Source organism: Lygodium microphyllum, chromosome 7 (assembly GCF_053477565.2).
Source record: "Lygodium microphyllum isolate KBCC chromosome 7, Lygodium_microphyllum_v1.1.10, whole genome shotgun sequence".
In the NCBI taxonomy this organism is placed as follows: domain Eukaryota; kingdom Viridiplantae; phylum Streptophyta; class Polypodiopsida; order Schizaeales; family Lygodiaceae; genus Lygodium; species Lygodium microphyllum.
In genome coordinates, this window is record NC_141141.1 from 44,767,371 (window position 1) to 44,839,459 (window position 72,089).

Consider the following 72,089-nt stretch of genomic DNA (forward strand, 5'->3'; position numbering starts at 1 on the left):
TGCATGCAATCAAGAAATGGCACCATTACTTATATGGCAGCCGATTCAGAGTGCATAGTGATCATCGTGTACTCAAGTATTTCCTTACTCAGTCAAATCTTACTCCAAAGCAACGACGATGGGTAGCAACATTACAAAATTATGACTTTGACATCACTCATACAATGGGCAAAGATAACATAGTGGCTGATTCTCTCTCTCGTATGTGGGCCTGCAAAGTATCAGCCATGACGGAATTACATAGTGATTGGATTGAAGAGCTACAAGAGGCATATCTCTTAGATGAGGAATTCAGCCAAATCTTTCAGAAATTACAGCAAGGTCTCATGGAAGAAAACTCACATTACCAGCTTAAAAATGGTCTTATTTGGTGGAAGGGTAAGATTGTTATTCCCTCTACTTCTTCTTTCAAGCGAAAAATTATGGAGGAGATGCATTCTTCGCCTTTAGCTGGACACTTGGGAGTTTTCAAGACTTATGACAGGATCAGCAAGAGCTTTTATTGGAAAGGACTGTGGAAAGATGTCAAGGACTTCGTTATGAAGTGTATGCCTTGTCAGCAAAATAAGGATAGCACCCATAAGCCAGGGGGTTTATTGCAGCCATTGCCTATTCCTACGGGTAAATGGACTCATATTACTATGGACTTTATCACTGGCTTACCTACTACCAAGAAGGGGTGGAATAGTATTTATGTGGTGGTTGACAGACTCACCAAAGCAGCTCATTTTATCTCAACAAAAATTCAGTTTACTGCTTCTCAGGTGGCCAACCAGTTTATGGAGCATATTTTCAGATTGCATGGATTACCGCAGGTGATTGTCCATGATAGGGACTCAAAGTTTATGAGTAACTTTTGGCAAGCGGTATTTACATCTATGGGTACCAAGTTGGCTCCATCTACGGCTTATCATCCCCAAACTGATGGACAGACAGAGAGAGTTAATAAATGGTTGGAGACTTATCTTCGCCATTTTTGTTATGATGTCCAAACCTCATGGGATTCTTGGTTACACCTGGCTGAGTTTGCTTATAATAATTCCACTCATGCGAGCATAGGAGTTTCACCCTTTGAGGCTTTGTATGGTTACAAGGTGCCCCTACCCACAGTCATTTTTAACGAAAAGATCAACCCTCATGGGAAGGAAGAGTTGGATAGAATGCAGACCCTTCTTCAGCAATGCAAGGTGAATCTAAGGAAGGCTCAAGATCAGATGAAGATGTATGCTGATGAGAAGAGGAGGCCTTTAGAGTTCCAGGAAGGAGAGCTGGTTTTGTTGAAGGTGCCCAAATCCAAGTATTCTACATTGAAAGATGGATCCAGTAATAAGCTTGCCCACAGATTCTATGGCCCTTACAGGATCCTTAAGCGGATTGGAGATTTGGCATACAGACTAGAGCTTCCCTCTTCTACAAAGATTCATAACGTCTTCCATGTTAGTCAGCTCAAGCCCTATTATGGTGATCCAGTGGATTTAGTTGATGAGTTGCCACCTATTGATGAAGATGGTATCGTTCAGTACATCCCAGAGGCTATTATAGGTCAGCGTGAGAAGAAGCTTCGATCACGTTCTATTGTGGAATATTTGATTAAATGGAGAGGTTTACCCTCTGAAGAGGCTTCTTGGAGACCTGATTCAATATTGGATGAGTATCCATACTTGAAGGATACATTGGTGGCTGAAGCCTATTGCTTATGGAGCTAGTATTGGTGCAGACTGGTTCAGGACAGCACGCTGTTTTAGAACAGTTTTTGTCGTACTCCATTTTCAGAATTGAGCTATCTACATGAGCTTAAAGTACTCTTCAAGAGCTTCGTTTTGATATGTGGTACACCTCATTTGGACACTTCTATCAAAAGTTATGGCTGATTTGGTCCAGCAGGGACTGTTATTTCAGCAAGCTGTCTACTTTCTTCTGGAACTATTTGTTGAAGATTCTATGGCTCCAATGGCTTCTAAGGTTCTTCAAATCATGTATATAGCAGGGTTCACTTTCCGTACTTCAAATTCAGCCCTTGTAATGATAATTCTTCACTCATTCCCTATTTGTAAAGCTGTAAAACAGAGTAGTACTCTGTTCCATCCATCTTTTCTTTAGCTCTTTCTAGTTTTGTTTTTGGGGACAAAAACTTTTGGGAAGGGATGGATTGTAAGAAGCTGGGAATACTTAGAATGCTAATGATATGCCATGTCACATTGACACTGGTATATAAGGAGAGAAGTTGTAAATTTTCACATCTTTTTGACATATCAATACATTTACAATCCTTCTCTCCCTTCTTGCTCCAAGCTTCCAGGGCTTCTTCATCTTTCCTGTCTTTCTCTCTCCAATTCTAGTCTTTCTCTCTCCTCGTCACTCTATTTCTCTCTCTTCCTATCACTTGTCAGAGAGAGAACTAGGGAGAGAGAAAGAGGAGAGAGAAAGACTGCAGAGGAGAGAGAAAGAACACAGGAAGAGAGAGAAATAGAGTGACGAGGAGAGAGAAAGACTAGAATTGGAGAGAGAAAGACAGGAAAGATGAAGAAGCCATGGAAGCTTGGACCAAGAAGGGAGAGAAGGATTGTAAATGTATTGATATGTCAAAAAGATATGAAAAATTACAACTTATCTCCTTATATACCAATGTCAGTGTGACATGGCATATTATCAACATTTCTTACACTAATTCCTTATTCTCAGCTTCTTACAGACAATGAGTACGAATAGGCCATTAAAATGATCGGCAAGCCCAAGGGTACACCCTCGGTAGTACCAGTCTACATGATGGCATGAAATATTCGTAGAAGACCCAACCCTATCACTTTCCAAGTGCCAAACAAATAGAGGGAACTCTAGGAGATTTTAGAGTGTTTGACCGGCAAGCTAGCTGGCAATCCAGTAGCAAATTTCAAGCCACTCCAAGATCTCATAGATGAACCAAGGCGGCAATGGACCAGGGTGCATGACCTAAATCTCATGTACAATTGGGCCCTAGTCCTTGATCAAAGACACGAGACATACCAAGCCCTAGGATATGATGAGCAATCAGATGAAGATGCTTCTCATGATGAATACAAAGAGTCCCTCTCCTTCAGTGATGACGAGAGTGAGGGTAAGATAGATACCATAGAATACGACACTAAAGGACGAGAGATAGAACAGATGTGAGCAGACTCCAAGCCACAGAGAAAGAACACCTTCAAGATAGAGGGAGGGGTCATGCACGTGGATTGTGACTGCACTTGGTTGGAACATATAGGAGCCATAGAATTTGAACAAGCAGGCCTAACCCAATGAGGTGCTATGCCAATGCTTAGAACAGAGTCACCCTCTGAGCTGTGACCACTCGGGAGAGACTACCTCTTCTAGCAAACACATGGAGTTTAATTCTAAGTCAAAAGTGAGTTCAGAGAGCAACCCAGAAATACTTAGGCCTTCCAAGACTAGACATACCAAGGTAGACCTACCCGTCCACCTAAGGCATAGATGGTTAAAGGAAGAAAGGGCAAAACACTCTAAGGATGCATGAGTAGATGAACAATGAAAACCACAGGGCCCCCCTAAGAGATTTACAAAGTTCAAGAAGGGTGATAGGTAGTGATCCCGTTGGGTGCCAAACATCAAGGGCAAGCAAGTGAACCCATTGAGGGACCTGCCAAAGTCAAGGAGGTGAACGTAGCCCATGAAGGGAGACACCCCAACCTGTCTTTATTGCCACAATGACTTGAGGGAGAAAGAGGAGACAAGTCTCATTGCTCTCTTGTGAGAGTATATAGATGTATTTGCTTGGTCCTTAGAAGAGCTTAAGGGGGTAGATCCAAGTGTAGTGACTCATAACATACCCATGACGCCAGACACAATGCCGATCAAGCAGTGACCGTACCCTATGAGTCCAAAACACACTCATGCGGTCAAGGAAGCGATTGCCAAGCTAATGAGAGCGGGATTCATCTACGAAATTGAGCACACATAATGGGTGTCAATCATAGTCATTGTAATGAAGAAAAATAGAAAGATTAGACTGTGCGTCAATTACAAGAAGGTAAACGCTGCCTTAAGAGGGACAACTACCCATTGCCGTACACCGAGCACATGCTCGAGAGAGTGACATGCAAAGAGGCCTACAATTTTCTAGATGGCTTTTGTGGATACAATCAGGTGCAGGTGCATCCTAACGATAGGCATAAGACTGCATTTGCCTACATAGTCATGCCCTTCGGGTTGACTAATATTCCAGCCACCTTTCAATGCCTTATGTGCACTATATTTAAAGACATTATTAGGAAAGAGTTAGAAGTCTTTGTAGATGACTTGTGTGTTCACTCGACCTGGAGAGAACACTTAGACAAACTCCGATCAGTGTCACCTATATAGTCTCTCTCTGAAACCCTTAAAGTGCTAATTTTGGGTAAAGCACGGATGCATCCTAGGGTACATGGTATCGAAGAACGGCATTGCCATGGACTTTTCAAAAGTCAAGGTCATTGTTGATCTTCCACCCCCAACCAATTATAAGGGAGTTCAATGCTTCTTAGGTCATACAGGGTATTATCGGCAATTTGTGCTGAATTATGCATTGATTGCTAGACCTATGTAAAACTATTGATTATATTCGAATGGAGTGAAGAATGCCAACGCGCATATGAGGAATTGAAAAAGGCTCTAACCACAGCACCGATTCTACGAGCCCCAAATGGACCATTACCTTCCACGTACACATTGATGTTTCGAAATTTGCTGTGGGGCAGTGTTGTACCAACCTCGCGAACACAATCTCAAGTGAACCTTGCAAGCAGATAACTCAGTGAGACTGAGATGAACTACTCAACAATAGAAAGGGAAGGTCTGACCATGGTATTTGTGGTGAAGAAATTTCAATATTATTTATAAGCCATGTCTTTCACTTTCTCTGTGGGCAATCAAGCCTTGCTATGTTTAGTAAACAAACCTTGTGCTACAGGATGCATAGATCGATGGCTCCTTCTACTTTTGAAAAGGAAAGGAGCACTACATGGCCAACCACATGTCATGGATCCCCATGAGAGAGGCCCCTAGACAAGGCATCGCCGATGAGTTGCTAGACACGCACTTGTTTAGCCTATCTAGCGAGAGAGATTGATTTCGAGCTGACTTGACACCATATTAGGCAGAAAACATAGTCCAAGTGCTTGAGCATGGACTACTTGAATGACCGATGGAGAAAGCCTGAATTAGGTGACTTATCCTCAAGATCCAACCCCATCAGTTAATAGCATGCCAGCTATATAGGCTAGGGTAAGATGGATTGTTGCATAGATGCATATGTGAGCATGAGATGCACGATGCGCTCTTAGAGGCACACAATAGAATTGCTGGAGGACACTTTAGCGAAGATACGATAGCTCCCAAGGTACTGTAGTCTCAACTATTGTGGCCCACAGTTTTTCACGATGCGCCACAATTCATTAAGCACTATGACGAATGTCAACGGACAAAGGTCCCGACTCACAAGGATCAGATGGAGCTAGCCTCAATAATTGCACGAAAGCCCTTCAAAAAATGGGGAATCGACTTCATAGGACCCATTATTCTTGCGGCATAATACTCCCAAGTCAAGTACATCATTGTAGCCAACAAAATGGGCAAAAGCAAGAGCTATGAGAAAGAATGATGCTAGATTGACTGCCAAGTTCCTATGGGAGTAGGTAATCTCACCATTCGGTTGCCCTATCAAACTAGTTAGCGACCAAGGCACACACTTCATTAATGAAGTGATTGCACATCTTCTATCCACCTTTCTAATTATCCATAAAAAATTCTCTCCATACTACCCTTAGACAAACAGTCAGGCAGAATCCACAAATAAAATTCTAGTAAACGTCTTAACCAATGTAGTCTCTGCTTCGCGCAGTGACTAGGATAACAAGTTGATGGCAGCCTTGTGGGCTTTTTGCACAGCCTATAAAATGGCTGTAGGACATATGCCTTTTAGGTTGACCTATGGAACTGAAGCAATTCTACCTATAGAGTTCTTTGTTCCTAGCCTAAGGATTGTACTTCACAAATGATGAAAAGGGAAGGAGGCATGGATGAAACATCCAGTTAAACTCGAATGCTGTGAGGGTGCCCGCCCATCAGCTTTCCAAGCACTCTTTTAGTGATCTATCGAGAAACAAATCTAAGCATCGCTGCCCGGCACTCCCAGGGAATGTTTCGAGTTTTGTCGCCTAGGGTTTCCCGAATCCTCCTCGCAACGGAACGTTCACGACCGAACCCACTAGGATCGACCTGAAATTCGGGTTCCTAGTTGTCAAGGTCTCCTATTAGCATTCTAGCATCGGGTTTTGGACATCTTACTTTATGCAGAGATACCCAATCCGAAGCAGACCCATGCCGCACTTGGTTCAAAGAGAATGGGAAACGAGGGGGATGCACTGCTCAACCTCTCTGCCCATAGGGCATAGTCCCATTCCGGTCCCCTAAAATGGTATGAATCGGGTTCTAACCTAACAATACCTAAAGGTCGAATGATGATAACAACTTATGAGAAGCCTCCCAGTTCTCTGGGACCACCCTGCCGTAGGACAGACCCATCGGGGGTTTCGCCCACCCGCTTCCCTTAATAGCTTTAGTTTTCTAATTAGGTCCTACCACATTTATGTGTGACACTTAAAGTCAGCTTCATTAATTAAGCCTTTTAGGAAACAGGGTTCGTTCGCATAACTTATAGCACAGACACGAAAACAGAGCAAAGCAATCTATTGACAAACAAGTTCCTTAACTTATCTTCAGGTTAATCTTTGTCTCCCGCCCATACAGGAGAAGTTATGTATCGCTTCTGTCCAACAGAAGTATCCCTTCTGCCCTGCAGAAGTAACTGGTCCAATTCACATGGCATCAAAAACTCAATCCTTTATCTAGAATAGGATCTCCCAACATGCCCAGATGTTGGGGGCCACGGAGGTTTTCAACTCCATTCTAGATCTAGCAAGGGGTGTCCAAAGCTCCAACTGACCCGCAAGTTGTCTAGGAGCGAAACATCATTCCCGTGGTTGGCCTTTTCACCACTCGACCTTCGGCCCATGAATCGAGCAGTGCCCTCTCGGTTTAATATGCGGTGCGATCATGGAGGTGATCCACCCGTACAATATATCCTTCCTTAATTAAATCCTTTAAGAATCAAGCATAAACAAGGCATTCAGCCTGATATCATTTTCCAAGAAAACATTTCTTTATTCCCATGGTGACTTGTCATCACAAACCCTTGCCATGCATTTACCATAAATCACAAGCACTTGAATAATCATCCAAACAACAACTAACAACCAGTTGAATATAAAAGCATTTAGGATGTTGTTCGATCAATCAACAAAACCAATTGCATTCTTTCCTAACAATGCAAGAATAGATGATATAACATTTCCATCGTATATTTGCTCTTCCCCTTGGGATCTAAGAGCAATACTATGCGAACATGATCTTAACACTTCCTTCCTTTGGCTAGGGCATATGTTAAGGGTTCAAACACTATTCATGATGTAAGTTCTATGGGTCACTTACCTTGATTGATAACCCAACCCTGGATTTGGATTGGCAAAAGTCATTGTTATCGAACGGAACTCAAGACGTCTTAGTTTTAACCCTTATGATTAATTTCTTATACTAGCTTTAGGCAAGTCGTGAGGCAACTAGAAAATTATCCTCATATATCAACATGTTATAGGCATAACGTGTGAATACATAATAAGATAAGTGTGAGATGATCTCAAGTAATTAGACTCCAATAGGCCGTGCATTGAGCTAGAATCTAGTTTTTCTTAATATTTGGGCTCTTAGGCTAAGTACTTTTGAAGTATCTAAACTTTAAACTAGTACTTTCTATTCATGATTCTCAATGTCGTATTCTTTTAGTAATTATGCTATTTGTAACCCTTGACTATAATTTAATCTAGCACTTATATGCACAATCTTTTAATGTCGTTCTTTTGATGACTATGCCATTCATAACACTTGACTAGTTCTTCCTTGTACTTGCTCTACTAGCAAATAAGTCATATGTAACTAGGTACAATTATCTTCCCTTGATGTATGCACTTCACAAACTCCATCTTCCGAGTAGGCGAGATGAAATTTATCCTTTCCCATGACCTATTCTCGTGTAATAGTATGGGGCCTAATGTATTGCATACGAGAATCAAAGCAAGCATCTATCAATTTGAAAATACGTTACTTACGCCGGAACCATAATTGGATTGACAGTGATGCCTTTGCCCGAAGCCTTGTTACTGGTTGCAAGATTTTCATCCGCATGCGACATTCTTCGCTTGGAGGCCATCATCCACAAGTAGACTTAAGAGATTAAGAAGGTAGAATAGATTCAAGATGGGAGAGCGTAAGAGGAGATGGTTAAGTCAAGGATCGAGATAGAGGGAATTGAGCTAATTCTCTTCCTTGCAGCCTCTCGGGGTGACTCTTCTCTCTCTGTCTCTCTCTCAAGCTCTCTTTCAAGCACTTCCTCACAATCTCTTGGAGGGGTATCCTTCTCTCTACCTCTCTCTTGCGGCCTCTTGGGGTCTCCTTATGCCTTCTTATGCCTCTCCCATGCCTCATATTTATAGTGAATTAGAGAATAGGGCTTGTGGTTGAGAAGTGGAGCTCTTTGTAGAGGGGGATCTTGGAAAGATCAGTGATCTGATGCTCAGATCATAAATTTGATGGTTCCATTGACTCCGAAAGGGGGGTAAAACTCCAAGACACTTGGTTAGAAAGCTTTTAGTTCACTCCTTTTCTCTGTTCAAAGTGTTGTTCACTGCTTATGTACTGCGATCGCGGCACGCGCGATTTCGCAAATCCTCTCTTTATTTTTTTCTTTTTATAAAATCTCCAAACTAACTAAAATAACACTTTTCTTTTCTTTTAAATATCATACAGTTCTAAAAATCTCCATATCTTTTTTTTAAGGATAATAACTAAAATATACTAGTTTTGCCCAAAATCTAATATTTTTGGACCATCTAAACTATACACATTATCCTAGTGATTAATATAACTCATAAGTTTCGTTCACGTTGTAATTTACGTGAAGGGTAGCTACGATCTTTGCCAATCCGAGAAAAATATCAAATTTACGACTCTTGATTTTTCTAAATAAAATATTTTAAATTAAATAAAAATTATTAATAATTAATGTTAGTTAGTTTTTACCTTAGTTAGTCTTTAGTTAGTAACCTTACTAACTTATTAATTGACTAACTAACTTTCGAACTAACCAACTAACTTTTATTGTGCGGAGATATTACAAATGCCTCTCGAATTGAAAACTCAACTTCTAGCTATCCATGTGCTCATATGCGAGAAAGAACGATGCAAAAGCTAGTTTGACAATCATGTCAAGCAGCGCAACTTTGAACAAGAAGACTTAGTGCTCTTATAATCTGTTAAGGGGCATAAATAGAAATGAAGTTTAAAGGTCTAGGGCCTTTCAAGGTTTGTGCCATTAGCTGAACTAGTAATGTCGAACTCAAGACTCTAGAAGGTGAGGGCATAGACTTCTTCAATGGTAGTAAAATCAAGAAGTACTACCCTCCCACGCATGCTCTACATGAACCACCAATGTTAGAACCCCCTATCAAGGTACGAGTTGCCACAATCATAGAGATTGACGATGAAAATGAGGAAGCCGTAGAACCTGCTTACCTCTGCATCACGGTCATTGCCAAGCAGACATGCACTTTCAACGCCTTGATCGATGAGGGAGCAGACTTTAATATCTTAACCCACGATCATTGGACCCACATTGGCAAACGACAATTATAGCACACTATCGCCAAACTAAGCCCATATGGGGGCCCGATCATACGCACTCCTAGGGAAGTGCATGGCCACAGTTTCTATCAAGTCTGAGAGCATACCAATGATCTTTTATGTGTTGCCAAACACTATGGATGTAGGCACGGAGTCACTACTAGGTCAAAACTTTAAAAAGCAAGCTCACGACAATGTCAATTATGAGTCACAGTGTATCCACCTAGCCATTGGCAATGTCTGCATAGTAGCATCTTTCAGCAAGGGTTGCGTGAATCCTACGAGATCCACAAAGCCACCAGTAGAAACACATGCAGCCAAGTCTAAGGAGGAGGGTTGTGACTTGTTACAACCTGCCAGGCCTCTACACCAGCAACCTGCTAAGGCCAAAGCCAATGCCCATAAACCCCAATTCAAATGGGTACCTAAACATCAGAGCCTGCCACCGAGGAGCAATCAGCCATGCCTTCGCAAGGCTAAGAACGCAACCTCAAAACCTAAGAGGCCAAGACAAAGCTACAGACAACAATGTACGGTCCAAGCCGCAATGGGTTCCTAAGACCCTATTGCAAGCATAAGGAGGGTAATGCCTGAATATGGATCCCTAAGGCTAAAACAGCCAAAGGCATTGATCAAACGTCGCCCTCACACTTAACCATACCCATCCATACAACGTGTCAAGGCCTAAATCCACATATGCCTCGAGACACCAAGCCCATAGACTCACAACTGATTATGCCCATGAAGACCGCCAACCAGGTCTATCGGCCCAAATCTCAGCCTGCTACTCCCAAACCAATACCACATAACTCTACCAAGACTCAGAAAGTTGCAGCAGCAAGTAGCAATGCCCCATTAGTAGTCTAGTGTTGTTGTGCAAGGAATCCAACTGCAATCTCAAGAACAATTAAAACCGCAACCACCATCTGCTGCCAAACTCTCTAGTTCTGTCAAACCCCAACCACCCGCACACCTTAGACCCTCCTATGAGTGGAAATCATTTTTGACACTGGCCGCAAATCTAGCTGAAGACACAGGGGATAACATGATTGCTTGCCTTAGATGCTTAGTTGCCACATTCATATCACTGGCTCTGAGCTATAACCACTTGGACTTAGACTTGTTCTTGTTGCAAGAGCCCTTAGCAATCGAAGTTCATACGATGCCTTGTTCATGGGACACATTTGAATTCACATTTGTCAAAGCACCCCACTCAGCTCTACAGAGTTGCTCAGCACTGAGATATCTAAAGAGCAAGCCATCAAACAGTGTCTCATTACCTCATACGATAAGCAATCTACTTTTGCTATATCACTAACTAAGAAATCGAGAAGTTGAAGCAACTTGTTGAAATCGAATCCCCGTTCTTAAAAAACTGGTGCACTCTTCGATTGCAATGGAAACTCGAAGGATGCCAAATAATGATTAACACTGAGCAGCGACGTGCAATCAAGACATCGGAGTATGACTCAAATTATGTCGCTCCAACCTCGTATAGGGTGTTAATAACTATTTGTGGGCGACCCATGGAAGAGCACATAAAAGGACACCCTTACCTTGATCGCCTCCTATCCAAGGAAGAGTTACATTTGACTAGTTTTGTCGATTTCAATGACTTCCTTACGGATGTCCTTACTTATATCACACATGTAGGCAGCCGACCGTTTGATCTAGACCGCAAAGCTCAGTTGCCAGATTTCTATGCTTGGCTCATGCAAAGGTAAACACTCGACCCGTACGCTAAATGTCATTGGCCCTCTAACCTTCAATCCTAGGAAGGATTCTTCTCAAATCCGAAAGGGGAGGGGGTAAGGTAAGTCAAATCGGAACCAATCAAAATCAAGCAAACACATAAACACATAAGAAAAAACACACCGCCGTGAAAACCTTAGTCTACACTTAAACGTAGAAAGGAAAGAAACATGTTAACTTGTGATTTAGGAAAAATGTCACAAAATTTTTGAAATAAAGGGTGAAAAGTTTAAAAGGAAAGTTTATTTTGGAGCATAAATGTTTTCATTCAACAAACATGAAGTCTTTCTTTTCAGCAAATAATTGTTTTGAAAGCACTAATGGCAATCATGGTTCATGACAGGAACGAAAGATGTCACAGCAAGATCGTGCTCAATGACTCCCTTATCAAGAATTGTGTGGTGGGGAGACTTGCTTGAGCCGTAGTGCCAAACACACACTGTATACACAAGAGGAAGCTCACTCAAGAACACAAGAAGAGAGATGGAGGCCAAAATAGTTTCTTGCTGGTTTCTTCTTCTTCTTCCACACACTATACACCCACACACTATACAATGTACACAAAGTATAGATAAGATACAACATAAAGAAAAGTGGCCTACTAAGTCAAACAGTGCATAACCGACTACACTAATCGGCTGGCGCTATGTCTTTGCCAGCTGTAGGTAGGTGCAACAAACTAAATATAATAAGTGATAAGGTAGTGGCCATGTGAGTATCATAATGACTACCAACGTGCTAAGTGTAGATGTGCGGATCCATCTAGCCAGGTGGTCCTCGTCATCAATGTCCGCACATGTTGAGCTTGCCATCTCAACACTCCCCCTCAAGCTCAACTCTATCTCTGCAACTCCAAGTGTGCTTTGGAACTTTCGAAGCTTCTTTGCACCCAATGCCTTTATGAAAATGTCAGCTATCTGATCCTGTGTGCTGACATATACCAAGTCAATATCTCCTGCAAATACCTTCTCTCTCACAAAGTGGTAGTGCACCTCAATGCGTTTTGTCCTAGCATGGAACACTGGATTCCTAGCTAGCTGTATGATGCTCATGTTGTCACAATGAATGACAACTAGACCATCTCCTTGCATGTCCAAATCACCTAATAACTTTTGCAACCATACCATCTCACATGCTACCATAGCAGCACCTCTATACTCTCAGCCTCTATACTCGATAAAGCAACTGTAGGTTTCTTTTTGCTGCTCCATGTAACTACTACACTACCAAGGGAAAACATGAATCCACTCGTAGATCTTCTATATGACATGCTACCAGCCCGATCTGCATCTGTGTATCCAAAGACTTGTACGTCCTTACCTGCCTCATAAAAAAGTCCATAATGTAAAGTGGACTTCACATACCTCAATATACATCTAACTGCATCCAAATGAGGCTTTCTAGGCATCTGCATAATCTGACTAACAAGGCCAATAGCATAGCTCAAGTCTGGCCTTGTAATGTCTGCACATGTTGAGCTTGTCATCTCAACATCCCTTTTACGGAGGAGGAGAGGACACAGTATGGCATCAGCATAGAAAATCGTACTTATAATCAATTGAAATTCTACAATATCCACAACCTCAAGGAGGTGGTAGCCAAGGAGGAGGCTGTAAGGACAGTGGTGGAACAGTGTAACCTCTTGAAGTACCTAGAGAAGTTTTCTCATGATCTTGACCACACAAAGTGTGTGGAATTTTTGAGAATGTACAACCCCAATCGAGAATGCAAAACAGTGACTGTGGGGAGAGGGGAGAATGCTAAATAGGTGCAGATGCCATTGAACCAGGCTTTGGTGGAGAAGGAACTAGGGTTGGAACTTAAGGTGGAGGAGAAACATAAGAGAGATGTGTATGCTATGCTAAAGATGAAGAGGGAGGATATTTTGACAAATGACAGCATCAATATACAAGATATCCTGATGCTAAGGCCTGCATACAGGCAAAATTGGTGCACTCACTCTTCTCCAACCAACGTTATAACTCCCTCATGCACCGAATCAGTGTGCTTGTGTTGGAGGATGTGGCAACCCACACCTTGGATGAAGTAGACTAGAACGGCTACGTGCACAAGACTATAGACCAAGCAATCAAAGCATCAGCACTGGGCAACAGACCGCAGGTGGAGAGTTCCCAACTCTAAAAGTAATGAGAGAAAGAAACCTTCCTCGAAAGCCTTCTTTATCGGATATGGAAGTGTGCTGACAGTCATCATCCAGGAGGCTGTAAAAGAAGCTCAACAAGGAGAAGAAGGAGAGGAAGAGAATCTAGATAGGTCATTGATCCACCAGGAGAAAGAGCCATCAAGTGACAAGACAGAAACTGAGATAGAGAAGGAGGATCAGGAGGCTCAATCTAGAAGGAAAAAAGTAAAGAATCCCACTAAAAAGATAGCTCAGAAGAAGAAATAGGATGAGGGAAGCAAGAAGAAAAAAGAAGATCTAGAGAGAGTCAAAAGGGAATCCCTAAGAGAGGCTGAAGAGGGGGAGAAGAAAAAAAAGCAAGAGGCAAAGGAGTTGAAAGAGGAAGCCAGAAAAGCCAAGAAGGAGTCGAAAAAAGAGGCCGAAGAGAGGAAGACAAAGAGAAGGAAGAAGTTGAAAAACTGGTAGAAGAATCAAGGAAAACAGAGGAAGATAGAGAGAGAGAAGAGCTACGGAAAAGGAGGCAGAGTTAAGGAGAAAGGAGGAAGACATGGCCAAAGCAACTCGTCAGTCCATAGAATAGTAAAGCCGACTTGATGACCTAGGGGCTTTAAGTCCACCCAGGGATGAGGAACCTCGCTCAAGCACTCCTGTACCTGAAGTCATACCGCCTTTGGTCATTGAAGGCAAGGGCAAGGCTCCCATCCATCCCATCTTGCCCCTCTTGGTGCCCACCAGCGAAGCAACCACTCTCACACCAAGCATCCCGTCCAGCGCCGATGTAAATAATTTTGTGGCCTGGATGCAACACTTCATTAATAAGTAATTGGCCCAAGGAAAGAGTGTGGAGACTATGGCCATTGGAAGAAAAGGCCGGCCACAGATGCTAAGTCTCAGCAGGATCCGAAACGCCAAAAGATGGAAGCTTCGACCACTCCAATCCCTACTACTACGACGCCACCAGCAAACTATGATGAATATGTTGCTGAACTACTCTCTCACAGCTAGAGAAGGCAAAGGAGAAAAGAAAGATAGCGGTGTTCGAGATGGAAGCAGAAAAGGAGTCAGTGGTAACCTTTCAGCTTGAAAAGACGAGGCAAATAGCTATGCAACAAAAGGAGATCTTTGATCTAAAACAAGAACTAAAGGCCAAAGATGCCAAGGAGGAAAGATGGTAGCAACGGCTCGAAGATGAAAATCAAAAGCTAGTGAAAATGCAAAGAGGATATAAACTTTTAATCATGCAACATGAGGATTTGGCAGCAAAAATAGATTGGATCGAACAAGGCATGGAAGAGTTTTTCGCGAGGGAAGAAGAAAAGAAGCAAGAAGAGGAGCAACACCCCACAAAGAGATGGAAACCATGACTGAAAAGTTGAGCCTTGAAAGAAAAGAGCAAGGGAGAATGAGCAGGGAATTGAAAGACTAGGAGCAGAGGCTCATGGCCCTGGTACAAAGACAAGGAGAAAGTATAGAGGAGATGAAAAAGAGAGTCGAAGAGTAGGCAAGCCTAAATGAACGAAGAGTAAAGACCTTGGCGCTTCGCGTGGCTCTCGTGGAGAAATTCCTAGTAGCAGAAAGTAGAGCAGAGGCAGCCCAAGTGGGCTTCAATACTCAACAATGAGCTTTCCTGAATACTCTGATGGATGCCACTCACACGGAGGAAGGGGAGTCCCTTGAGGGGATACCACCACAACCTGCAGTTGGTTTGAGCCTTGATGAACAACGCAAGTACCTGTTGTTGGCAAAGGAGGTTTGCAAAGGAGGTACAGCAAGAAGATTGCCAAAGGGATGAAGCTAAACTGCAATTTGACAGGGGAAGATTTGAAGAAAAAGTGATCCCACAATCCCCTTCACCCCACTCTGAAGAACAGTAGTAGCAGTCAACAAACACATCCGCAGAAAGAAAAACTACACTGAGGAAAAAGAGAAAGAAAATGGTGGAAGAAGCCAAACAGAGATTGAGGGCCAAAACCTATGGCACAGTCATCCTCCGCACCTCTTCCACCATGCCCAGGTGACATGCCAGCCAGTTTCCATGCAGAACTCGTAGTTTGGGAGAGATAAGAAAAAGAGAAAACGCCTTTTAACTTCAGCTTCCTCCTCCTCAATGGCCTATGCAGAGTTCTTCCCCTTAAATTAGTGGAAGAAGTGATCAGCATTGGAAGCCGGCTAGGCCAACAATAGCTGGAAGCAAGAGAGAAGAATCCCACCCTCTCTGGGGCACCGAGGATGCGGAGTATAGGCAAAATAAGGTTTTTGAAGTGCCTCGATTTGTGCCCGAATATGAGTGCCAACGACTGTGGAGGAGACACATTTGTGATGATAATGTGTTCTTCTGGATGTCTTTTTGTAATATCCTCCCCTCTAAGAGAAATAAACCCACCTTCATGGTGTATCCTTGTAGGGTAGGAGTGGATTTTGATACAAACACCCATGGTTGCTACAACTTTCCCATCATATCTAACCCCTGCACTACTACCTTAGCACAAGCCCTCACTTTCACCTTGGACAACCTAGATGCTACCATGACCCGCTTCATTGCTGACTTCTCCTCTTGTCCCAATCCCACCTTCATTACCACATTCAACTACCCTAGGCTATTAAAAATATTACTTAAGTAGGATCCCACCTTGGCAGAACGTGGTCTCCTCTCACTCTTTTTTAATCCTAAAGCCATAGATAGTTACACAATGACCCACCTAATGATGCGAACTAGCCTTTTACCTTCCTTCTTCCTAGCTATTCTCCAGGATGTGAGTGACGGCTAATTCACTCGCTGTAGCCACCCATTCCTCTCCACCACCTCTCTCCATGTCCTCTTGAACCTTAGGGTTACATGCAAAGCTAAAAAAAATTTAGTCACTCGATTAAATCCCCTTCCCCCACCACATTATGATGATGATAACTAGCAAATAGCTACTGGCCGAATCATGTAACTCAGCAAGAAAAAAAAAAAGCAAAGAAAAGAAAAGAAAAGGCCAAACACAAAGACAGCAAACAAATAACAATGAAAGGAGCACACGACACGCCCAAACACAATTTGTGGCACATAGCTCACAATTCTTGCACCTAGGGGTCCTCAAGTTAGGCAAGTCTAGTGGCCTCGGTCGACCGGATCCATTCCTAACCCCCTAGCCCTTTTTGACTCCCTACTTCACGCTTAGGGCACCTCAAGGGCAGGACATACCTAGGGAGGTAACACTCGCCTATGGTTAGACATGTCACCCTAAGCTACACACACCGCACCTCCCTTTGCACAAATGGGATCCTCAAGTGTGGGACATCACCCAAGCTTGCCTGGTTAGACCCAGCTCCCTGTTCCACTAGCACAAGAATAGAGCACTGCACGATGAGGTAGACACTCCCCTTAGGTAGAGCACTTTCTCCTTTCAGGTACTACAAGATGCTGCAAACCACCAACTTTGGAGGCCCCCATCATCCACATACCTTGGGTTCTCCATCCAAATCATTACCAAAGCTTCCCAATCAACGAGAGTCCACATGTGGCCCTATCATCACCCCACCAGCCACTTGCCTAGAGCCCACCCTTCCACAATAAAGAGCTCGAAGTGCCATGGGACCGGCACCCGACTCGAAGGGGGGTAATTTTAACCTCAATTTGAGATGGTGGAAATATGAAGCAAAGAGTGAAAAAAGGACAGAAAAATATCAAAGGCATAGAGGTAGACCCTAAAGCTAAGCTGAGGTAAAAAGCACAATTTTAAATGGAAGCCATCTCAAAAAAATCTAAAAACTCTTGTAAAAGAGTGACAGGCTCCCTCGTGTGCCATTTGTAAAAGAATAGATGAGTGTAGGCTTAAGGCATGAGGTAAGAAGAGGAAAATAGGAAAAAGAACCTTGCCACAATGGCTGGTCATGTAAAAAGAGATGGGTGCCCATGGGATTTTAGGGCTTGTATATAAAGTTCAAAAAGTGAATGGAAGTTGATTCTTTGGTGTGTGGCTAACAAGAGTCCTCTCTTCTTCTCTTCTTCTCTTCACCTTGCTTGTGTGTGTGCTCTTGAGAGAGGGAGTGTGAGAGTGTGAGGGAGTGAGTGTGTGGGAGTGAGGGATCAAGAGAGTGAAGCTCTTCACCATCTCCTCTTCTCTTGGAGCTCGATGGAGGAGGCTTGAGGATGCTTGAGCTAGCATCTAGGATCCTGGAGCTACCAGTGTGTGCAAGAGGGAGGAGGCAACTCATTTCGGCATCGAGGTAAGCTCACTACACTCGTAGGTTTGAAGGTGAGTCAGCTAGGTGAGAGATAGCCATTAGAGCTTTCTTGAAATGCTTGAAACAATAAGCGGTCCATGGGTCTTGGCAGTTGAGTGTGAGCTCCCTCCACATCCTCCCGTACAGTCAGCTAGATAGCCTACAAACAATTGCTACTCTAGTGGCCCACGCCTCACCTATTGTGCAAGATTAGCCTCATTTGAGATGTTCTACTAGAGCTAGATGTCCTGAGCACTTTAAACCCTCCATGGATTATCTTATGGTGACAAATGCAAGTGAGCCTCTCTTATGGTGAGGCCATGCATAGATATGATAGTCACTCATGGAACATGGCGAGTCAGCTAGGTGAGAGATAGCCATTAGAGCTTTCTTGAAACGCTTAAAACAATAAGTAGTCCATGGGTCTTGGCGGTTGAGTGTGAGCTCCCTCCACATCCTCCCATACAGTCAGCTAGATAGCCTACAAACAATTGCTAATCCAGTGGCCCACGCCTCGCCTATTGTGCAAGATTAGCCTCATTTGAGATTCTCTACTAGAGCTAGATGTCCTGAGCACTTTACACCCTCCATGGATTATCTTATGGTGACAAATGCAAGTGAGCCTCTCTTATGGTGAGGCCATGCATAGATATTATAGTCACTCATGGAACATGGCTATGAAATCAAAGTTTGACTCCTTACAGAAGACTAACCATATGTGGGATTTGGTTTCTTTGCCTAGTAGAAAGAAGGTACTATCATACATACAACCTGAAAAGTATCCATGGATGTCCCAAGCCCGCTCTTATAAGGCCAGATTGGTAGCTAAGGATTTCAATTAGGAATATGGTGTTGACTTCAATGAAGCCTTTTCTCTTGTGATCAAAATGACAACCTTATGCTTGGTACTAACATTAGCTGCTCATGGACCTTTATTAGATGGATGTAGAGATGGATTTTTAACATGGGGACTTGCATGATGAGATCTATATGTAGTAGCCAAAATGCTTGGAAGAAAAAGACAACGAATATCTAGTGTGCAAGTTGAGAAAGAGTCTTTATGGCCTTAAGTAGGTGCCTGGGAAATGGTACCACAATTTTGATGCTTTTATGCATTCATAGGACTATGACCGTAGTGATATGGATCTATATTTATACATGAAGAAGGCTCGTGATGGAAGCCTTATGATTTTGGTACTGTATGTAGATGATATGCTTATTGCTACGAGAGCTCATGATGAGCTAGCTAGATGCATTGAAAAATCAGCTGGAAGAGTTTGAGATGAAAGACATGAGACATACCTCACATATTCTTGGGATATGCATCACACACGATTGGTCTACGGGCTCCTTTATCTATCACAAGAGTATATCTAGAAATTCCTTGAGTGGTTTCACATGCAAGATGGTAAGCTTGTTGGTTTTCCCCTAATGTTGTGAAGGTTAGTTAGGCCAATTGTCCACAGTTTGCTAAGCAAAAGGTCGAAATGGCCAAGATTCCTTATGCATCTATTATGGATAGTTTGATGTATGCCATGATAGCCACTCATTCTAACATAGCATTTGCAATGGGATCTGTGGTACACTATATGGCTACACCTAGCAGATGGCATTGAGATGATGCCATCAAGGGTATCATGCGATACCTGAAAGGCACAATAGTTATGTGCATATATTATGATGGCGAGGATATAGGAGTCATGGGGTACACTATCTCTAATTATGCAGGACATGCAAACAATAGTAAATCCACCTCTGGCTATGTCTTCCATTTGTTGGAGGTGTTGTTTCTTGGATGTCTAGGGTGTAGAAATGCATGGCTCTCTCTACTGCCAAGGCTAAATATGTTATAGTCCCACTAAGGCTTGCAAGGAGGCTCTTTGGTTAGACCATCTGGTGGCAGACCTTGGTATTACTGATGTGGTCCCTCCCCATTGCATTGAAGCTTGCAAGGAGGCTCTCTAGTTAGGCCCTCTAGTTTCAAACCTTGGTATTACTTATTTGATCCCTACATTGCATTCTAATTCTATGAATGTTATCATGTTATCTTCCATGCTCCGAAGATGAAACACATTGAGGTGCATTACGACTTCAAATCAGATAGGTTATTAAGGATAGGTATGTTGACCTTGTTAAGTTCTCAACTGACCGAATTCCTACAAATCTGCTTAGGAAAAGTCTCTTAGCCAAGTGTTTTGACTTCCTTAGAAAGTTGATGGGCATTGGATGAGATAATGTCTTTTCTCATGCTATTGTACTTGTGTAAATTTGTACTTTGTCACTTTTTTATGTTCTCTTCTCACTAGGGATACACTTGCCTTTAAATGGGAGGTTATGAAAAAAGCATTATTAATTGCACAGACAAGCATTTTTAAGCTTACAAATAAGATCAACATTTTAGAAAATGCTAATAAGTTTATTAGTCATTACAAGACAAGCTAGCACACTTAAAGGAAAGTCCAATAGGATTCAGAGAGAGGAAGAGACAATTAAAAGATATAACTAGCTTGTGTGAGAGACTAAAGAAAAGAAGACTAAATCTCGCAAATAAATATGTCTCTAACATATCGGGCATTAATATTTGAGAGAGTGAGGAGAAAATTAGTCTTTTAAAAGAGACCATGAATAAGAATGATATTTTGGGGATTCTTAAGTTACCTTAGAACGTGGATTTGGCCCAACTCTCAAAGAATTGGTAAAGAACTTAAAGGATGCACTAAAACCAAACGAAATTGTAGAGATGTGTGATATTGTGGGTACTAGTTAAAAATGTTATTGTGTTATCTCTAGATTATGGTTCAAAAGTCTTAAATGTAATAGAATAACTACATTAGGGTTGCCTTGAGGCCTTACAGTATTGATTGCAACAAGGATTGCCATGAATCGTAAGATTCCACATATTTTTTGGGAATGCATTCATATTGAAGCATCCATGCCATATGAAAAGATAAAAAGAAAATCTATTTTTGAATACAATGTATTTAACAATATATGGGTTGATCAAAGAAGAGTGTAGATTGCAATGGTTCACATGTATAGACTCACACTAAAGAAATGTCATAGTGTTTTGAACTTTTCCTTGGAGTTAAATAAAGCACAGATTCAAAAAGGACAAAAGATGAAAAGAGTCAGCATTTGCATGATGGATAGGGTATTGGACTATAGGAATGGTAGGGGTCAAGCACTAGAGCATAAGTTCCAATTTGAGATAGAGACTTAGTGGGTTGGTGCAGCTCAGGTACCAATTGAGAATCATAAAACACTGAAATGATTGTTCACTCATACAGGTATTCCAAACATTATTAAGTCTCAAAGTGAAGGAGAAATGTTGGTGGTTGATGGGGTTGGTAATTTTAATGTGAAATGGCACATGAGCACTGACTTAAAAACTATCAAATGTAAGCTTGGGATATGTAATAATATCCTTGTATTTATAGCATGAAAAGTGTTGGGTCTAAAGATTGGAGCAATTTTTGCATCCTGCAAGAAGAGCCCCAACTAGAGACTCTATAGATTTGAGTAAAGTTAAAAATAAAGAAGATATATGGGATTTCATTCATTCAATTCCTCTTAGAAATGTTCATATATGTACTTTTCATGCAAAGATTATAATAATTGACAAACTTTTCAGGTTGCATCTCAAATATGCATACTCGATTAAGTCCTTGACTTTTTATCAAATGAGTAGTGTATTGACAACTATGAGGCATTACTCTCCAAAATGGGTTTTCATGGAGATCAAGTTCACTTAAGAAAATATCCAAAACTTTCAGGGAAAACAAGAGATGTCTTGGTTGATGTCTGAATGGGAGGCTCAAAAGCCAAATGCTTTTTAGAAAACCATACAGGAAAACAGATGAGCATTACTTGGGAGCATTGAAGAGATTTGTGTGTGGAATAATGGCAAACATTGCAAGCACACCACGACTTGCATTTCTAAGGATGAAGGTTTGGAGACACCTCAATGTCTTTGTAAAGCTTCTCAAGCAACAAAAGACAACCTACACATATCTGAAAGAGTTCAAATGTTCGATTACAAATCTTGGTCAAGCAATAAAGGAAGCATGGGGAGAAAATGATATCACACTTTACTTGGTAAGAGAGAATATTTAATCCAATCTTTCTTTGATAGATTTTCCATTGGCATAAAATGATTATTACTCTCTTGTATTTGTAGCATATCCTTCATATCCATGGGCCTTAATTTGTGGAGGAGCAAGGCCCCCTAGCAACTTCTAGTGACCAAGGTATGGAAAAATCTCACTATCAAGCAGTACAAGTTTTTTTTGAAGCACAAGATATGGAGGAGGAGTTACAAAAAGCAATGCTCTTGAGGAGCTATTCAATTGGTTTTTTCGATGATAGCTTCAGAGAATAAGTATTAAATATGACAATGAAACTTGAGAATTCATAGTATTTTTCAATATAGAAAAGTACAAAACTAGCTCTCAAGAGCCTTTACATCTTCCTCCTCCTCACGGATCTTTCCTCTATAACATAGAAATTTTCTTATCTTATAGCCAGTTATTGATTTTATATCAATTTGATTTGCTGCCAAAGCATAAGATGAGAGGGAAAAAAAGTATTCTGCTCTCGAAGCAAAGAAACAAGGACCATAACCAAAAATCCTAATTGTTGTTGTCTTCTCCAAAAACATCACCTTGTGTGCATTATACTGTAACCCATAGAAACCAAGTAGCCTTGTAAGTGCCTTGATACATAGTATAGACCATGATGCTTCCTCTGAGAAAATGTTATGAAATATCAAGAAAACATGGGGATCAATCCTTGTTAAGTAATGGCCAAGTGTAACATCTTTGAATGAACTAATACCAACTCTCGACCCTTTCTCCCGTCCCAAGAAGTTATCAAAATCTTTAATCTCCAACTACAAAAAAGATGAATGTCAAATGAAAGTGGAAATCAAACATGTTAATGTATCTCACAAAATTGGAGATAATAGTACCAATTGATTTTCATTTTTCTCTAACTTTGTTGGATTTCGTATATTTATTGATGACATTGGTATCTTCCAATTCTTCAACATACTCCAACTCGTCTCTTCCAAAATTGGAAATTCCAAGTCGATCTTGAAGGCGGTTGAACTACTCATCACAGTAATCACGTACTCTTTCTCAGCATCCTTTGCCTTGTTGAAATAAAGAGAAAGGGAATTCCTTGCATCAATAAACTTGTCATTTGTAATTTCAATATTCAGTTTAAATAACTCTTCTTTAGATTCATTTTCAACATCAACAATGCCATTTGCAACATAAAAAACCTCTACAATGATCGCCAACCTCCCTGAGATTGAAGACCCTTTGGATATCTTATAGCACTATGTATTCCTTGTCCTTAATAGGAAAAGTTGGAAGGGAAGGAACAGTATAGAAAGAAGAAGAGTCACATACAATATCTATGTTTACATGGTTTTCTTCAATTATGATCTCAGCTTTGAATTGGGCAATATCTAGTTTGTCAACAATATATGATTTTCTTACTGGGGGTCCAAACATTCCTCTGCATCCTTCTCATTTTCCACCTCATCCAAAAGGCAGAAGCTAGAACATTTCGGTTTCTCCAATTGTTGTTCATCAGATTTGATATGATATTTAACAAGAGTATATACAATTAATGTAACTGCTTTTAACAGAAGCCTACATTTCCTAGAATGAGCAAAAAAAAACAAATCTAGTGCACAAAACTTGTCAAGAGAATGAGATGTACACTTCCTTGTGAACAATGCCTTCTCTGAAGGTGAGCTCCCAATAGGTATATGAACATATTCATTTCCATCCTTTTCAATCATAGGAAATACAAGACTTTAAAACTCAAAAAACTCCTGAACTTTTTTTTTGCAAGAATTCAAAGCACCCAGTCAAGGTTGAAAATATCCTTTGCAATTCTATAGTAAGATAACATCGTTCTGAAGAAGAAAGTCTAGGAGCCTTTTTGAGGGAGAAACTTCTGTGATCTAAGACAATCCAGGAACCCTTAATAGTGACTTACCTTTGACTTGAGACTTCCAAGGCATTCCCACACTTGTTGCTGAGCAAGGAGAAAAAGTAATGGGAATTTTAGGAGAAAAGGCAGGACAACTAGAACCTCTTAACCCTGAAGACAATCTTCTCCTTTTCCTATTTAGGGTGAATCACATCTTGGGAGCCTACAAAATCTTTTGGTTCAGACATCGATGGATGCACGATACGACACGAATAGATGAAGTCAGCCACACAAAGAATGCTTGCTTGCTTTGTATCGTAGGATGTACCATATGGCGCGAAAAGATGAACCTGACCACACGGAGAATGCTTGCTCGCTTTGTATCATAGGATGTATAATACAACGCGAATAGACAAAGCCAACCAAACAAAAAATGACTGCTTGCTTCATATCATTGAATGCTAATATGGTGTGAAAATAAACTCCGTTGTGCCTAATGAACAACAATCCTCACTTTGTATCGTGATTCACACAACAACTGATGAAATTGCATCCAAAACAGCATGAGGAACTGGTAAATAGTTTAAGAATACTAAAACAATTTGAGTGCACAATTTGCTAAAAAAGTCAAAAATATGCATTGTAACACGTATTTATAGGCAATAAGAGGGATTTTCCATGTCGACAGCCATGTGGATGCCCATGGAAAACCCCCCTAGCCAATAATAAAAAGCCACCTGTCACATACCACACAAGTATAAAATATCAATCTTGGCTTACATGGCTCATTTTAGGCATACACAATACAATGCGAACAATCCCTCCCAGACTACCTCTCTGCCTTCGCACTGTATCTGTTTTTCTTTTATACGTGTGCTTGTTTGGTTCAAAACGATATGGAGCAAGGAGACCTCTTGCAATGCTAACACTTTTTTACCATCACTCCATATCGGTTCCTTGGGTTACAAGGTGAGACTACCTCTAGCAAGGCTTATACCGAGGCTTTCCATGATATCGAGCAGCGAGAGGATTTAATCCAAAGGTAATAACAATAAGAATCACGTCTTTCTTACATTTTCTTTCTCACAATATAGCACAAATGGGTCTTCAACCACGTCACAGTGCCATCAACTCTCTTGACATGTCTGCAGTCAGGAATAGGTCCATCACAAATAGACTATGATATGGCATGAATAGATCATTTGCGGGATGCCGGTTTCCTCCTCTCACGCTATATCTGTAGTCCATGGTATGGCATGAATAGGTCATTTGTGGGATCACAGTTCCCTCCTCTCACATCATATCTACAGTCCTTGATTTGCACCTCTCAATCCACGATATGGCATGAACAAGCCTTTTGTAAGATCATGAGTTTCTCCTCTCGCGTCATATCTATAGTCCACAATATGGTGTGAATACATCTTTCATCATCGAATCATGCTTCACTTGTCTTGCACCTTAACTTACCCAATGTGGTTTGTATTTTTTGATTGGTCTACCTACCATTTTCCAATAGATAATGGCAAGAACAAAGGAGACTGCAAGGAAGGTCTATATAGACAACAAGGATAGTGAGGAAGAGGCAAGGCCATTAGTGGTTCCACAAGCTTTCCCTCCTAAGATCCCTCCTATCCCTAGTTTTTCTCAATCTCTTCCCATGCAATCAAAGCAATCAAGTGTAGAGACTATGTGTTCTCCTCATGCTCATGGCAAGCTTCATGTTGTTGACAACCAACCTTGTGATCTTGTTGGACAGTCCTCTCCTACAATTGCCAAGTTTTCGACCTCGCTTAGAGTACCCATTCAACAAAAACAGAGAAACCTGAGTAACACGGATCCTCTTTTGATCATGGAGAAGAGCCTTCCAAGCCTAAGATAAAGAGAAGGTCTAGATTTTATTGTGTTCAGAAGTTTTTTAGTGAGATAAGAAAGGCATAGAGAACTAGAAAGCATGTCATTCCAAAGATAGCTTTTATTAGAGTTGTCAATGACATTTCTCATAGATTATCAAGGGTGTCCACTAAAACTGGCATGTAAAAGACATGGTAGATTCTTGTAGCCATTATTTGTCTTCAAGAGGTAGTTGAAGACTTTGTTATTGACTTTATGAATGATGCTTACATTGCTGCTACTCATGCTCATAGGGTGACCTTGATGAACAAAGGTTTTAGTATGTTCAGTAGAATCAGGTATAGGTTCAACAAGGTATTGAGGCCCTTACCCACTACTAATAAAAAAGACTTTGAGATCCTTAATGTTCTGCCAAAATTATCTAGGATAGCAAAAGGACCAAAGATCGAGGAGGTGACACATCTATACCCAACAAAGATGGCGTCCGAACAAGAGTTTATTTAACAAGAAAACTGCAAGAGGTTATAGAGTCTAAGGATCAAGTTTGCAAGAGAAAAATCATTGTCCTTGGCATGCACTACAAGATATAGGCCTTATACCAATGTTAAAAGCAACAAAAATGTTCATAAATAAATTTTCCCCCATCGTCGCAAAAAGTGCCGTTATTGGCAATGCCATAGAACAGTCATTATCAGCATCGCTATTTGCGTGGGTATTAGCTGATACCGACGCAAATAACGATGCTGATAACAATGCTTTGTGATGCATTTTGCGACGCTAATAGCGACGTGTACAGTAAATTTGTGACGCTAATAGCGATGATAATAGGGAAAAAAAATTTGTGGCATGGCGGCTTTTTAATATAGCACTATGTGCTTTATTTGGGCCATACAAAATAGTTTCAGTAATATGTACAATGCTCATGTAAATAAAAGCAAAGTGTAATTAAATCATAATACTGATACATGAAATAAATACATAATTGCATAATGAAAGCAACTAGTACAATCATGGAAAGATACTACTACTACATAGAAAATGTCTACATAGAAAATGTCTACATAGATCACATGACCAAAAAAGAAGGGTATATGAGCTCCAGGGATCCAAGGGTGAGCTATAAATCATCGCCATCCGAAACCTCATCCCACCGCAAAGAAGCATCGAACGGACTCTGCAAAAAAGGAAACAACTACACATCAGTCCATCATACAATAATGCATTCTAATTAAACATGGTAGCTACGGACAAGAAATATGAGTGACTCACAGGGCCATCGCATCCATACATGATGGGATCTAAAATGGGCCGCCGGCACTAGCCAGACCTCATGCATATGATAGACAACCCCACCACATGGCCTCGAGGGCCAAGAGCATCTAAAACTCACTTTGCACTAAATGCTTATGACAATTTTGTGTTTGTATCCAATATGTAGTCCAACGTTCACCTTCTCTTCTCCTCAGAGGGAGATCCCATAACATATAGGCATAATGCCTCGTAATACACACATAGAGAAGCACCTCTCGGCTGATTACCAAGGCTCCACTGCGACTCTCCTACACCTCGGGGATTGGCCCCAAGATGCGTCGCTAACACATATAACATTCACACAAACTCTACTCTTTCATAATTCAACGTTCTAGGAGATTTAAATTTGCCTCACAAAACTTTCCCCAATGGAAGCGCCCGTCTAACCTATGAGTTAGGTTTTCTATCCTCTCAGCGTTGGTCAAAGTTTATCCATCAATTGCAATGCATTCCAGGAGATACCACGTAGCATGCTTGATGCAAGGTGTATGACAATTGTGCACAACCATTTTATGATTTAAAAAACCCAGCCATGTGAGGTGCGAAAAATAGCCCTTTCATGAATTTTAACTAAGCATTACGTGTTGGGCTGCTTTAGGGACTAGCACCAGAACTTACGTGCTACTAGTCGCCTATATTTAATTATGGAACAATCTCTAAATGCTATGCACAAAGAGGAAAATCAAAATTTGTATCTTTTTAGCAATTAGATCATTGCACAAACTTCATTCCCCCCTCACCATTTAGGTGTTGCTGCGTTGCATAGGTGTAAATGGTTGTTTTGTATCTTTTTTGTATGCAAAAAGAAATAAACACGTACTATAACACAAAGGACGAGGCCAAACTGAGACTTGACCTCATGCTTTAAACTCGCCAAACATTCACACACATAAATCTTATTTTTCTATTTTTTTTAGCACGAAAACCCCTATTTTCTCTTTTTTCGCTATTTTTTCATATTTATTACTCATAGAAAATAGGTATTTTCTGATTTATTTGTGTTGGCTTATTATTTTGACTGAAACTTATCATTTTCTCTGAGTTTATCCCATTTCCACCCCTTTTTCCCGACTCAAAATGAAAAAAACCACTAATTTCCATTAAAAATGACATTTTGCGGGTTTTAACAAAATAATAACACCTCTAAATCATTACAAGTTCTGCATTTTTGTAGTTACAGCCCTCAAACATGATGCAAACAAGGTTCAAACAAAAATTCATCTCATATGAACAACATTTGGACCATGAAACAATAAAAACAAGCAAATTTCTTCATAAAATTGGAGCATACCGCGTGTCTTGCGTGTTGCAGGTTTTTTAATAATTATTTTGGGCAACCCACCAACCTAGCAGCAACCATTCTTCAGTGCTGAACCTCTTTCCTCAGCCTCCTCTTCATTTTGGAGCAATCCAATCACAACCACGGACAAGCGTCCTTCAGCCCCTCTTCTTCTTGATTTCTTACACATGAATTGCCTCTATGCAAGAGAGAGAGGGAGGAGAGAGAAAGACTGGTTTTTATTCTCTTTGCTTAGTGTATCATTCCTTGATTTGTTTATGGCGATGGAGGGCAAAGAATAGAAGCATCTCAGGGCCAAGAGGATTCCTTCTACCTCCATCGATCAGAAAATCCATAAAGAATCGGGGAAATTTTGGGCGCAAAAAACTGATGCTTCCCCCCCAATGTTTCATTTCGTGGCTTCTTGGGTTGTTAAGCTCTTTGTTAAGAGCTTTTAAGCTCTTAATCAAATTATCTAGTTCATGCATTTTACTTTCACACTTCCGGGTGGTTTTTTCGCTTTTGGAGGGGCAAACAACATCAAATTCGAGATCCGTCTGGACGGCTGGTTCCATGGCATCGAAATCTATGAAGCTGGGCCCCATTAGGCTCTTCTCGACTTCTAGATCCAGTAGCTGCTTCACAACCTTGAGCCTTGCGGGGATTAAATGGGGGATCAAACGACCTCGAAATTGAGATATGAGACTTGTGTTGGATTCCTGACATCATTTTTCATCTAGGAAAACTCCAACTCAGCTATCCGCCATCGTTTGATTTTCCATGAAAATTAGCACTAGAGCTTTAGGGACTTGCTGCTTAAAATCGTACTTATTGCCACCATTTCCTTCGATGAAGTCTATTTTTCCCTTGATTTTCGTAATTTTTAGCTATTTTTAAGCACTTCTCGGCATCAAAAATCATGTCATTGGTGACCATGGGATAGGGCGACTCAGCTCGCTGAATCCCACGAATAGACCTGCACATAAACAACAAAAAGGAGCATCAAGTTGATACAAAAAATACACAACACAACACATCATAGCTCATACCCTACCCCCTGACAAAACCAAGGCATGAAATCCATGAGGAGTAGGCCCAGCATAATCTGATAGAAGACTCGAAGCTGGTCACTAACCAACTACTGCAACATAGCCAAGCTAAAAAGAACTATCAAAGAGGTTGCCCTAAGTGGTGGTCTGAACTACCTACCTAACTAAGGACACCTCAACTAGGAGCTCCTCCTAGGCGACAACCCCTATAGCCTGATCAAGAAATATTTTCTTTTTTTTAAGCATAGTTTTTCCCTTTTAGCGTCTGATTGTCCATACTCGAGCGTGTAAAAAGGAGGGAGATGAGCATAGTGACCCAAGGAGAACAGGGCATCGGCCTCAGGTCCTGTCTCGCTACCCAAGAACCTACCAAGCCCTCGCTAGGCGACACTTAATCCTTTTCTAACACTCACTTTTATTTTTGCTCCAACCTTATTTTATTCTTTATTTTTATGCTAAATGCCACCCCTAGAAAGACAAGGCATTGGCCTTGGATCTTGTCTCATCCTCAGGAACCTACTAGGCCTTCACAAGGCGATAAACAACAGCTCAATGATTTTTCTTTCTTTTTCTTTTCTATTTTTATAGGGTTTAGAACCCCTTTTTACACACCTCCATATATTCATATATTTTATTTCATATCTTTAGGGTTTTGTCTCTTTCCATCATTATTTTAGTAGGCTTCTCCTACTGCCTCACAACTAATAGGAACTCCTAGAACGGCCGCCTAGCAGGTCAACAGAATAGGGTCACTAGAACTCCCATCTAAAACAGGTCTTTCAATGCCTGACAATGCCTTGCAGGAGGCAAGGACTACTCAAACCTCCCCCAAATATACAAAACCTAAAACTCAGACTTTGCGCCTCAAGTGCTAGTCCCCAACAAACAAAAGAAAGTAACCCTCACCCGCACATATATCATTAATTGCTTAAGGAAAAAACTCAAAAAGGGGACGAAACCACCTGGAATGGCCACAAGAAGCTCCTTTGCAGCAACGCCTCCCTCCAGCGACTTCGTCAACCTGTATGGTGCAATCACTAAAACAACAAAACATTAAACGTACCTGCACCAAATAGAGATATGACCCTCTTGGCCTAAAGAAATAGCATATTTCACTGCAAACTAACGGGCCCTCTTGGCCTAAAGAGATAGATTATTAAAACCTGAAAACAAAGGGCCCTCTTGGCCTAAAGAAATCAGACATTAACTACTTAAAGTTACTGACCCTCTTGGCCTAACGGAACAAACAAACTAGCTCATAGAGATCCCTCCTTGGAAGAAGGCATATATACGCAAATATGCTCCAAAAAATAGGGCTCTCAACCCTAAACTAAATGCATCAAATTATGGCCCATACTTCGTGCATATATAGCAAGAGGTGTACGCATAACATGTCTTCTGATCAACCTATGGATCCACAATAATAACGGTAGATGGGTCTCGGCTACTCTTTGCATTACCCATATCAACCATTGCCTGCCATATAATGTGTGGTCGGATAACATGCCCCACAAGTGACCAGGTCCTATCTCATTATCAATAACGACATCCGATCTAGGACCACATTTGAAAAAGAGGTCCTCTTCATAAGCAAAATTAGCTAAGGAATCCGCGAACTGATTCCAATAACGTGGAATGAGCTGAAGAGATATGCTCTCAAATTCATCAAGTAGGAGTATAGCAGTTCAATGATACATACGAAGGAGAGGATTCCGGACTGTATATGTCCCATTGAGTTGATTTAAGATCAGTTGGGAGTCCCCTTTTATTAACAACCGCCTAATACCACCTTTTTTGGCAATATTCAATCCCATAATCAGAGCTTTATAATCTGCCATGTTGTTAGTAAATCCTACCCCGAGATAAGTAGCTAATTTCATTGTAACTCTACGTCGGGGATCTCGGATAACTACTCCAACACTTCCTTTTCTATTAGGGCCCTTGGACGCTCCATCAAAGTATAATATATACGTCCATAATGGATTTACACAGCCAGTCACCATCAAAGGACTCCCCTATTCGTAATTGTGATAGTCAAAGTTCAACATATTTAGAGGATGAACTAATGGCTCCATCGCACCTTCTTAATTAAACTCAACAAGGATGCTTGTCAAGATTTGTAAGCAGTGATGGTAGAACACTTTAATTTCCCACACAAAGGTACCGTTTTCTTGCTCAATCACTTTATATCCTTTACTCCACCAGATAAGCCTCCCCTAATGATATCTTTGCTCGAGATATGGGTGCTCCAAATAAGGAATTAACCACCCCATCAACCAATTTGAGCTCTCCTGCAGGTCTCAAATCAACCCTAGCATGGACCTGCAATGCATTTTTTTGCATTAGCATACTTAGAAATAATAAGGTTTAATATTATTAAGATTAATCTTATTCTTAAATTCCACCCCTTGTAGATCAGCTAATAGAACTGTGGACTTATTTTTACCTATTTGAACTATCTTGTAAGGGCCATCCCATCGAGGTTCCAACTTTCCTGGAAATAGCTCCCTACGCGCATCATAATATAAAACTAATTTCCCTTTCTTAAAGGTATACCTCTTTGCTTTTAGATCATGCAACCGCTTCATCTCCTAGTGCAACAGACTTTGCAGTTTGAGCTCGTCTAAGTGGGCTATAGTGATAAACTGCTCAAATAGAGCATCTTCATCACCCAAAGAATGATTGATTGCGAATCCAATGGTCGGCAACTCAATTTCTAAGGGCAATACACACTCCTCCCCATAAAATAATTTGAATGGGGTGTGGCCAGTGGCTTGTTTAAACGTCGTATTATACACCCAAACCGCCACATATAATTTTGTATCCCAGTCCTGCTTCTTTTCGGAGACTATCTTAGATAGAATACCCACAAGCTGCTTATTAGTACTTTCAACTTGTCCATTTTCTTATGGATTATAGGGGGTCGTCTTGTTATGCTTGATTTTCCAAGCTTCAGTCAGGCTTTTAATCACTTTATTTAAAAAGTGAGTTTCACGGTCCGATACTATTTCCTTTGGTGGACCAAAACAGTAGATGATTTGCTCAAGTAGGAAACTGGCAGTCTCTTTTGCATTATCCTGCCTCTTCGCCCGTGCTTCTGACCACTTTGTAAAGTAATCAATTGCTACTATAATACATCTCTTCTGAGTAGTAGACGGCGGGGTAATCGGACCCACAAAGTCAATGCCCCACTTCTCAAATGGAAGGATAGCCATGATAGGCGTAAGTGGACGCTTCCTATTCTCTATGTTAACCCCAACACGAAGAAAGCAAAAGAAAGTGAAAAAGACGCAGGGCAAAGGCGGAAAAAAGGTAGCTTGACTGAAGAAAGAAAAGGAGAAAAGGCCAAAAGTGCAAGGACAACCTTAAAAGTCCAAGGCAAACACAAAAAGGGAAAGGCGCATTTTTGAATAAAAAGGCGCACCCTAAAATCTTGTAAAAGAGCGCCGGGCTCTCACCCGTGCAACTTGTAAATGTAGAAGGGCGGTGAAAAGGAAGCTAGGAAGATAAAAGGACAAGGGAAAATAGGGCCTAGGCTATGACCGGCCATGTAAAAAAGGGAAAAGGGGATGACCGCTCAAAAGGGAAGTAGGGTTTTGTATATAAAGTTGAAAAGTGAATGAGAAGCTCATTCTTTGGTGTGTGGCAAAACTAATCTTCTTCTTCCTCTCTTCTTCTCCCCTTCTTGCTTGTGTGTGCTCTTGAGAGAGGGAGTGTGAGAGTGTGAGGGAGTGAGTGTGTGTGAGAGTGAGGGATCAAGAGGGTGAAGCTCTTCACCATCTCCTCTTCTCTACTTCTCTTCTCTTCTCTTCTCTTCTCTCCTCTTGCGCGCGCGGCTATGGAGGATGGAGCTTGGAGATGGAGGAGGCTTGAGGATGCTTGAGCTAGCATCTAGAATCGTGGAGCTACCGGAGTGCAAGAGAGAGGAGGGTACTCGATCGAGCATCAAGGTAAGTTCACTGCATTTGTAGGATCGACGGCGCATCGGCTAGGTGAGAGATAGCCATTAGAGCTCACTTGGAATGCTTGAAACAATAAGTGGTCAGTGGGTCTTGGCGGTTAAGTGAAAGCTCCCACATTTTGGTTCTGTTGTCGAGACCAACGGATTCAAGCTTGAGCACTTGCGCGCCTCATATCGAGCATCGAAGTAGGGTATTCATCCCCGAAACGGAGCTTGAGATAGGTAGGAAGTTGGGTGTTTTCGATCTTCAGAACAGGTAAGTATTTTGGAATATTCTAGTTATTGATGATTGGAAAACATGGAGAAACTAGTTCAGTGTTTTGCTTTCGATTCAGGTTGTGTTTAGGATAGATTAGCAGTAGGAAATCACACACGAAGAGGCAGAGGGCTGTTGCTGTGAAACAGGGGGAAAACCACAGGAAACAAAAGGAAAAATGGAGTAAATGCAAAGGTAACTGCATAGGAAATGCCAGGGAAGGAATCTGTAGTGTTCAGGGAAGAATTAGCAGGGTATAAACTCTAGGAGGGCAAGAGAACCCCATTTCCAACCAACGGAGAGCGAGAGAGATAGAGAGTGAGAGAGAGAGCGAGCTTGGCAACCTTCCAATCGACCAGGGCACGGAGGACATCGCATTCGGCGACTCCTAGGTAACTGATCTCCTCCTCACCACTTCAACTCTGTCGCTGGTTAATCGCATGGTCAATAGGATAAAACATCTGGAGAAAATCGAGCAAATCCGTATGCGCAAGCTCATCAGACCGACGGACTCGAACGTCCGACCCAGTGTCCGATTCCCAGAATCGGACACTCGGACAACCGTCCGATCGGAACAACCTATCCAACTACTAGGATCGGACCAACTAGTCCGATCGGACGTGCCACATGGCACTCGGACCAACCCGTCCGATTTTGAGAATCGGACGCTCGAACCAAGCTGTCTAACTAGGACACTCGGACCACTCGGACCACTTGGACGCTCTGACTCGGACCCACCCTGTCCGATCGGGCGAATTCATACACGTCACCAATTGGACCACCTGCCCGGTCCGATTCCCAGGATCGGACCCATCCATAATTGGACCACTAGGATCGAACACTCGGACCAGTCTGACCGATTCTAGGAATCGGACTACCCGGTCTGATCGGACCAGTCGGACAAATCGGACCGCCTAAAATCGGACCAGCCCAGAATCGAACCCCTTGCCTGATTCTTCGAACACTTGCCCGTCCGATTTTTGAGAATCAGACACGCGGACCTGATACACCTGGTTCGATTCCCACAATCGGACCACTAGTAAATCAGACCACTGGTAAATCAGACGTCCGATTCCCAGAGCCAAACCAGAACAAAACCTGACCCATCCAGGGACACACTGGGACACTCCCCCAGCGACCCACCCTCGCGTGAACAATAGGAAGCAGCATAGGACCCTAGAACCCGTAGAACGGCCAGAACTAGAGTAGCAAAGCCTGTCAGGCCCAAAACGAGCAAGAGTGAGTGACGCCGGGGAATTGCTCACAGCACTCAGGTTGAATTTCCGCACTTGAAGTACACTTAGGAAAGCCGAAAGCCTGATTGAGCACAAGTGCACGAGGAACAACACACTCACGAGTGACCATAAGTTGAGCACTACATTCAAAAATTAAAGAAACTCACTCAGATAAATCGCCCAAAAAAAACCCACCAATAGGAGAAGACCCAAGGTGTATGCAAACGCACGGAGCGCAGGGTAGGATCAAGCAAGGAGCGTCAACGACAAGGATCTGACTTACGACCAGGTGCAAGAATTCAACCATGACAAAGGGAGGCTCAGACCATCGGTTTACAGGGGAGCTAGATGTTAGCGCATTCCCAGACTCCATACAACAGATGGTGAGCAGTTACGATGCGCATGCCAGGTACGAGCACCGTGGCAGGACGGCAGATGCAATCATTGCGGACCTAGAGGAGGAGAGAAGGCTAGCCCGCAAGGCATTGCAGGGCATAGCCGAGTACAATAGGGACCAACAAGCCAGGAGCCTAAGGCAAAGCATGGAGCTGCATGAGGTGCAGCGAGTGCTGAACTTGGCTGGTCGGAACCGGACAGACCAGGAAAGAGCACTAGAGGAAGACCTGGCACTGGGTGAGCTCCTCATGAAACGACTGCTCGATAACACCGCAGTAGAACAGAATGCCACTGCGCTAGCAACCTCGCTACTTGCAGGGCTGGGGGCAAACCAGGGCTCAAAGAGCCAAGCCAAAATACCTATTGTCGCCAAGCAACTCGACAAGTACCAGCCACCAGACGACCCGTACAGCTTTGTCGAGCAGTTTGAGCAAGTTTGCGAAGCCAATGGCCTCAACGACCAGGCCCAACGTTCACAAGCATTCGGACTTTGCTTAAGCGATAAGGGTAGGATGTGGTATACAAGCCTAGACGCCATAGAACGAGCCAACTTCAATAACCTCAAGGACCTCTTTGTCAAGAGGTTTGCCGAACCCGGATACTCTGACAACCTGCTAGTACGCCTGATGAACATCAAGCAGAAGGAGGAGGGCATATGCGACTATGTGACCCACGTGAGAAGCCTCCTTAAAAGAATCCCCTTAGGCGAAAGACCGACTAACAGGGCAGTATCGACCGTATTCATCAGCGGGATTCGGGATGAGGAATTGTACAAGGCACTAGCATGCAACTCAAGCTTGCAACGAGACGTGGTGGCGAGGGTTTTTGAGGAAGCCATTAGGGTTGATGACCAGCTGAAAGAATGAAGCTCCAGGAGCTCAAACCTAGAAGAAACCAATCCACGGAGTTTAGAGCGAACGCCAACCTCTAGTGAGCGATCAAACCCATCATCCCAAGATAAGGGAAAGGCCACCAAGACGAACCATGGCTTGGCCGAGGTCAAGAAGGAATTTGCGAAAATACAAGACATGTTGAGGCGATCGATGCATCCGCATGTCCAGTGCGTGTACTGTGGAGGAAACCACCTGCCAGCAGAGTGTCAGGACCCTAGGTCAAGACCCTACGCTAACTGCGGTAGGTTCGGCCACCATGCTGCACACTGTAGACTACTACAAAGACTACCATACACGCAACCCTACGGCCAGCTTTACCCGGCTAACAGGCCACAGCTATTCTTCGGAAGGGGAGCCCAGCTAGCCCTACTGGTGCCTAACAATATGAAACCAGTGGTCCCTAGGCTGGACATAAATCCCTCGGTATTCCTCGACCACCTGGTCCCTATGTGACCCACCCACCGAGCGATGCTCCCGTACACTACGTAGAGGAGCCCAGTGACGAATAAACCTACATCTACCCTTACGTCTCGCATGACGACAAGGGCAATGCAATCCTCATGGATTACCGACCCGTGCCGGTGATGGCATTAGGACGAGGATGGGGTAGAGGCCTAGGAGGGCAGCCACAGGATCCGGTCACTTGTTGGACTTGTGGACATCACGGTCACGTCTCATCACACTGCCCCGAAAGAGAGCAGCAAAACAGGGACAAAGCTGACCAAAGGTGCACAGAGTGCGGAATCACCCATCTTTTCATAGACTGCCCAAAACGGAAGTCGCCTTCCGGTTCAGCTAATTTGCCGTCCGTCCCGCTGGGGCTGTTTGGTGTTGAAAACCCCGATGGGGAGGCCACACCTATTCCCTTGCGAGTTATGACCTGAGCACAAACGAAGTAGGCCGGCGTCTCTCTGCCAGGACCTAGCAATCTTGACGCGACCTCAGTAGGAAAGAAGAGCCGTAGGCGAAAAAAGAAGAGATCAGAGGCTAAGGTCACACTAAAAAACGACAGTGTTACGACCTTACCCCAAGGGAAGAAAGTCTCAGACGAAGAGGCAAAGACTTCAGCCTCTAAAACAGCCCAAAAGGAAAGCGCTAAGGTAGGGGAATACCCACACCCCAAGCGGCAATTGGAAGCCATAGAAAAGGTGAAGGAATGGGTGAGGGAGGCTCAACAGCACCTCAAGGATGTTGAACCCATCATGGAGGACGAGATTGAGGATCTCTCCAGCATGAGCACGCCACTATCACCGCCCCAACCTAAGTCTACCGAGGCTGCTACGCCACAAGCAGTGCCATCGAGGCCAAGCCTAGACGCAACCGACCCGCAGATCAGCCACGGCCATTGGCCCGGACAGTCTGGGCTAAGGGAAGGACGAGTGTTTAGCAATCTCCTCACCACACTAGTAACCACCCCTGTAACGATTGGCCTGGGAGATATGCTTAGGTAGCACTCTGCCCTATGGCAGGACCTCAAGCATTGGGTCGAGAGACCGCAAGAGCAAGCCCCGGCAGATACTCAAGACCAGGATGCGGAAACACACTTGCCAAGTTTGATGCTACACTCCGGGCCTAAATCCTTGCACGTCAATGCCTTCTGGGAGGGCTCAGAGATGCATGCAGTCCTGCCAGTCTTAGCCCTAGGAGATGCAATGAGGAAGGGGATTGTAGACACAGGAGCTGGGGTTAGTGTGCTTAGCCATGCAGTGTTACAGAAGTGGGGAAACCCACTTGTCGAAGCTGCTCGGTTTAACGTCACGCTAGCAAACGGTATGCGAGTGAAGCCATTCGGGGTCTTGAAGAATTGGCCAGTGAAGATTGTGGGAGTCCAGTTCTCTGTCGACTTTATCGTCATGAAGGGAGTGGACTATGATATCTTATTGGATCGACCGTGGATGCGTAATGCTAGAGTTATCGAAGACTGGGGTAACAACCTGATCTTCCTGGGCAACCAAATTGACGCTGTGAGAATAGAGATGGACACTTGGAAGACCTCCCAAGTCGACCTAGACGCCATCTCTACTCTGCTCAAGGGAAACACCCAAGACAAGGAACCCTATGGGTCCTTAACTAAGTATATCCCATGCCTAGAGGACGAGCGGGATTAAATGCACGTTCTCGCTACACTCGACCTATCGTTCTCAGATCATGAGGTGTACGAGCAGGCTGTCAAAACAATTGGCAAGCCAAAAGAAACACTCCCCACACCTGTCTACATGATGGCAGCAAGCCTCCATGAAGGGCCTAAGCCTGTCATTTTCCAAGTGCCTACCAACAGGAGGGAACTCCAGGGAATACTGGGCCACTTAACGGACTGACTGGCACGCAACGCAGCCACCAATCTCAAGCCTCTCCAGGACCTCTTGGAAGAACCCCAGTGGAAGTGGACCAGGGTACATGAACTAAACCTCAGGTATAACTGGGCGTTGGTTCCCGACCAACAAGACGAGGCAGAGCAGGCCTTGGGGGACGATGAGCAGTCTGGCGATGAAGATTCCTGTGATGAATACGAAGATTGCCAATCCTTCGATGAAGGAAGTGAGGGTGAGGTGGATACCGTAGAATACGACACCGAAGGGCGAGAAATTGAGCAAATCCGGGCAGATGCTAAGCCGTAGACGAGACCGGCCCTTAGAGTGGACCAAGGAGTCACGTGTACGAAATGCGATCGTGCTTGGTTGGAACGGATGGGAGCTGTGGATTTTGAGCAAGCCGGCCTGGCCCAACCAGGGACTGCAGCACTGCTTAGAACCGAATCGCCATCTGAAGTGCGGCCGCCAGGGGAGACCACCTCCTCTAGTGAAAACGGGGAATTTAACTCTGAGTCTGAAGTTACTTCAGATGGTGACCCAGAAATCCCTAGGCCACCCATGACCAAACACACCAAGGGAGACTTACCTCTCCACCTGAGGCACAGACGGATACGGCAGGATGAGGCTAAGCATCCCAACGATGTGCAATCAGAGGAACAAAGGAAGCCGCAAGACCTCCCTAAGTGCTTTTCTAAATTCAAAAGAGGGGACAAGGTAGTGGTTCTGCTAAGTGCCAAGTGCTAAGGGCAAACCAGCGAACCAATCAAAGGGCCGGCCAAGGTCAAGGAGGTAAACCTAGCCCTGGAAGGGGAAGTACCCCGACCAGTGTTCATTGCCGAGGACTTGACTACGAAAGAAGAGTCCAGTCTTGTCACTATTTTGCAGGAGTACCGGGATGTATTTGCTTGGTCTTTAGACGACGAGCTACGAGGGGTAGATCCGAGTGTTCTGACTCACAACATACCCATGACAACGGATGCAATGCTGGTCAAGCAGCGACCATACCCCATGAATCCAAAGCACGCTCATGCTGTCAAGGAGGAGATCGACAAGCTGATGAGAGCCGGATTCATTTACGAAATTGAGCACACAGACTGGGTGTCACCCATAGTCATTGTGATGAAGAAAAACGGCAAGATTCGAGTGTGTGTCAATTACAAGAAAGTAAACGCCACTACAAAGAGAGACAACTACCCCTTACCGTACACCGAGCATATGCTTGAGAGAGTGGCAGGTAAGGAAGCCTATAGTTTCCTAGATGGCTTCTTAGGGTACAATCAGGTGCAAGTGCATCCTGCAGATAGGCACAAGACCGCCTTCACCACTGAGTGGGGCGTCTTTGCATACATAGTCATGCCCTTCGGGCTAACCAATGCCCCCGCCACCTTTCAACGCCTCATGTGCACCATATTCAAGGACATGCTTTGCAAGGAGTTAGAGGTCTTTGTCGATGACCTGTGTGTCCATTCGGCCTGGATCGAACATCTCGACAAACTCCACGTGGTCTTTGAACGATGTCGCTTATACCGTCTCTCCCTCAACCCCCTGAAATGTCAGTTTTGGGTGAAGCATGGATGCATCTTGGGACACGTGGTGTCCAAGAATGGCATTGCCATGGACTTCTCGAAGGTCAAGATCATTGTGGACCTTCCACCCCCAGGTAATTATAGGGGAGTTCAATGCTTCTTAGGTCACACAGGATACTATCGGCGATTTTTACTGAACTACGCGCTGATCGCTAGGCCATTGTACAAATTGCTAATTGTCTTTGAGTGGACCGAAGCATGCCAACGGGCCTATGAAGAATTGAAAAAATCCCTAACAACGACACCTATCCTACGAGCCCCAGATTGGACTACGACTTTTCACATACACATCGACGCCTCTAAGTTTGCCGTGGGGGCAGTGTTGTGCCAACCTGATGAGCATAACCTAGATTACACAGTGAGTTTTGCTAGCAGGCAACTCACTGAGACAGAGATGAATTATTCGACGATAGAAAGGGAGGGATTAGCCATGGTCTTTGTCGTGAAGAAGTTTCGGCATTACCTACTGGCCACCCCCTTCACTTTCTTCATAGACCATCAAGCCTTGCTCTATTTAGTGAACAAACCCTGCGCTACAGGACGTATAGCTCGATGGCTTCTCCTGCTCCTAGAGTTCGACTTTTTAGTGGTGGTGCGGAAGGGAAAACAACATTACATGGCTGATCATCTGTCCTGTATACCCATAGGAGAGGCCACTGGACAAGGCATCATGGACAAGTTACCGGACAGCCACTTATTCCATATGTCCAGTGAAGGAGACCTATTCAGGGCTGATCTGACACCATACTGGGCAGACGACATAGTCCAAGTGCTCGAGCATGGGCTGCCCGAACGACCAATAGAACGGGCAAGGCTTAGGTGCTTAATCCTGAAAATCCATCCCTACCAGCTGATTGCAGGCCAGCTCTATAGGCTGGGGCAAGACGGATTGCTACATAGATGCGTATGTGAGCACGAGATGCACGATGTGCTCTCAGAGGCGCACAACGGTATTGCAGGAGGACATTTTAGTGGGGACACTATAGCGCGAAAGGTACTGCAGTCCTAGCTATGGTGGCCCACACTCTTCTGCGATGCCACACAATTTGTCAAGCATTGTGACGAGTGCCAAGGGACAAAAGTCTCGGTTCATAAAGAACAGATGGAGTTAACCCCTGTTATCGCCCGCCAACCCTTCGAAAAATGGGGGATTGACTTCATAGGACCCATCAGCCCCGTGGCACAATATTCACAAGCCAGGTACATCGTAGTGGCCATGGATTACCTCACCAAATGGGCGGAGGCGAGAGCCACGCGTGGAAACGATGCTAGGACGACTGCTAAGTTCTTATGGAAGCAAGTAATCTCGCGTTTTGGTTGCCCCATCGAACTGGTTAGCGACCGGGGAACGCACTTCATCAACGAAGTGATAGCCCATCTCCTATCCACCTTTCTCATCATCCATCGCAAATCCTCACCATACTACCCTCAGGCTAATGGCTAGGCTGAATCAACCAACAAAATTCTCATCAATTTCCTGACCAAAGTAGTCTCAGCCTCACAAAGTGACTGGGATAACAAGTTGATGGCAACCTTGTGGGCCTACCGAACAGCTTATAAAACAGCCGTCGGTCAAACGCCTTTTAGGTTAACCTATGGGGCTGAATCTATCCTCCCATTAGAATTCTTCATCCCTAGCCTAAGGATAGCACTCCAAGAACAATGGGAAGGGAAGGAAGCATGGATGAAACGCTCGATTGAGCTAGAGCGCCTATCAGAAGTTCGTCTCCTAGCCACCCACGCACTTATCTATGAGAAAGCCCGACGCAAAAGCTGGTTTGACAAACATGTCAAGCTACGAGAGTTTGAGTAGGGTGACCTAGTGCTCCTCTACTCGATTAAAGGACATAAGCAAAAGATGAAATTCAGAGGTCTCGGACCCTTTAAGGTCTGCACAATCAGCCGAACTGGTAATGTCGAGCTGGAAACACTGGATGGTGAGGGAATGGGCTTCTTAAATGGCAGTCGAATCAAGAAGTACTATCCGCCCACTCATCCGCTGCATGAGCCACCAATGGTAGAGCCACCCATCAAAATATGAGTAGCCGCAATTACGAAAATCTGCGAGAATGAGGACGATCATGTAGAACCCGCCTACCTCCGCATCACGGTCACGGCCAAGCAGACGTGCTCCTTCAACGCCCTGATTGACGGGGGGCGGATTTTAACATTTTAACGCACGAGCATTGGACCCAGCTTGGCGCACCAATACTTCATCCCACAACAGCCATATTGAGCCCATACGGGGGTCAATCCTACCCGATCCTCCGCACATGCCAAGTCGTCGTTTCTATCGAGACTGAAACTATCCCCATGCTATTTTATGTCTTACCAAATGCCATGAATGCAAGCACAGAGTCATTGCTCGGGCGAACTTTTAAAAAGAAGACCCGCTGCAATGTTGATTATGAGTCACAACGCATCCGCTTAACGATCGCGAACGTGCCTATTGTCACGACTTTCAGCAAGGGCCTCGTGACCCCATCACCGCTCACCGGGCCACCGATAGAAACAACCGCACCTAGGGCTAAGGAGGGGGGCCATGCATATCTACCACACCCAGATCCCCACGCACCGCAGCCCGCCGCACCCAAAGCAAAACCCCAACAGACTCACTTGCAATGGGTACCTAAGAAGCCTCGAGAACTGCCTAGAACTAGATGCGCGTGTCCGCGAAAGACCTACAAACCTAAACCTAGGAAACCAAGACGCCATCATCGCAAGTACCACGTGATTAAACAAATATGGGTCCCTAAAGTCCTCCTGCGTACAGAAGGCTACTATGAGGGGAATGCCTCACTGTGGATCCCTAAAATCCCAACTGTCACAAGCCCTATTTCTACGTCAACCTCAAGGCCTTGTCCCCCAACACTTCAAGACCACGAATCGCAGGGCTCACCCCAGTCATCCGACTCCTCTACGAGTCAACCCACGGGCATCACACACACAAGTGGCATCATCCAACCAACCCAAGCCACAGCTCAGCAGCCTAACTGACTGCAGTAGCATAGCCCCTAAGATCAAACCTGACCCATCCGTCCAACCAACCCCCGGGTTGCCGACTCAAACGGGCCCCCAGCTGCAGCTCTGCACTGTTAGAACCTCCAGCTCCAGCAAACCCCAACCACCCGCCGGCCTTAAGCCCTCCTATGGTGAACGGAAGTCATTCCTAACGATGGCCGCTGACCTCGCAGAGGACACTGGGGATGATGTGGTGGACTGCATCAAACAGCTCGATGCCACCTTTGTTGCATTGGCCCTCAGCTATGACCGCCTGGACTTGGGACTATTAGCAGAACCCCTTGCAACTGACGTGCGCAATATGCCTTGCTCTTGGGAGACTTTTGAATTTGCCTTTGCACAAGCTTCTCGCTCTGTCACCATTGAGCTGCTTGCTCGCGAGGTCTCCAAAGAGCAAGCCATTAAGCAACGCCTCATCACATCATTTGACCCACGCACGACGTCTGCCATCACTAGCCAAGAGAAAACAAGGTTGTCCCACGTGGCGGAAACAGAATCACCCTTGTTAAAGCAGTGGTACGCTCTTAGATTGAGATGGGAAGTCGATGGATGCCGCATAATGACCAATGCCGAACAACACCGAGCCATCAAAACAGCCAAGTATGATCCCACCTACATCGCGCCGACCTTGTATCAAGTGTTAACCACTCTTCGAGGTTGAACCATGGACGATCATATCTTAGGGCACCCCTATCTCGACCGCATCTTGACAAAGAAGAGCTCCACATCGCAAATCGGGTCAACTCCGGTGATTTGCTCACGATGTCCTCACGTACATCACCCATGTAGGCATCCGACCATGTGACCTGGACTGCGCTGCACACTTGGAATATAACCCCAACTTCTACGATTGGCTTCTACACAAATAAACATGAACGCCTTGGCTCCACAACCTCCAATCCTGGGACGGATTTTTCTTTTCCACGAGGGGGATGGGGCAGTAAACGGAGTTAAAACTAAAAAGTAAACCAAGCATGAAAAGGCTCAAAATTAAAATGCCATAAAAAAATAGGTGATAGAAGTTTGAAAGGAAAAGTTAGGGTTATGAACGATAAAATCTGCTATATTTGTGGTCGTCGAGTAAATTGGTTGCCAAAAAATACTAAAAAGTTAATTGACTGAATGTGCAGGTGGCGACCATGGCAAGTCAAGACAAAGCTGGCAAACTCCCCTTCTCGGAGGAAGAACAAGTGCGATACGGCCTCACGGTGGAAACAAGAGTGTTCAATCAGCTAAAGTTCCGCCACATATTCAACTTGGAAGACGTGGTCATTGAGGAACTAGCGGTACGACGAATTATAGAGCAATGCCACTTACAAAGGTACCTGGATGCAGTGGGCCAGAGGATAAACTACACCCTGTGCGCCGAGTTCCTGTGCACCTTCAACAGAAACAGGGGCACCATCACGGTGCGGGACAGGGAAGCCACCAGACAAGTGCAGGTCGAACTGACCCCCGAACTAATAGAAAGGGAACTAGGGCTTCCAAACAAGGTGGAGAAGAAACCAAAAAGGGACGTCTATGCCATGTTGGGAATGGACAAAGTGAAGGTCCACACCAACGATGGAATCAGCCTGGCAGACATCCCCAATCAAGAGATTCAACTACAGGCAAAGATGATGCATACCCTATTTTCGAGTCAACAGTACAATAGCATCATGTCTAGAATCAATGTACCTCTACTCGAAAGCATCGCTGCTCAATCATTGGATGAGGTGAACCTCAATGGGTTCGTAAGAAAGACAATTGAGGCTTCGGCAAAGGCCCTGGCAACAGGAGGAAGGGCCGTAGTAGGAGAATCCCCTTCACCCCGATCAACCCGCAAAGCCTCATCCTCCAAGGCCTCCACCATAGGTTTTGGAGGTGCCCTCACCGCGATCATCCACGAAGAGATAGGGCAGGGACGAGCAGGAGAAGACAAAAAGGGAGATTATGAGAAAAGTAACGAATCGTCGTTGCAGTCCCAGTCTCATGCGGAAGAGCAGTCTGATGAAACACAAACAGACATCGACAAGGAGGGAGAACCCCAGGCTACACCAAAAAGGAAGGCGGAGCAACAGACTAAAGCCCTACACGGAAAAAGAGAGGAGGAGTGAAGGAGAAAAGAGAAGGAAGAGCTCAAATGGGCCCAAAGGGAGTCGGTAAAGGAAGAGGAGGAAAGAAGAAAGAGGGTTGAGGAGGAGTTGAGAAGGAGGGAAGAAGAAGATTTGGAGCTGGCGACCCATCGCTCCATCAAGGAACAACGAAAAAAAGACGTGGAAGCAACAGGGAGTCCATACCAACCTGAAGCACCCGGTCCCAGCACTGGTGTGCCGGAAACTGTGCACCTGCCTCCTGCAGAAGAAAAAGAAAAAGACCCAGTCAGGCCAGTCTCCCCTCTCCTCGTGCCACCCATGCAAGCCACCCCCCTCATGGTGACACCCCCTACCATCGCCACCCAGGGGCACACCCCAAAAATCGATGAAAGCAACATGGTCACCTGGTTGCAGTTTTTTGTGGAAAGGGAGCTGGCAAGGGAAGCGGCTAGGGCCACCCCAGCTTCAGGTGCCAAAAGGGCAGCAACGGCTCAACTGGAGCCAGGGCCGAAAGTGAAAAGACAAAAATTGGAAGAGATTGCCACCACTACAACCATGTCCCACCCCCTACCTCTAGCAGGCCACTACGATGACTACGTGAAGGAGCTGCTCGCCCAATTGCAAACGGCCAAGCAAAAAAGGAGAATAGCTGTGGAGGAGCTGGCAGCGGAATGTGAATCACAAGCCGCCCTCCAACTGGATAGAGTGAAGCAGATAACAGAATATCAAAAGGAAATCGTTGTGCTTAGGGAGGAGGCCAGCACTAAAGAGGCAAAAGAACTAAGAGCCCTGAAGGAGCGCGACGCTACCTGGGAGGGAAGAAGAAAAATCCTAATGGAGCGACTCAACAGGGAGAGGGAAACAACTGCCCACCTGCAGCGCAAGAATGACCAGTTATCTACAGCCAACCTGGAAGCGCAAAGTCAGCTTGAGAAAATTAGACAGGAGGCTGTAGAGCTAGATCAGTTAAGGGCAGAACAGGTGCGCAGGATGCAGGTAAAGCTGGACCAGCTCAATGCGCAGATCGCAGAGGAACACCAAGAGCAGTCCCGCCGCCTGCACCATGAGCTCGAAGCCCAACAACAACAACTCATGGCAATGACCCTCCATCAGGAGGAAAGCCTGGAAGATATGGAGAGAAGGGCAAAAGAATGGTCCAATCATAACAAGCAGAGAGTACGGGACTTGGCACGCCGGCTAGGCAAGGCCGAGGGAGACAGAGTGCTGACTGAGAATCAGGCAGAAGCAGCCCAGCTCTCCATGATGTGCACTTTTCTCAACACGCTGCTCCACGTCACCTAACTAGAAGGAGATGAAGCCAATGATCAGCTGCAGAGGAAGCTAACCATTGCGCGCAGAGCTCTCACAGCGGGCCTGCATGTACCGTTGTAGCTAGGAGGCCCGCCGCAGAGCCTAGAAGAACAGAGAAAATATATGGCACAAGTAGGCCTGACCGCACAGGAGATGGACGACCTTGGTTTCACGGAGGAGAAAACACAAGAAGACGAGCAAGCAGAAGGGGCTGAACTGGAGCTCGACCTGGGGCCTCAGGAAGAGGAATATGTCCCACCACCCCCTCAACCACAACAAGCTGAAGTGCAACCCCCTGACACATCTGCCATGAAGAGCGGCCCAAACCAATCATAGAAAGGAGATGGTGGAGAAGGCAAGAAGAAAGTGAAGGCCAGACCCCTCTTCCGCTGCGCACCCAAGACTCCCCTGTTGAATACCACACAGAAATGATTATCTGGGAACAGCAGGAATATAACCGTGATCCCTTCGACTTGCGCTTCGAGTTCCCCACTGCCTTGAATAGGGTGCTGCCCATTCAGCTGGTGGAGGATGTCATTGCCATGGGGGCCCGGCTCAAGACCAAATGGTTAGCAGAGCGTGAGGCCCATCCAACTGCTTGGGGAGCCGAGGACCACGAGTTTTGGCAAGACAAAGTCCTCCAAGTACCTCGAACAGTGGAAGGCTATAATTGCCAACCCACCTGGAGGAGGTGCATTTTTTACGTCAACCTAGAAGCGTGGATGGCATTTTGCAACACCCTTCCTTCAGAGAGGAACGACCCCACCTTTATACCGTATCCTCGAAGGGTAGGAGTGGACTTCAACCCGTCCATCCACGACAGGTTCGACTTCCCCATCATTTATAATGCCAATACCACCTCCCATAGGAACGCTCTCCTCTTCACCCTTCCCGACTTGTACAGCTCTATAGATAAATTCCTTAACGAATTCACCTCTTGCCCCGACCCCACATTCATCACGACCTGTAATTATCTTAGGTTAGTTAGGATCCTAGTACACCAGGAACCGGCACCTCAAGAATGCCACCTTCCACCCCTCTATTTTGACCCCAACGCCATAGACAACAACACCATGACTCGCCTCATGATGCGTGCTGTTATTTTGCCATCCTTCTATGGTGCACTGCTGGAAGACATGAACGACAGCAAATTCACCCAATGCAACCACCCCTTTCTTTCTACCACCACCCTCAAAACCCGCCTCCACATCAAGGGCTACTTGTTAAGCCGTAAATTCCTTAACAAGGCCCCCCGCCCCCCACCCACCCTTACCCACTATTTGGATGATGAGGAGTAAAACTCCTGTTATGCCTTGTACCGCTGCCTCCATGTACACGCCTCATCATGGCAAAAAAAAAGAAAGAAAGAAAGACAGCAAGGTTTCGACGACAATGGTAAGCCCGTAATGACGTCTCCAGCAATCTTCAAAACTGTACTCCATCTCTTCATTAACACATTTTTTCACCAACTTAGCCCCTTGCTCTACAAGGCACCACGCCGACAACTCTTCTAACTAAGTAATATCTAAGTATGCACAAGCACCGCGCTCACATAATGCCTACACTGAACTATATTCACAGTTTGGGTCCTCAAGTGCAGGACAATACTCTTAGCTTGCTTAGAGTTCGACCTGTCTCCCAAACTAATCAAATATGTATTGTGCACAATACAGAAGACTAGCACTACCCTTAGGGAGAGACCACCTGAGAGGTTTTCAATTGCAAGTGTTGAAGACCACAACGGAAGTGTCATTTGTTCTTCATCAACGTCCAACCCTAATTGCCCCCTCAACATCCGACAAGCCCGGAAAGAATCGTCCTCGGCAGCATCCCCAACAAACCCCCACATATGTCGGTCACCAGTGCACGCCCAAAGCGTCCCTGTCACCCACGTCTTCGGAGCAGGCTACCACCTGCTACCTACGACAATGAGTGCCATGGGACTGGCACTCGTCTAGGAGGGGGTAATTGTTAACCCCAACACGAAGAAAGTAAAAGAAAGTGGAAAAGACGCAGGGCAAAGGCGGAAAAAAGTTAAAATCTTGGAAGATGGATGGCCACCAATAACCAACTCTTAAAGCTTTCTATGTCGTTAACTGCCCAGCGAAGTGCCCTCCACATGCGGAGTCATGGCACTCTTCCAAGATGAAAGGAACCTCATTAGGCATCACATATCGGCGATAGATATCATCAACACCCTACCGATATAATGTGTCTGCGATCAAGGAAAATTTCAATGCCTGCTATTTAATATTCCTCTTCTCTGATTTTGATAAAGTAGCCCTAGTCTCTCTCGTAGAAAGATAGTGCGTTATAGCAGCATATCAAGAGGGAATAGATACTGTATCAATCTTGAACAAAGTCTCCATGTCACTTCCTTTAGCCACGATCTCTTTTGTCTCTCTGAAATCCACAAGACACTCTACAATGCCCTGAAGCTTTGGCGGCTTGCTCTTAATCTCATAATCAAATTCCTACAAAGTGATTAACCACTTTGCTAAATGGTTAGGCGACTGTAATTTATTCAACAACAATCGAAGCCCTTCCGCCTTCGTATAAAAAACCACCCTCTCATAAAGAATGTAGTGCCTGAATTTTTTGGTCGCAAATACCATCGCAAGACACAACTTCTCCATATAAGTGTAGTTAATTTCCGATATGCCCAACTTTCGACTAGCAAAAGCTATCGAATGGTATCACTTTTCCTCCCAAATTTGAGCTAAAAATCATCTGATACTATACATGGTTGCTGTTGAAAATATATAGAACATTTTGCCCCTTTTTGGTGCTTTTAAAATAGGTGCTTTGTCAAGCTTCTGCTTCACATCCTCAAAAGACACTTTGCAAGCATCACTCCATGTAAACTAACAGTTAAAGGACAATAGGTTTGTCAGTGGCAACGTTCTTTATGGAAAGGTATTGATAAACCTCTGATAATACCCTACAGATGACAGAAAGTTATGCACTTCCTTTGGAGTACGTGTGGTGGACTCATGGCGAATATGACCTTGATCTTTTCAGGATCAGTCACAATCCCTACAGAACTAACCACATGGCCTAACAAGATCCCATAAGGAAATTTGAAGACGCACTTCTGTGGATTAAGAGCTATGCAAAATTGTATGCACCTCTCAAAACACTTGTGCAAAATGATCAATTGTCTATCCCTTATGGTGGCTGCCCCCAGATTGTCAATGAATAATTTCAGCTCCTCTGGGGAGATGTCACCAAAGGCCTTGTCGGTTGTTCTTTGCCATGAACTAGGTGCATTACACAACCCAAATTCCATCACATGGTATGCAGAGGTACCGAAGACTGTAATAAACATCATTTTTAGCTTGTCTTGCTCAGCGATCGCCATTTGGTTATACCCTACAAAGAAGTCCATAAATGAGTATATTTCCCTACCTGCTAGTTGATCCAAAATTTGGTCAATAAACAGCAACAGGTAGTAATCTTTAACAGTCTACTTATTCAGCTCTCTAAAGTCTACACAAAGATGGATTTGATTATTCTTCTTCTTCCTGATCACAACTAGGGAACACCATTCTGTATATTGAACAGGGAAGATCAAACCTGCTTTACGTAACTTCTGTAGTTTCTCATACAACCCATCCCTTAATTCAAAAGGCATACGCCTTACTTTTTGACGTACAGGGCGGGTACCTTCCTTTACAGGAATACTATGCACATCTAGACTAGGAGGAATACCCCAAAATTCCTTATAGCAAAGATATCGCGGAACTCTCGAATTAAGGACACATAATCCTCTCTTTCTTCCAAATTGAGCATGGACCCTAATTTAATTGGATGCGAATCATTTAGCGTACCAAGATCCAGCTCAATAACATCTGCCTCTCTTATTCGATTATCGGCTCATTCAAGGTTATCTGATAAATATCATCTATAGTGAACCCTTCCTTAGATCCATTGCTCGATGACATCTCACTACCAGATGGATCATCTATTGTTTCTAGTTCAGTGGAGAATAGTGGAGCTCTCTCACTCTGAGGGGACTCAAGGTAAGCATTCACTATTGCACGATGGGCACCTCGACCTAGAATCACTCGACCAGCGGGTATGTCGACTTGACGGTCTATCCATAGAATCCATGGCCTACCTAGCAAAACTCGATAGCTAGGATGTCCTGCAAACCTTATCACCCTAAAGTCCAAATAGCATTCCACACTCGCAACTGTAACGTGGACCTTAGTAATGCAACCTTCTAGTTGTCTTAGACTATCATCAGCCATCCTAAGAAGTGTGGAGCCGTCTTTTTGGATCTCTAGACCTAACCTCTCCATCAAGTCTGAACTTATGATATTGAGGAGGATCTAGTGTCCACGATAGCATGCTCCACTAATATTCCATCCACATATGCTGGAACCCTAGGGCAATGCTTTTCATCATGATTGAACCAATCTTCCCCCACTCTAGCTATACCCAAAGGTTCTACTGTATATCCTGTACACAGGATTTTATTGAATTCCTTGCATACTCCTAGAGAAAGTTTAATCAATTGCAGGAGATTCATGTCTGGTTTGACTTCACAAAGGGAACTTGCTGGATCAAAGTTGTGGTAATTAGCCAAAGTTCTCTTCTCACACCACACCATTCTCTCCTTTGGTCTTTCAATCATCTTTGGTGCCTCTTTTTTAGCCTTTACCTTTTTTCTTGGCAATCTTTTATCCTCCTCAGGATCAGCTTTACTACCAAAAGGTCTTAACGGTCCACCTTTCTTATCAGGATTCAGGACTCACTTTTCCCTAGCATCTTGTTTAGGGCTTCCCTCGACAGGTTTTACAATTCCCTTGTCTCCCTCTTTAATCTTTTGACCTCTTGTTACGGCTTGTAGATTAGAAGTTTTAGCATCATTGACACATACAACCTCAATAAGGCTGACTCCACTGCCATGAGGTAACTCCTCTACAACATCCTTTCCTTTTACAATTCCCTTGTCTCCCTCTTTAATATTTTGACCTCTTGCTGCTCGTAGTTTAGAAGTTTTAGCATCATTGACACGTACAGCCTCAATAAGGTTAACTCCACTACCATGAGGTAACTCCTCTACAACATCCTTTCCTCTTTGCAGTATTTACATTGGTCCATCGTCTTGCTGGAGATTATTCCCTTGTGCGTGATGGTTAATTGGACCTGGTTGTTTACTCCCTTGTTGGAGAGAACTGATCTTACTCCAACAGGTAGCAGCTAAGTGGCTAGACTTCCTGTGAATATCACATTTGACATTTGGACAATTACTAGGAAAATGTTGGCCACCACACCACTTACAACTGAATCTTGAGGGGGCACCCTCTTCAGGGCATTAGCTCCCTATCAAATTCTGTTGCTTCTTAGGAAAATTGACATCCACAGCTATTTGTCGATATTGTTCATAGATCGTATCAGTGTAGTGCTTCATCATGTCCTTAACTTCACCAAGGACATTAGAAGCACTCGACTCATAGCCGCGATCATCAATATGTTGTCCCATGGGCCTAACCACTTGATTAGGAATTGGCCCGCTGACCAACTGGGACAACATTAGGATTCATTGTTTGGTTTCCACCACTATTAAGTGAGGTTGCCTGACTATCCATAGGCATAGTCATGCTAGGAGGAGCTGGTAACATAGGCAAATTCGACATAATACTCCCTCTGCCACTCGTATTTAACATGGGGTCCCCTTGACTCCCATTGGTCAAGGCCAAATTATTACCACTCTAATTTATCCTTGCTGCATAAGCCACTTGCAAGCGCGACTCTACTCCTGCTTGGTTAATGGCAGTGTCAATATCGGCCAAAGCAACACTACTCGACTGCACCTTGATAATAAAATCCAATCCATGTAGGAAATATTACAATTGTGCAGCCCGCTGGAATGGGAATATAAGCGTTAAGTTTGCGAAGAACTTGCTTTAGTTTCTTGGCATATGCCTAGACATTCTCATTTGGTTCTTGGCGTGTTACATTCAGAACATGCAACCAATATTGTCCGGGGCAAACTCTCTATGGAAAGCCGTAAAGAATTGGGCACTGCTAGTTATGGTTCTGGCTTCTAGACCGTGATACCACACTGTCGCTCTTCCTTTTAACATCATGTTGAAGAACATCATTAGGTGTCCTTTGTCTTGGATTCAATAGTTGAACATGAGCGTTTGAAACTCCTTAATGTGGAGCTCTCCATCTTCTTCTACTAAACCATGGAAAATGGGCAATGATGCTCCTAATGCTGGTAAATCCGGTGTACTTGCTCGAATTGCAATAGGTTGTGCCATGGCTACAACCGAATTGACAATAGGAGTTTGTGTAGGAAACACTACACCCCCACTTGTTGTGGGTTGATTAACTGGAAATAGGGAAGTACCAAGACTTCCACTTGCACTCGAAGAGCTACTCCTAACACCTAGGTTACTAGAACCACTGCCACTTATGCATAACGGGTTGCCCCTTTGAGGAAAATAGCATTTTACAATCTCCAACACCACCGTCTAGCCCTCTCAGCACGTTCTGATTTTTGTATTTTGGCTTGATGGTCCTTGTCAGAGGACATAAACCAACTATTTGATCCCAAAAAACCCTAGATTCGAGAACCACCACTTGTTGGCAGCTCCCAGAAAATGCAACACTGATGGGACCTAAAATGGGCCGGCACTAGCTTGTTGAGATATCGAGCTCCACTCGTGATACGCCAGGGTGACCGTTGTGTATTTATGTCACCGACTTGTCAGTTGCAGACGCGGTTGGTACACCGCCCATGAATAATAGCTACATGATAGCTATCCTTATCTACTCTAGTTCGTGGCTCAGTTAGTATGCCACCTTAGTTAGTTGAGTTTGGTTTGAGACCCATATATAGGGTTCTTCTATTTCTTTGTATTTGAGTTCTTTTGGCTTACACAACTAAGAAGAGGAAAATTGTTTTCAGCCTCCACCCTTGTGTGTATTCCCCCATTGTGCAAGCAAGAAAGCTTCAAGTGAGACTCCTTCCTTCTCTCCCACAATCTTGACATGGTATCAGAGCCTTGTTCGTGGTAAGGAGCTCAAGAAAGCAAGCCAAGCTCGCGGTGTTCTGGTAAGAGGAGCAGTGTTGCTTTCATTTTCTGTTTTGGGAGCAGATCTCTGCAGGTAGCACAGCCGGAAATTGCAGGAGTGCATTGTCTCAAGTTGAGACGCCCTTCGCGGTGAAGCAAGAGGGCAGTATATGTTGTAGACAAGGGCTTTAGCCCTTGGCGACCTTGTTTTTTTTATTTGAGGCCATTTCGGGGCCTGTTTTGGAGGCGGAAGTTTTCTATACACACTTAGGAAAAGGCCCAGTTTTATGCTGTGCAGCTACTGTTCTACAGGTCGGTGAAAAGTTACTGTAGAAATTGCATCGTATGCTTGTGCGCAAAGACATTGGGAGTTACAGAATCATCCCTGTTGCCTGTTGATGCAAAATCGTCACTAGGAAGTGACTGTGTGGTCAAATACCACTTTCGTCAGTTTTGCAGATTTGCCTTTGTGAGGCTGAAGCTGTGTTCTTTGCAGTGACAGAATTTTTTACAGTGTTCTGCAATGGCGTCTGATTCTCTCTCACAGATTGTCATTGAAAAGCTTGACAAGAACAACTTCCAAGCATGGAAGTTTAGAATGACGAATTTCCTTATGGGAAAAGGATATTGGGAATTTGTTGCAGGAAATGAAGAAGAACCAGTTCTTCCTGATGTTCCCAATCAACAGCAAATGCAGGCATTTAAAGCATGGCATGAGAGAGCCAGGAAAGTTATGTACTGGCTGTCTATCAGCATTTCAAACTCTATGATTGTGCATATTCAAGATGCAAGTACGTCAAAGGAGGCATGGGATACTTTGTCAAAAATGTATAGCACAAATACGCAAGCCAGGAAAATGCAGCTCAAGCAAGAGTTGCATAATGTGCAAAGAGAAAATATGAGCATCAATGACTACCACATGAAGGTGAAGAAGATTGCAGATGCACTTGCTTCCATTGGGTCGCCAGTGGAAGATGATGATTTAGTTTATGTGACCTTGAATGGTCTAGGAAAGAATTATGCACAGTTCCGAACATCCATTTCTGTCCGTGAAAGATTTCCTGATTTTGAGGAGTTGATTGCTCTTCTAATTTCTGAGGAGCAGAGAAATGGTGGTGCATCTTCTTCAGGAGAAACTTCAAAAGAAGTTGTCTTCTACTCAAATGCTGGAAGAGGTAGAGGCAAAGGTAGAGGAGGCCGATATGGAGGCCGTGGTAGAAATCAGAATATGCAGCAAACTCAAGAAAACCAGTCCTATGGAGGAGGATGTGGTAACTCTAGAGGCAGGGGGAGCCAAAGAGGTCGTGGTGGATGGCAAAGAGGCCAAAATGTAAACAGTAATGTTGAATGCTACTACTGTGGTAAAATGGGTCATATGGCTAAAGACTGCTATAAAAAGCAGAATGACATCATGAATGGAAAACTGCAACAAGGGAATTATGCATCTTCTAGTAGATAGGGTGATGACAGAAATGAGCACTTGTTTATGGTGCAGCACATGAACAATTATGTGACAAGTGCAGAAGAAAGCAATGATGTATGGTATGTTGACTCAGGTGCATCAAACCACATGACAGGTCATGCAGAATGGATGGAGGATGCAAGGAAAATGGAAAAACCAGGATTTGTGGAGATTGGTGATGATACTGCACATCCTATTGTGCAGATTGAAAAATTTCCTTTGTCTATGCAGGATGGGAAAAAGAAATACATGTCCGATGTATTTCATGTCCCGAATATCACCAAGAATCTGGTTTTTGTTGGTCAAATGGTTGAGCAGGGCTTGCAGGTCAGATTTAATCCTTATGGATGCTTTGTTGAGGATATAAAAAATATAGGTCGCTTGATAGCAAAAGGAAAGAAGAAGGGCAGAATGTTTACATTGGATGCAGACATGTCTGAATTGAGTGCAGCAATGTTTGCACATGGGACCGGTGTAGTTGCAGATATTGATATCTGGCATAAACGCATTGGTCATGTTAATGTACAGCGACTTAAATCAATGCAGGCCCAAAATATTGTTGCAGGTTTGCCTAAATTCAAGGTTGCAGAAATGCATAAGGTATGTGAAGCCTGTCAGTTTGGAAAATAGGCAAGGAAACCATTTCCTAGACATGTTCAAGAGAGTGAGAAGCCATTGGAATTAATCCACTCTGATGTGTGGACTACTAAAGCTGCATCTCTTGGAGGCTGTCATTATTTTGTTACTTTTATTGATGACTATAGCAGAAAAGTTTGGGTGTATTTTATGAAAAAGAAAAGTGAAGTTTTTGGGCATTTCAAAACCCTTAAAGCAATGGTTGAAAAAGAAACAGGCCTGCAAATAAAATGCCTAAGGTCAGATGGAGGGGGAGAGTACCTCTCAAATGAGTTTGCAAGGTTCCTGTAGGAGCATGGAATAAAGCAGCAATATTCATGCAGTCATACCCCACAACAAAATGGAATTGCAGAAAGGAAAAACAGGCATATTGGAGAGGTATCTCGTGCCATGCTCAATGAAAAAGACTTGCCAGATTTTTATTGGGCTGAAGCAGTTGCTACAGCAGTGTACATAGTGAATAGGACTCCCACTGCAGCAATACATGGAATGACTCCAGAGGAGAGGTATACTGGTAGGAAACCAGATATTTCTCATTTGAAAATTTTTTGTTGCATTGCCTATGTACATGTGCCAGATGAGTTGAGATCCAAGTTGGATCCAAAAGCTGAGAAGTGCATCTTTATTGGTTACTCTCTGCAACAACAAAAAGGGTATAGATGCTATAACCCTTCTACTCGTAAGTTTACAGTAAGCAGAGATGTTGTTTTTTATGAGATGAGTAGCTGGTATAAACCAGTAAATGTGATTCATGATGTAGATGCACAAAATGGTAATGCTGCACAGAATTCACAGCAGCAGTCACAAAATATTAGTGGACATGGAGCGTCCTCTAGCAATGGTTCACATTCTTCGCCATGGACAGGCAGATTGAGATCAGGAGAATCTTCTCAAAGTAATGCAGATAGTGGTATGTAGGTATCATGAAAAGGAAAAGAGAAGGTTGATCAGCCCATGTTTGATGTGAATGCAGGTCACTCTTATGTGGATGGTGAATCCAGTGGCTCAGAACAGAGCATTGATGATGAGTTGGGTATTCCTTCTATTGTTACACCTGGAGTAAGGAAGACCAGGGATGTTTTGAGAGCACCTGGGAGTGAACCTACTTTGCGCAGGTCTACGAGAGCTAGGTATCCTGTGGATAGGCTGAAATATGATGGATTTACAGCCATTCACTATGCATATATGGTCAAAGTGATACAGGAACCAGAACCCACTTCTTTTGAGCAAGCCATGGGAAAAGAAAAATGGGAGAAAGCCATGGATGAAGAAATGGATGCCTTGGAAGCAAATGCTACATGGGAATTGGTACCTTTGCCTAAAGGTAAAAATGCAATTGGTTGTAAGTGGGTTTATAAGGTGAAGCACAATGCAGATGGTTCTGTGAACAGATACAAGGCAAGATTAGTAGTCAAGGGGTATGCACAAACATATGGCATTGACTATGAAGAAACATTCAGTCGGGTTGCAAGGATGGCAACCGTAAGAGCAGTCATTGCTATGGCTGCATCAAAGGGATGGTCTTTACATCAGATGGATGTAAAGAATGCCTTCTTGCATGGTGATTTGCAAGAAGAGGTCTATATGGAGCAACCACCAGGTTATGTGCATGCTGTTCATCCTGAGTTTGTTTGCACATTGAAGAAAGACTTGTATGGCTTGAAGCAAGCACCTAGAGCATGGTCTGACAAGATAGGACAGTATCTTGTCACTATTGGCTTTCAGATTTCCAAGGCAAATTTCTCACTTTATGTGAGAAAAACAGAGAAATGTATTATGCTACTTGTTATTTATGTTGATGATTTGATTATGACAGGTGACAGTGATGAAGATATCCTTCATGTGAAAATGCTATTGAAGCAGAAGTTTGAGATGAAGGATTTGGAAGAGCTGCGTTATTTCTTGGGCATTGAGGTGATTAGATCACCAAGTGGGATACAGCTCTTGCAGAGGCAGTATGGATTGGACATGTTGTCCAAATATGGGATGACAGGTTGTAAGCCTATTTCAGTTCCTTTGGAGTAGAATGTGAAGCTGAGCACAGATGCAGGTGGGCTTCTAGAAGACCCTACTATGTACAGACGCATTGTAGGAAGTTTGATTTATATGACTATTACCAGGCCAGATTTGAGCTATGCTGTTGGATTGGTAAGTCAGTTTATGCAGGCTCCAAGGAAACCACATTTGGATGCGGCTAGATGCATACTCAGGTATGTGAAGTCCACATTGTAGTATGGACTATTTTATGAGACTGGGGTTCAGATACAGTTGCATGGATACACTGATGCTGATTGGGCTGGTAGTATTTCTGATAGACGATCTACCAGTGGATATGTGTTCTCTTTTGGGAGTGCTGCAGTCACTTGGAGCAGCAAGAAACAGCCTACAGTTGCCTTGTCGAGCACAAAGGCTGAGTACAGGGGTGCAGCAATGGCTACATGTGAGGTAGCTTGGTTGCATAAGCTACTTTATGATATGCATCAGTCTACAGATGGGACAGTTGTCATTTATTGTGACAACATGAGTAGTATACACTTGGCAAATAACCCAGTCTATCATGCTAGAACAAAGCACATTGAGGTGCATTATCAGTATGTGCGAGAGAGGGTTTTAACTAGGTCTTATTGATCTAGTTTATGTCAGCACAGAGGATCAGGTAGCTGACATATTCATGAAGGCATTGGGCGCAGAGAAGCTGCGCAAGTTCAGAGACATGCTTGGTATGCAGGAATTGGGATTGAGCTCGAGGGGGAGTGTTGAGATATCGAGCTCCACTCGTGATACGCCAGGGTGACCATTGTGCATTTATGTCACCGACTTGTCAGTTGCAGACGCGGTTGGTACACTGCCCATGAATAATAGCTACATGATAGCTATCCTTATCTACTCTAGTTCGTGGCTCAGTTAGTATGCCACCTTAGTTAGTTGAGTTTGGTTTGAGACCCATATATAGGGTTCTTCTATTTCTTTGTATTTGAGTTCTTTTGGCTTACACAACTAAGAAGAGGAAAACTGTTTTCAGCCTCCACCCTTGTGTGTATTCCCCCATTGTGCAAGCAAGAAAGCTTCAAGTGAGACTCCTTCCTTCTCTCCCACAATCTTGACATAGCTATGGCACTAGCCGGACCTCATGCATATGACAGACAATTCCACCACACGGCCTCGCGACCCAGGAGCATCTAAAACTCACTTTGCACTAAATGCTTAAGACGATTTTGTGTTTGTATCCAATATGTAATCCAACATTCACCTTCTCTTCTCCTCAGAGGGAGATCCCATAACATATAGGCATGATGTCTCATAATCCACACATAGGGAAGCACCTCTCGGCTGATTGCCGTGACTCCACTGCGACTCTCTTACACCTCGAGGATTGGCCCCAAGATGCATCACTAACATATATAACATTCGCATAAACTCCACTCTTTCATAATTCAGTGTTCCAAGAGATTTAAATTTGCCTCACAAAACATTCCCCAATGGAAGCGCCCGTCTAACCTACGACTTAGGTTTCCTATCCTCTCAGCGTTGGTCAAGGTTTATCCATCAATTGCAATGCATTCCAGGAGATACCGCATGGCATGATTGATGCAAGGTGTATGAAAATTGTGCACAACCATTTTATGATTTAAAAAAACCAGCCATGTGAGGTGCGAAAAACAACCCTTTCATGAATTTTAACTAAGCGTTACGTGTTGCGCTGCTTTAGGGACTAGCACCGAAACTTCTATGCTATTAGTCACCTATATTTAATTATGGAACGATCCCTAAATGTTATGCACAAAGAGGGAAATAAAAATTTGTGTCTTTTTAGCAATTAGATCGCTGCACAAACTTCATTCTCCCCCTCACCGTTTAGGTGTTGCTACGTTGCATAGGTGTACATGGTTGTTTTGTATCATTTTTGTCTGCAAAAAGCAATAAACAAGTACTATAACACAAAGGATGGGGCCAAGCTGAGGCTTCTCCTCATGCTTTAACCTCGCCAAACATTCACGCACATCAATCTTATTTTTCCATATTTTTTTAGTACGAAAACCCCTATTTTCTCTTTTTTGCTATTTTTTCTATTTATTATTCATTAAAAATAGGTATTTTTTATTTTTTTGTGTTAGCTTATTATTTTGACTGAAACTTAACATTTTCTCCGAGTTTATCCCATTTCCACCCCTTTTTCCCAACTCAAAAACGGAAAAAACGACTAATTTCTATTAAAAATGACATTTTGTGGGTTTTAACAAATTAATAACGCCTCTAAATCATTACGCGTTCTGCATTTTTGTAGTTACAGCCCTCAAACATGATGCAAACAAGGTTCAAACAAAAATTCATCGCATATGAACAACATTTGGACCATGAAACCACAAAAACAAGCAAATTTCTTCATAAAATTGGAGTATACCGCGTGTCGTGCATGTTGCGGGTTTTTTAATAATTATTCAGGGCAGCCCATCGACCGACCAACAACCATTCTTCAGTGCTAAACCTCTTTCCTTGGTCTTCTCTTCATCTTGGAGCAATCCAATCACAGTTGGATAAGCATCCTTCAGCCCCTCTTCTTCTTGATTTCTTGCACATGAATTGCCTCTATGCAGGAGAGAGAGGGAGGAGAGAGAAAGAATGGTTTTTTATCTCTTTGCTCAGTGCATCATTCCTTGATCTGTTTATGGCGATGTAGGGCAAAGAATAGAAGCATCTAAGGGCCAAGAGGGTTCCTTCTGCCTCCATCGATCAGAAAATCCATAAAGAATCGGGGAAAATGGGACGCAAAAAACTGACGCTCCCCCCCCCCCCCCCCCCCCCCCCCCCCCCTTTCATTTCGTGGCTTCTTGGGTTGTTAAGCTCTTAATCAAGTTATCTAGCTCATGCCTTTTGCTTTCACACTTTCGGGAAGTGGTTTTTTCGCTTTTGGAGGGGCAAACGACATCGGATTCGAGATCCATTTGGACGGGTGGTTTTTTGGCATCGAAATCTACAAAACTGGGCCCGTCAGGCTCTTCTCGACTTCCAGATCCAGTAGCTGATTCACAACCCCGAACCTTATGGGGATTAAATGGGGGACCAAATGACCTCGGAATTGAGATCTGAGACTTGCATTGGATTCCTGACGTCATTTTTCATCTTGGAAAACTCCAACTCAGCCATCCGCCACCATTTGATTTTCCATGAAAATTAGCACTAGCACTTTAGGGACTCGCCGCTTAAAATCGTACTGATTGCCACCACTACCTTCAACGAAGTCTATTTTTTCCTTGATATTCGTAATTTTGGGCTATTTTTAAGCACTTCTTGGCATCAAAAATCATCTGTCAATATAATCAATCGATCAATGCAACGAGACCATGCCTCTCTACATATCGAGTCTCAAGGCCAATGGGATCGCGATTTGTAATGGAGTGCTGCAAAGAAAACAAAATATAACTGTTAGAAACACGATTGTCAGTACAAAGGATATTGCAAAAAAATAAGCAAGAAAAACAAAAGAAAAAATTACAAAGTTTTCCAAATATGTCCTATGGCTGCCACTCCCAAGATGATGGACCACTCTGGCCTCTAGTCGTGCCCTCACTGCCTCGCGCTGCTGTCTCAAACGTCCTAGAGAATCTGTAGCCTCCTCCTTGAGTCGGCGCCAGTCGTCCACGTCTAGCCACTCGGGCTTTGAAGCCCCACTCTTGAGTGCCTTGCGTGCGTCCGATCGTCTGTGTGACATATATGCATGCATGCACTCCATCATCCAGCCCATAGAAAACCTATCTGATGCGGCTGGTACCGAAAACTCCTCATGCAACGATACTACTATGTGGTCCTTTCTCCCCTCTGGTATGTTCTTCCAATGATCCAAGACGTTATGCCAAAAAACTTGTTGGCACAACTCTCTCATGCGATCCATCACCCTCCTCCCCTCATCATTCATGATAATGGCTCCTGACCTATCATCTACAAGATAGGCATACCCCTCTGGGGTATGCCTAAGATGGGTCTTCTCCCACCTGCGACCACACTCCTGGGCATATCCAGGAGACCCTTGTACATCTGGTGTACCTAGCGAGGTAGTATATATCGGAGTAGTACCCATAGGGATGCCACCTACGGACGGCTGAGTAAAAGCCAAAGTGAGTGGAGTAGACGTCTGCATAGGTGTGACAAATTTCGGAAGTGACGCAACTCCAACAGAATGACGAGACGAAGACACTGCATCCGTACCTCCACAACAACCACCTAAGCTACGCTCTCTCGAACCTCCATGAGAGCAAGGAGTAGCACATGTATCCTAAGCCGACCGTGGGCTCACTGCATCCGGATCTCTGCAGCATCCCCTTGAACCACTCCCTCCGTCTGGCCCAAGTCTGGAGCGTCAACCTCGTCTACTAGAAACTGAACATCAGAGCACGCCGAAGTGAATCTAATAGAGCGGCTTGATGGTGTCCGAGGTAGCTCTTGGTCCACCATATCTCTGAATCTCGCCATCTGATCTAGAGACATATGCATGAAGATCTCCTGTAGTTCCTCGTCGCTCATCCCTTGACTCATCTTGATGATCTAAATATCCACAAAGGTCACTTGCACAAATAAAAAATGATGTTAGCATTATCAATATAAATCATACAAAGCACGGTAATATAAATCTTAGAAAAATGATCTTACTTAAAATGCATATCTTATGTACCCTTATAAGCGATTCGTCAACGAATTGAGTAGATGGATGCTCCAAGCATGAAGTATCCTATGGTCCCATATCAATCTCTTGACACAACTCCGCATACACTGGAAGGTCGATAGATATGTCACCATAAAAGGATGAGTCCACCTCATTCTCAATGGGCTCATGTATTTCCATCATTGTTACCCGATGTTGGCTCATCTACATGCTCCAAGCTTTCGGTGGCCTCCACCCCTTGCAATATCAACCCCTCTATTTGCATATTGTCCTCATCTATGCTCGGAACATTGCTTTGATCATATACTCTCCCACTTCGGGGAGCTAAAGGTATAACATACCACCATCGAGGTTTTCGGGGGTTTGGATAGAAAATTACATGTTCACAATCACGTACAAGAGAGATTTAACTATTGTGATGACATGTACCATGTCATAATATAATTAAAAAACACACGAGTTCATACACCTGTTCACAATGGGCCGGCAACACAAACGTGTCGCACAAATCCGTCCATTTTTTTTCGAAATCTATTTCGAGAAATCTAGATGGACCTCATCGAACTGTTGCTCCATCTCCTTCAAGTACCACTTTGAACCACTGCATATCGAATAGGATCATGGAGAAGCTACAGTAATCCACCGTGACAATACTTTGCAAGTTCCCAAAATACTCCATCTCATATATAACTGTGTTTGGATCCATTGCTCATTGTCGGCTCTCTTGCTCGAACCTTGCCATGATACCACAATTTGTTGTGGAGCGCATTTTGTCAATATGCTCCATGCAAAAATACCGTACATGCGACCACGTTGCACTATACATTCTGTACTATACATTGAAACACTCAATTAGTTGTCGCATATAAAATATAAATATGACAAATCCTAAACACATCATCACCTTTGGACTACATCCCCTCAAGAATTTCCACTCCTCTCGGTTGAGACATATGCCCCTTCGCGAGACGTTGTGGTCAAAGCTCCATGCAATCATCGTGTTGACATAAACTACGGCATCTCCTCCATGCCCTCGGGATATCAAATCAGTTGATGGCGCATACTACATCGAAATTCAGATCACGCTTCCTCTAGCTTGCTAGTACCTAGCAAGCCACGTCTCCATAGAGACATGGTGCAACATATAAAGTGATTCACTTTCTCCTCCATTGCAACATCCATTCTTTTTTTACCCCATTTTCAACCACCATATCTCCGGTCAGTCTATCATTGTCCTTGAGCAACAATAGTATACTATTGTGTGAATCCACCATTGGTAGCCATTGTGAAATATGCACTAGCGCCTCAAACACCAACCAACCTTCAGCCATGCTACCTTCTGGTCGAGCTTGTTGTCGCATAAAGCCTTTCAGGATTTTCATAAAGTGCTCCAAGAAGAACATCCATCGCGTATGGACAGGTCTAGCAATCTTCACTTCATCTACAGGATGCACAAGAAGGTGGATTTGTATCATGAGCATGCTATTAGGTACGTATTTCTCAAAGAGACAGACTGTCTCCCCTATTTCCTGCCTTGCGGATTCAATAGAGAATATCTTAATCTCCTTCTGTGAGATCCTTGCACTAAAGTCGACAACCTATAAATTGCCCTACGTATTTTTGGAGTAAGGTATCCTACGATCATGATCGGTAGTACAAACTACCACAAATAAGAAAGCATTATGAACAACAACTACACTCCAAATAGTAAAATATGCAAGTCAATTACAATCCATTCATAGTACAAACCTTACATATCTTATGCCAATCATGGGATTTTAGCCCTAATAATTGGTCTTCTTTAGAAAACACAGGCATGAGAGAACGCATCATACCCGTTGGAGTGTGGATAGACTTGACTATTTGCTTCACAATGCACTCTTCTTTAGTGGACAAAACCCAAGGAGCATGAGGTAGCTACAAGCGACCATCAACACCCGACTATGGCAGCCCCTCCATATGGCCTACCTCCTTCAAATCCATTCGTGCCTCTACAATGTCTCTCTTTTATGTGATGTGGTCCCATAGCAAGCTGCCCACGTTCTTGAAAATATGCATGGGATCCAACAAGTGGTTGATCTGTAAGTGGGTCCAATATGGCAACTCGTAGAAAACTGAGAACCATCGCATTCCATTTGGATGTGACTCCGTGTGGACCATTTTCAGCTCATACCAGCTTTGGGCATTCATACATACTGGAGGTCATCTAAGAAAACCTTTCATAAGTTCATGACCCTCTGGCAAGAAAGCTGCGTATCCTTGATATACCATCTTCTTCATGGTTCGTAACCTTTGGGAGTCTAACTATGGCCTGCACAATGGACATGCATGATAACCTAAGGTAACCAGACCTGTCCCAACACCTCTATCTAGTAAATAAAAACTTGAATGAGCTATAATAGATATTACCAATAAGAATGGAAGCCTACTTACTTGAGCACTCTCCGAATCCCAAAAAGTCATGCAGCATCGTCCACATGAGAATGGCTCGAATATTGGCGGACCATCGACCATCGTGCTTGCTCATATCTTGCACCATGACCCCCTCCTCCCACAAAATCTTAAGCTCATCAACTAAGATACACGTCCAAAAATATGGACAAAGATACACATCCATATTTTTGACTTTGTAGCGACAGGGAACGAGTAAGCTAAGGATGAAATGTCCTTTCTTCATAGAAAGCCATGGAGGGATATTATAGTTGACAAGGACTATAGGCCAGACACTATAAGAAGTTGAGCACAGACCGAATGAATTCACGCCATTTATAGCAAGACCGAGTCGAAGATTCCTTGGCTCTCGGGCAAAGCCTGGGAAGATAGAGTCAATGTGGCTCCATGTGTGTGAATCCACTGATATTCGTTGAACACCATCTGTGAACCTATTCTGTGCATGCCACATTGTCAAGCTCACCATACCAAATGTATAAAACATGTGGTTTATACGAGGAATAAGCGAAAAGTGTCTAAGAACTTTTTGAGGGATGGTTTGCCCTTGCAAGTCCTATCAATACTTGTGAGCACCACACTTTGGACATGTCTCCATAGTCTCATAATTTTCTCGAAACAATATGCAATCATTGATACATGCATGGATGTTGTTGTAGTCCATGTCAAGCTATCGTAAAACATGTCATGCAATCATCACGAGACTCAAGCATGGGATTTACAAGTGATAATATATGATACTTCAGTAACCTGAAGAAATCATAAAAACCTTGAAAAAGCACAAATGTTTTTAATGATAGTGCCGAAAAGAAATCAATGAAGTGAACGTACAAGGAACCTGAACAACTCGATCACACTCGCATCACTCCACCCGTATTTTGCTTGCACACTTAGGAGTGCAAGCAGTGTCTTTAGGCGAGATACTTGGCACCCATCAAATGTATATGAATGGTTCCTCTCTAAGTAGATCAGAAGTCTCGATATCCATGGCCATCAATGCATCGATCATTGCCTCCATCTCAAGCTCCAAGATTGTAGGTAAGTCTAGAAGGTTGCATGTCTCCTCTGGTATTGATTGTATAGATTGGGTAGTACCTTCCAAGTGGTGGATTGGCTCAGGCACTCCATCCATCACATGCCCACAAACTCTTCTAACTGGCCGCAAAGGGTGCACTCCTCCTTGGGATGAGACGTCACCTCCCTGGATAGAAAATTTTTCAGCCACACCCAATGTTTTTGTATATGGTATTCAATTAGCTTGCGAATACAATGCATGATTGATATACACTTTTCTTACCGTTTGCTCAAAATCTGAGATCGCTTGATCAATGATCTCACATTGAAACTCACCGAAGCGTCATACGTGTTCTATAGACAATTGACGTTTTCGTCTAATTGCCAACTTACATTGAGAGCAAGGACATGGGACATACTGATTAAGATACGCCTCATGACCTTGAACATCACGACCTTCATCGTTTTCCATTTTGTCTACATTATGACAAACAATTTGTTTTTGTTATCATTCTTTTTTTCTTTCTTAAATTGTTTGAGAAGGGATTTCTTCTCTTGTAACTCAACAAAATTAATGTATGTAAAGTCTCCACCCACCCAGAAATTAACGTATGTCAAAGTGTTTTCTGTCTCATGGTATTGCACTGGACCTCGCCACCGCTCTCTCTTTTTTTTTATCCATTCATTCTCTCCTCTCCTTTCATCTCTCTCTCTCTTTCTCTTTCTTTATTATGTTGTATGTTTATTCCCTCTCTCTCGTTCCTTCTTCCTTTTTTTCTTCATGTCCCTCTCTCATTTCCTTTAACAAAACATCTCTCTCTCTCTCTCTACTATCAATTTCCTTTAACAAAACATCTCTGTCTCTCTACCACTACCACTGCCACTATTACTACCACTACCACTACAATAAACAAGAAAAGAAGAAAAAACAACAACAACTACTACTACTGCTGCTACTACTGCTACTACTGCTACTACTACTACAAACAAGAAAGCTAAACAACAATAAACAAGAAAAGAAAAAAAAAACTACTACTACAAACAAGAAAACTACTATTACTACTACTACAATCATGACTATGACCACGACTACGAGTACCACCACTACTACTACTACTACTACTACTACTACTACTACTACTACTACTACTACTACTACTACTACTACTACTACTACTACTACTACTACTACTACTACTACTACTACTACTACTACTACTACTACTACTACTACTACTACTACTACTACTACTAACAAGAAAAGAAGAAAAAACTACTACTACTACCACTACTACAACAAAGCAACAAACAAGAAAACTAAACAATAATAAACAAGAAAATAAAAAAAACTACAACAACAACAACAAACAAGAAAACCACTACTACTACCACTACCACTACCACTACCACTACCACTACAATAAACAAGAAAAGAATAAGAAGAAAAAAAAAAACAACAACTACTACTACTACTATTATTACTACTACTACAATAACAACAAACAAGAAAAGAAGAAAAAACTACTACTACTACTACTACTATAACAATAACAACAACAAAAAGGAAAACTAAACAACAATAAACAAGAAAAGAAAAAAAACTACTACTACTACAACAATAACAAATAAGAAAACTACTATATTACTACTACTTATACTACTACAATCAGGACTACGACAACCACGACCACAACTACGACTACCACAACAATAACAAACAAGAAGAGAAGAAATTAAATAATAACTACTACTATCACCACCACTACCACTACTACTACTACTACGACTAGCACAACAACAACAAACAAGAAAATAAGAAATTAAACAACCACTACTACTACCACTACCACAACAATAACAAATAATAAAAAAAGAAAAGAAGAAATAAAACAACAACAACAATAATAACAACCTCTCCCTCCCTTCCTCCCTCCCTCTTCCTTTCCCTCTCCCTCTCTTTCTCTCTTTTCCTATTATGTTTAATGTTTTCTCCCTCTCTCTCTCTCTCATTCCTTCTTTTCTTTTATCTCTTCCTCTCTCTCTCTCAACACACATGATTTTTAACAAAAATAAGTAAAAGAAAAAGAGAAAAAACAAAAACAAAGCAAAAAGGAACAATGCACTCACCATAAAGGATGGATTCTCGACAGCTCGTCTTTGCGACGGTGGTTCCTCTTCGCCCTCCATACACTTCCTCCTCTTCTTCATGAACGGCGGCGGTGGCAGTGAGAAGATTTCTCTGTTCTCCCTCTTTCTCTCTTTCTCTCCCTCTCCCTCTCAAATGCAAGATGGAGTTCACTCTCCCTTTCCCTCTCTCTTTCATTTGTTCGTACAAAATAACGCTCTCGAGTTTCGGCACCATCACTATTTGTGTAGTGACGCAAATAACGATGTCACTATTTTGCGTCGAAAAGCGCCATCGCTATGCCTCCGTATCCTTGTAGTGATGTCAATTATAAGAAAATGGGGGAGATCTATGGGCAAATGGTTGTCAATGTTTCTTGCACTTCTAAGGAAAAGGACTATCTTAGTATATCCCCAAAGAACAAGTCCATGCTTGTTAAAAATATATTCAATTGTCAAATTCTGTAGTCTTGACTCTCAAAATTTTTAGTGTATAGAATGATGGTGCTGTTCATTGCAAACAATACTCCTTTGTTTTTGCTATTGGTTTTAGGACATTGATTGCTTCTCTCAACTAAGAAATCTCTAAAAGTATATTTATTGTTGATCCACTGTTAATCAGTGGATTTCTTTTCAAAATCTCGTTCAAACATAGAAATATTTTTCAAAACGTTTGATTCAATCACAAACTACCATTTTTTTCCTTATGTTGAAAGGTATGCAATTGTACAAATGGATTAATATATACTTCTTTGTTGTATTCATTACGTACTAATATTTCACTTTGTAGAGGACATTGGAGCCTCATATATATTGATATATTCACCATAGAAATTATCCACATGAACGCCCTTAGTGGTATCCACGGCCAAGTAAAAATGTGTATTGAATAGAATATTGCTTTCCTTTTGATTTATTGTTTATTTTATTTTATTTTCTATTTTAGTAACATGTTTCCATTTGCAGTTTGTGCTAGTAGACTTGTGGCTATCTTTTTGGACACCATGTATGAGGATATTGTTGATCCTCATAAACCATATAGCTTTCTCCAATAAGAAGTACCTTTGCAAAGTGATACACAGTCTTGTGGATGGAGAGTGATTTCAAATGTTTTCAAGACGATAGATTCAAAGATACTCAAGATAGATGGGGTGAATGTAAGTGTTTTTCATATTGTTTGTTTTTTTAGGAACCCTTCTTTGATTTTTTCAACAACTTGCTATATTTTTCTCACAATGCCAAGATGATTCATACATGTGGTGGATAAGGAAGCGATGTATTGAGTTAATTTTTGATAGGGTAATCACACCAGTTGACCCCAACTTCTCTCCATAAAAATCTTCAATTAAGAGTAAGGGCTAGGGAAAGTCATTTGAAAATACTAGTAAGGTGAACTCTAAAAAGGAAGGAATGCCAACACTCTCTTCTATGGAGTCTCATCCATCTACTCTTTAGTCTAAAGAGAAGAGGATCCTTGTCAAAGTTAAATTCTTCTAGCAACCAAAGAAAAAAGCCATTGTAAGGAGACTAGAGATCTTTATAGAAAGTGACGAAGAAGTTACAAAGCCAAAAGAACTTAAATATATGCAAATGGAAACTAAGAGGAATCTCCATTGTTATTTTGCATCCTTGTATATTTTCATTTCAATTTTGTAGCTCTTGATTCAACGAAAAGATTTTTATCCTATATAAATATAATAAATGTTTTCATATTTATAGCTCAAAACTTACAATTGTGAAAGGCAAGCAACTCATACAAGAGAAAGAGCGTTCAGCTCTTTCCCCAATTGTTTTACCATTGACTTTGAACTTATATCCAAGGGGGGATGTACTGTCTAGTAGCTCCAAGGTATCCCTTACATCTTTAAGACTCCAATTAGAAGTGAATTCATCTCTTTTTTTTGTTCATGTGCTATAACTTGCACCTTAAGTTTGAAAGGCATGAAATCTATATCAGAATCCAAGGGAAACTGAATGCCTAGTTTAAGTTTTTATCTCCTATAATCGAAGCCCAATGCAAGAGTTTGTCATGCAATGTTACAACACAAAGACAAGGATTGGGGGCATACAATACACCTCATGGTATCGCCCTTATGGTCATACTCTCTAGATTTCCAAAGCCTTCTTATAATGTTGTCTAGTTCCTCTTCTACAAAATTTCTACTTAGCCAAAATACCTTTAATGTCCTTTGTAAATTTGCTATTTTGAAGTAGGCCACAAAGATATTCAATCGTATGAACCATGATAAGCGTTTTCTTCTTAAGATCCTTCTAGCTGTAATAAACTTTTGAATATCTTGACATATTTTGAATTTGAAAATGTGCATCGTTACCTTATCAGGAATCTTTCAATTTAGAGATAAAAGACTTAGCAATGGAAAATCCTTGATATGTCCATATATACCATCCCTAGAGGGAACCATATATTGTACATAATATATAACAACCCTTCTCTCACTAAAAGAACCTATAGTCTCATCAGCATAGGTAATGCCTGCAAATACCTTATCAATCACATGAAAGGTTCCACTTAAGCTCTCCATAGGTTTCCATTCAATACTTGTTGATAGAAATATATCTACAACCAAGAATTCAATATTAGTACTTGCTTAAATGAAAAAAATATCACATATATTATCAACTCAAGACTCACAATGTGTATGCTAGAAAATGTAAGAGAGGGGGACTTAATAACGAGGAAATACTAGCTACATTAGCTGGTATATAAGGTGAGAGAGACTTGATTTTTGATCATCAGATAATTAATACAAGTCTTCTTTCTCCTTCACCTTGCTCTCCAAGCTTCCATGTCTTCTCTCCCTCTCTTCCAGTATTTTTCTCTCCATTTCTAGTATTTCTCTCTCCTCATACATGTCTTTCTCTCTCTTCTACTCTTCTTCTTCTCTGCAGTCTTCTCTCTCTTCTTTCTCTCTCCCAATCCCTCTCCTTGACAATTGGTATCAAAGCTTAAGTTCTTGGTCCTAGTTAGTTCTTCATTTTACCCAGTTACAACTTTCTAGTCACTTGGACTTTTGAGTCACAGCTACACAGGTACAAGGAGTAGTAGGGGAGTTCCCAAAGATTTCCAGACCACAAGGACTGCAACAAGCGGTAGCATTAATGGCGGCTTGGACCAAGTTTGGAGGAAGGAACACCGACTTTGGCAGCTCATGGGTCATTTTTGGTCCATTTTGAAGGTAAACTCTTAGTAACCGTGGTCACAAGAGTTAGAAGAAAGTCTAGTTGGGGTTACTTTTCAGGGAGACTCTTCTCTCTCCTCATTTCTTAAGCTTCTTGCAAGCTTTCATGGAGGTAATCAGCCCCAAATCTTGCTCCCTTCCCTTCCATGGTGGAGTGTCAGCCTTCTTCCTTGCATTTCTGGAGTTCAAGAGCAACCAACCAAGCAATGTATAGGCTGTAGTGATCATCCCCAACCCTCCAAGAGCAGCCTCGTAAAATCCGGCACAAATTTCAAACTAAAAAATGTGAGCAATGATCATCATATTGAGCTTCTTGCTCATCTTGGCTATCATTTCTAGCTTCTAGCAGGTCATTTGGACAAGGTTGAAGCCTTCTTCTCCACCTTCTTGGCCATTCTTGGCTTCCCAAAACCCTAGTCATAGGCAGTCCATGGCAGCCACATGAAATCTTGGCATCAAGCTCAAGAATCTTGAAGATTTTGGGTCTTTTCTTGATCCCAGGGGTTCACTCTTCAAGCCTAGATCAAGATTTGGCCACCAAGAAGCATGGGAAGAAGATTTGAAGCAAGATTTGAAGGCATGCACTTGTGGGCAGCCATGGCTATGGAAGTAGAGCTTTAATTTCATCAATAACTCTTCATGGGAAGGTCCTGAGCCATCCTATCTTCAAGCTACAACCACATTGGAGCCTATTCTCAAGATTTGAAGGCTTCTTGGAAGCAGGAAGGCATTATGGGGGGCTCATTTGGAAAGAATTCTTCTCTTGATCGGTCTATGCAAGCAATGCCCTCTCCCCATTGAAGAATCCTTCTTCCCCAAGCTTGGATTCCTCCCTTCTTGGCGGAGCACAACCATTTTGGAGCTATGGAGCATGCGGGATCAAATTGGAGCTCTCATGAAGGACTGAAGTGGCATTAGTGGGCTGCAATCTTCATCAAACAACACAAAGGAACCGATTCTTGGCTCTTATTCTCTCCCATTAAGCCTCTTGTTGAATCCTATCCACTTGTTTGAGAGGATGCATGAGTCCAAGTAGGTAATAGAAGTCCCAAACATTGTATGCATGCTGAATATTAATCTCAGTCATTCTCATTTGATCTTATGGCATTGGAATGGATTTTATTCATGTTGAAGCTTCATTGAGATTATAATTTTGCTTACCCATAAC